This window comes from Cricetulus griseus, assembly GCF_003668045.3.
Source record: "Cricetulus griseus strain 17A/GY chromosome 1 unlocalized genomic scaffold, alternate assembly CriGri-PICRH-1.0 chr1_0, whole genome shotgun sequence".
In the NCBI taxonomy this organism is placed as follows: Eukaryota; Metazoa; Chordata; class Mammalia; order Rodentia; family Cricetidae; genus Cricetulus; species Cricetulus griseus.
Genome location: NW_023276806.1, coordinates 66,350,276 through 66,418,517, shown reverse-complemented (window position 1 = coordinate 66,418,517; position 68,242 = coordinate 66,350,276). Strand labels below are relative to the sequence as shown.

Below are 68,242 nucleotides of genomic sequence, written 5' to 3'. Positions count from 1 at the left end.
TTGGACAAGAAATAGTGGAGATGTACATTTTTTAAGACAGAAAAAAAAAAAAAAAATCAAGTCTTCTCACCATCTGTTTGACTTGTCATCTACCCTTACAGTCTGACTGATGAAATGCTACTCAAAGCTTGTGAGGGGCGAACAGCACACAAGTAAGTTGTGGTTGCCTTCTGGGTCTCCCATCTTTCTGCCTATGCTTTAGAATAGCTTGCGTCGGGAGGGAGAGGGAGAAGGGACTTGAAATAAGCTTGTTCCCTAACTAGAACTAATAAAAAAAAAAAAAAAAAAAGCAAAAAAAAAAAAGAATAGCTTGCGTCACCTCTCAAATATTTTTCTTCCAGGCAAATAATTCCTGTTGTTGACACATTTGTGTTTGAAGTCAGGCAGCTTCCCTCCCTCTGTTCCCAACTTTCTATGTAATGTCCTTGCTGACTTGAACCCATCTCTTAGGGCTGCCCGGATTGGAATCACAATGAAGGCCAAGCTTGCTCGCCTGGAAGCCCAAGAGCAGGCCTTCCTGGCTCGGCTCAAAGGTTCAAAGGATGTAGGCACCTCTCAACCACACACTGACAAGGAGCCCTCCCACAAAAAGAAAAAGAAGAGGAAGCAGAAAGAGGAGGAAGAGACTGCAACAACCGAAAAGAATGTTAGTGAGGAGCTCCTAGAACACACTGACCCTCAGAGCTTCAAGAAAAGGGAGAAGAAGAAAAGGAGGCGGAAAGACCAGAGAGAGGAAATGGCTGTAGGAAGTGGGGAGGAAGAGGCTGAAGGAGCAAGTGGGCCTGGAGAACAGAGCACAGAGCAATCTGACCAGTCTTCTAGGAAAAGGAAGAAAAAGAGGAGGCGGCACCATGAAGAAGAGGGGAAGATGGAAGTCTGTGATGAAAGAGGCAGAGATATGACAGGCAGGCCAAAGGCAGTGGACAGTGGAGCAGACCCAGATCCATGGAGAAGCAGTAAGAAGTCTCAGCAGAGTGGGGATGACTTGGACACCCAAGATGAAGGGAAGAATGGCCTAACAAAAGCAGAGAGAAAGGTCAGAAGAGGCAAGAAGAAAAGACAGCAGTGTCTTGAAGAGGTAGTCTTGGATGTGAGCAATAAAGACGATGATGACAGGACTTGGGAAGTAGAGAATGAAGGTGAGAGAAGTCAGCCACATCCCAAGGAGAGAGCTGGCATCAACACTGACCAGAGAGCCAAAAAGAAGAAGCGGAAGAGGGACTGACGGTCTACAGTGTAGGTCTGCTGATGACTTTTCAGAGTGGTCTGGGTTTGGGCAAGGTTTCTTCACACCCCTCTGCAGAAGTTCAGGAGCACCAGTCGGCTGAGGGGTGGATGTCTCCTGTACAACTTCCTTTCCAAAAAGTATAGACCCTGGTGTCCAGCAGCTCACCAGCTAAAGGATGGTGGGAAGAGGAATCAGGAAGTCTCTGCTAAAAGTCTGAAAATGTACTCTTATGTGAAAGACTTTGGTTGGTTTTTTGAAACAGGGGTTCTCTAACATAGCTCTTGCTTTCCTAGAACTCACAAACATCCACCTGCCTCTACCTTAAGAGTGCTGGGATCAAAGGCCTGTACTACCATACCCTACAGACTGTGAAGATTAAGAAAAACACATTTAAATGTATGGGTTGGGTTAGCCTTCCAGACTTCCTGTTTCTCATGACACTTAAATGAGAGCTTGGGCCCCAAGCCTATGGTTATTCCCAGTTAACACAATCATTTCCAGCATGAGAAGGTCTGAAAACAAATCAGATGGCCCTTGGAGACCTTTGAAAAAATTCTTTGTTACCCTCTTGGGGTCTTGCTACAGTGCTAAGCTGAGTTTATTTAGAGGTGCCATCTACCTCCCTGTGTATCACAAATAAGTAAGAATCATTCCTGGGTAAAGGCTATCACACCTGATGTAGCAATGGCGTTATTTCCCATTGCTTACAAATGTCTGGTCTGAGCCGGCGTTGGTGGCACACGCCTTTAATCCCAGCACTCGGGAGGCAGAGGCAGGCGGATCTCTGTGAGTTCGAGACCAGCTGGTCTACAAGAGCTAGTTCCAGGACAGCTTCCAAAGAAAGTATAACCTACTGGCAATTATTGAGTCCAGAAGACTCCAGTTTAAAGATACAAGGTACCAAGTCTTTATTAGAAAACTGCCACCCACCTCCCTTACTGTAGACGGTAAACACACTCTGTGTCAGGGTAGGATGGCAGGTTCAGCTGGTACTTCTTTTCTAGAGCAGGTGGTACAAAACGACCCCCCAGGTAATGATATCGGCCGGTAAAATGGGCTGCAGACTTCTTTGGTGCTGTCAGTGAGATGAGTAAGTCTGGTTGGATTCCTCCAGGGTTTCCCTTCTCTACATCCCATCCTGAAAGGAGAAAGTAGTATAAGAAAGTACAGAAGGCCTAGTCCTAAAGAGGGAAACTCCCAGTCCCCACTTGAGAAACTCTCAGGGCCAGCATGAACTTTGCTCCCTAATGTGGGACATGGAAAGGTACATTCAGATTATTTTAGATCTGATCTACACTGTGAATCAAGAATCCAGTCCCCTGGGTACCAGCCTGAAGACAGGATAGAGCACCAGTCACCCAACCATCTGGGTCCCGGCACCTGAGGGAATGTCGATGCTAGCAATGGGCACGGTGAGTCCACTCAGGACGCTCAGGATGCTGTGGAATGGCTCCCGGACATCACCCTTGAAGCTGAAGCCAAAGATGGCATCCACCACCAGCTCATACAGCTCATCAACCATCATGGGCTGTGGGGGAGCAGGAAGAATGTCAGAACTACTATCACACAGGGAGGGCTGTCCCTGCACCCACAGACCAGAGGCATGGATGTAATCGTTTCCTTAAGTGCAGAGAGTAAGGCCATTCTGAATCCAGGCATATTTTTTATTCGTTCTGCCTGCCTGCCTGCCAGCGGGAAGGAAGGGGCTGACAGTGTAGGGGAGTCTGACACTGGAAGCCAGAAGGGACCAGTTTTGTCTTAGCTTTGCCTTGCTCCAATTCTGTGATGTTGGGCAAACCGTTTCTCTACATGTCAGTATCTTCATCTACAGAATAAGTTAGTTCTTTACATTCTAGATTTCCCACCCCTAAGTCCATGTATTTACAGAAAAGGTTTAGGATAAGGCCCGGAGAGTCAGATGAGAGCTAAATGCATGCAAGGGGAGACAGCTGACTGCAGAATAGGGCTGCCTAGAGCTGCTACTGTTGGGAAGTCGTGGAGAACACAATATGGAGGGGCTCCTGCACCACTGCTATTCAGAGAGCAACTTTTATGGCAGGCAGACATTAGACAGGCCAGCTTGGTCAGAAAACATAAAGGGAAGGCAGACGCAGTAGTTAACTGGGGAGATGAGATATATCAAGTCACCTACCTCTGGAGGCATTTCGTTAAGAAAAGGAATGTCCATTTTCTGACACTGAGTCACTAGTCCAGTGAAGAGTGGCTTGTTAGATCTTTTGGGGTAATAGATAGTTGGCTGGTAGCCCTAGATGAAAAGGAAAGTAGCTACTCAACCTCTGATACCTAACTCCTTATAACTTTCCACGAACACTAGGCTCGTATACTCACAAAAAGTTTGAGGTGTCGCGCACAGACCAGGCCGTCCCCTCCGTTATTCCCGGGGCCACAGATGACCAAGACGGTCGGGGGGCTCTTGGACATGGACGTGGGAGGATAAGCCTGAGGGCAGAAGCGCAAAGGGTCTGGCAGTCACCGCCCTCTGCTCCTCCGCGGGAGGCCTCCCGACCCGTTCTTCACAAAGGCGTTACACTGTGCCACCTACCTTGGCAATGGCCGTGGCACAGCTCAGCCCGGCCAGCTCCATGAGTTGATCCACGCTGAACTGGTACTCGTTAAATAGCTCCTCGTCCACGGCCCGCGCCTCCTCCTGACTGAGGGAAGTCCTGGCCTGAGTCCGCCGCCTGCGCGCTGGGGGCGCCGCCTGCCCCGCCCCGCCCCCGTGGGAGAGCGCGGCCGTACCTCAGGTACTTCACCGCCGCGCTCGCCATGGTCTCCGCGCTCCGGAGCTGCGTTCCCCACCAGGCAGGCCTTGCGCGGCACACACTCTGCCGGCCTGCGATCCGGGGCAGGCGGGAGCCTGCAACCAGCAACCCGAAGCCCAGCAGCGTCCGCAGCCCGCACATTCGGCACGCAGAGAGCCGCCCGCTCAGCGCCTGTACTGAGCCCGCCCGGCCCCCAGCGCCGTTTGCAGCAAGCCGTAGGTTCCGAGTCCCAGGCGGACCGCGCACTTTCGTTCCGCCTTGCATTCTCGCCTTTTGCCCAGCTCTGCATGAGTTCATCTCGATGTACGGCTATGCTTCGCTCACTACGTGGCACAGGCTGGCCTCGAACTCAAAGCAGTTCTTCTGTCGTCAGCCTCCTTCGTGGGAGGCTGGGGTTATACGCATATTACCATCATGCCCAGGTCTTTTTTAATTGTAAGAGAATTATCCCTTCTAGGGCCTGTCTTTGACCTTCCACTATGCCTATTTTTTATTTTTAAACATTTAAAAATATGGAGTTTGGGGGTGAGGAGGCGTGCACATGTAGAGTTCACAGGATAGTTTTTGGGCGTCCATTCTCTCCTTCCTCCATGTGTGATACAGAGATGAAACTCAGTTTGTCAGGCTTGGAAGCCAGTGCCTTGCCCTCCGAGTCATTTTGTGGGCCCCTGCCATGCCTATTTTATTTATTTGATGTAGGACATAGAATTTGTAAGGCAGTGATAGTGGCTGGGTTTGGATTACTCATCTAATTGTACGTCAAGTCCAAGGTTCCAGGTCTTATCCAGAATCCCACTAACTTATTTTCTGATCTCACTAGTGTGTGAGTGGCTTCACTTTTACATGTTACTCAAGACTCCTTACAGAATTGCTTGAGAAAATAAATTTAGTCTTTGTTTTTTAGTCAACTGGTTTTATTTTCGAGTGTTTCTGAGTGTGGGTGTGTGCCCAGGAGCTCAGGAGCCCACAGGAGCCAGGTGTCAAACCCTCTGGAGCTATAAGCAGTCTCATGTGGCCTAGGCTGAGCCTTAAATTTCTGATCCTCCTGACCACCTCCCGTGTGCTGAGATTCTGGGTCTGGGTCACTATGGCTGGCTTGAAGTTTGTGATTCTGAAACGCAACGTAAAACATGTTCATTTGACATAGATAGTATGCATGTTGACCACTTACATGTGCCAGATACTAACATGAACCACCTCATTTCCCTGCAAACCTACATTCCCATTTCCAAGGTAAGAAAACATGACCTGCCCAGTGAGTGATAGTTGGAGCTGGGCTCTCAGCAGGTGGACCTACAGTCTGCATGGAAAACGCATCTTGCATTCACCAGTGGCGGGAATATGTAAATAGGGCTTAACCCTTCTGATTTCATTCTGCTGAGCTATTGTCCCGCGCGCTCTGTATTTCTCGGCCGACAAGAAATACACGCAGGACACTCGGATCCTTCTGCAGACAAGCTTTAATGCATAAGCTTACCAGAGCGGAGACACTGAACTAAGAAACCCATCCCTTAAAAAGGCTGGCCAGCCGCCTGGGACGTGTTACCCTATGAATGGCTTCAGCTCCTCAGGCCAAATGAGCCACGGGATAGGCAGAGATCAAAGGAATGGAGATTACCCAGCGCCTGTGAAGTAATTTACATCTTGGTGTCTTCAGGCACCATTATTGTAATGGATAATGCAGGAACCGGCTCCCTACAAGCTATAACTATGGAATGAGACAAAAGTACCCCGGTCCCAGAACTCATGAGACAACCAATGAGAGCTTTTTCCAGGAAGGCAGCCTCTGGGTGCTAATCCCTTTTATTCCTGCCCTGGAGCCTTTTGGGTTTTCCTTGGGGAGAGGTTTCAAATCCAAATCAAGTTACTTGGAATGAGTCCCTGCTGAGTCCCAGAGGGAAATATTCCATTTTAATCCTGCCAATCCCATAATGTATTTTTAGCCAATCAGGTAAGGCAATGATGGCTGGTGCAGGGCCTGAGCCAATAGCAACAGTCCTGTGTGGCAGACATGTCATTTGCCCCTTAAACCCCATTTTCCTCTCCTCTTTTCTAGCAGATCTTCTGACTTGCATCTCTTTGTAGGGCTGTACAGTGAAACCCTACATTCTCTAGTCTATCTCCAGCTGGCAAGAATGGTCATGTAATAAATGATGTATATCCAATTCCCCTCTTTGCGGGGGGGGGGGGTATTTTTTTTGTTTGTTTTTGAGACAGAGTCTTACTATGAGTTCTGGCTTTTATGGAATTCACTCTATAGACCAGTCTGACCTCAAATCAAAAGATCGCAGAGATCCGTCTGTCTCTATGTCTCCCAAGTGCTGAGATTAAAGGTATGCACCGCTATGCCTGACTTCATAATTTTTATTTTAAGTGCATTGGTGTTCCAGATACCCTGGAACTGGAGCTACAGGCAGCTGTGAGCTGCCACATGGGTGCTGGGAATTGAACCCTGGTCCTCTAGAAGAGCACCCAGTGCTCTTAACCACTGAGCTATCTCTCTAGCCCCATGGTGTACTCTTAAAAAGGATGTGTCCTCCACTTATTTTCTTATTACTGGCTGGAATAAAGGCATGATGCTTGTCTTAGTCAGAGTTACTACTGCTGTGATGAAACATGACCAAAAGGTAAGTTGAGGAGGAAAGGGTTTATTTGGCTTACAGAGCATCAGAACGGCAGAGACTGAATCTTCTGGAGCGGGAAGATCATGACGGTTTTTTACTCTCATCAGAGTAAGTACTTCCCTAATAAATACCTATTTATCTTGGGTCTAGTGGACTCATTTCAGCCTTGCCCTCAATTGGTGGCCATGTGAGTTTCCCATGATCAGCCCACGTGGCTGGCAGACACTGTTTCTGTTCCACCTGGTCCCACAGATGCTTGGTCTCAAATAAACATAGACTTATATTAATTAAAAAATGTTTGACTGATGGCTCAGGCTCCTTACTGACTAGCTCTCTCTCAATTATTAACCCATTTCTATTAAACTATGTATTGCCATGAGGCTGTCAACTCATTTGGCAGCTACATGGCTTGCATGTCTCTCCAAGTCTCTCTCTAGTGTTCTCATCATGTAGCCCCACCTATACTTCCTGCCTGGCTACTGGCCAATCAGTGTTGTATTTATCAACCAATGAGAGAAATATATATATACAGAAGGACATCCCCCATCACTTCCACATCACAGTACATCATCAAATAAAGTCAGGACAAGAACGCAAATGGCAGGAACCTGGAGACAGGAGCTGATGCAGAGGTAATGGAAGGGTGCTCTTTACTGGCTTGCTCATCATGGCCTGTTCAGCTTTTTTTTTTTTGGTTTTTCGAGACAGGGTTTCTCTGTGTAGCTTTGGAGCCTATCCTGGCACTCGCTCTGGAGACCAGGCTGGCCTCGAACTCACAGAGATCCGCCTGCCTCTGCTTCCTGAGTGCTGTGATTAAAGGCTTGTGTCACCAGCGCCCAGCCCAGCTGGCTTTCTTATAGAACCCAGGACCACCAGTCTAGGAATGGCGCTACCCACGATATTATGGAGGCATTTTCTCAGTTGAAGTTCCCTCCTCTCAGATACGTCTAGCTTGTGTCAAATTGACATAAAACTACCTAGCACAGTGCCATAGGTGGAGCAGATTTTTTTTTTTCTTCTTTCCCCAATGGCCTTGTGTATTTGCTTTATCACTGAGCTACTTCCCCAGTCCCTCAAGCAGTATGAGGTGGATCCCACATTAATGTCAGAGTCAGGGCTGTAGGAATTCGTTTAGCAGTTTACTTACTGCTCCTGCAGAGGAGCCAAGCTCAGGTCCCATCACTCTTGTTAGGGAGCTCACGGCTGCTTGTAGCCCCAGGGGATCCGACATCCTGGCCTCTGTGGGCACCTTCACTCATATGCACAGAGCCATACACAGATACACTTGCACACATAATTAATAATAATAAAAGAGCCAGGAACAGTAAGTCATACATGCCATTAATCCCAGAACTTGGAGGGAGAGGCAGGTGGATCTCTGTGAATTAAAAGCCATCCTGGTCTACAGAGTGAGTTCCAGTCCAGACCAGCTAGAACTACATAATAAGACTCCATCTTAAAAAAAAAAAAAAAAAAGATAAGTCACCCCAGCACTTGGAAGTCAAAGGCAGGTGGATCTCTGTGAGCTGGAGGCCAGCCTGGTCTACACAATGAGTTCCAGGACAGCCAGGGCTACTGTCTCGAAAACAAATGAAAAAAGAAACCAAGGATAAAACACCCATTCATCAAAGATAGACTTCAACACCTAGCATCACTCAGTCATCCTGACACTCATCCATCACTGGTGGGAGTTCAAACTCGTGTTGCACTAATATAAATATAGAAATCAGCTATACCACTCTCAGGTATATACCCAAAAGACTCTACATCCTTCTACAGAGACACTTACTCATCCATGTTCATAGATACTGCTCTACTCACAATCGCAAAAATTTAGAAGCAGCCTAGATGTCCATCAACTAGATGAATGGATAATACAAATGTGGTGCATTTACACAATGAAATATTTATTATTCAACTGTTAAAAATATGAAATTTGCAGGAAAATGGTCAGAGCTGAAAAAAAATCATGCTGAATGAGGTAACCCAGACCCCAAAAGACAAACATGGTATGTGCTCTCTTTCATGGGTGGTAGGTAGCTTTTAAGCCTTCAATGGGTATATCAGTGCCGCCACAGAGGTGAGATATAGAGTAAGGAGCTAGATGGGAGAGGAAGATCTTCTTGGAAGGATTTCCCAAGGAAGGGGAAGTAGAATGTATAGCAAGAGAGAGACTCGGGGTGGGGGAGACAGGAACCGAAGGATTGAACAATTGGGGAGAGGAAGTGACTCCAGAGAGGGACAACTAACACTAGGGGTTACTTGAGTGGTCATATGGAACCCAACCACAGCAGAAGCTTCTTAAATATATACATACATAAAAGAAACCTAAATGGAATCACCAAACATCAGAGAAGACAAAGCCCTAATCACCCTTTTACCACCAAATGAAGCCTTGAGCACCAGGAGTGGGTTACATCCAACTGACTGGATGGCCAAAGGGGCCCCATGGAATCCCCCAAACAACTTGGGTTATTGGCAAGGCTATTAGTCGCTCTCCACAAATTGATGGCGAGGACCTATTGCCGGACACAACATTTACACACCTCTTTGAACACAGAGAAGCTGCACTAGATGTGTATGTAGCCCTGGCTGTCTTAGAACTCGATCTGTAGATCAGGCTGGCCTCAAACTCAGAGATCTGCCTGCCTCTGCCTCCCGAGTGCTCGGATTAAAGACGTGTGCACCACCTCCGTCCAGCCATATTTTTCATGTTTTAATACAAACTTTAAGGGTAACCTGTATACCAACCATCTCCAGTTTGCTTCTTGTTTAGATTTATTTATTTTATTTTATGTGTATGAGTATTTTGCCTACATGTACATCTGTGAATCACATGTGTGCTTGGTGCCCTCAGGTCCCCTGGAACTAGAGTCATGGATGATTGTGATTCACCATGTGGGTGCTGGGAATTGAACCCCAGTCCTCTAGAACAATAAATGCTTTTAACCTTCTCTCCAAACTCCTCCCCACCCTTAGGTTGCATCCGTAAAGGGAATCAGCTCATGAATGTCTAAAACAATTGGAGTGCTAGATTACTCTAGACTCTTAGGATTTGGGCCACTTTGTAAAACCCTCCTTGCTTGTCTCTAATTCAACTGCAGCTTTTTAATTGACAAACCTTGGCCTCGAGCCAGTGTTGGAGGGCTTGCTTAGCACATGCCCTGTTAGACCCTCAGTCCCTAACTCCAAGTGAAATAAACAGAAACAATTAGAAAAGTGACTTAGTTTGAATGAATCTTTTAAGGATCCAACTCAGCTTTGTAGAACAAATCTTCTTTTCACACTTAGGTCCTAGATTCACGCTTTGTACTAAATCATAGCAGACTGCGGGCCATCTCAGGTGGGAGTGAGGCTACACAGCTGGCTGCATCAATGAATAGCACCTCAGGGGACTGTTTGTGTGTCTGGAAGTTTAAGCCCTTAACCTTTGAGCCTCCTTTTCCTCATCTTTGTTTTTTGTTGGATTTTTGTTTCGTTTCACTTTTTTTTTTTTTTTTTTGAGACAAGATCTCACTATATAGCCCTGACTGGCCTGGAACTTGCTATGTAGACCAGGCTAGCCTCAAAATTGCAGGGATCTCCTGGCCTGGGTCTTTTTGGTCTTGTGGAATAGAATATTTGTTTAACTATGTAAAGATGTGGCGTATTTGTTTATGCTGCATTTGTTTAACCTTGTCTGCCTAAGGCACTCGGTTGGTCTAATAAAAAGCTGAACAGCCAATAGCTAGGCAGAGGAGGGACAGGCAGGGCTGGTGGGAGGAGAGAGAAGGGGGGGCAGACAGACAGACATGCAACAGGTAGGAAAGCTGATGGGCAATACAGTAGATGAGGTAAATAAGCCTCAGGGCAACACACAGATTAATAGAAATGGCTTAATTAAACAAAAGCTAGCTAGAAACAAGCCTAAGCTAAGCTGAGCATTCATAATTAATAATAAATCTCCATGTCATGATTTGGGGGCTGGTGGTTCAAGAAAGCCTGCTATACCCCCCCCTTTTTTTTTTAAAGATAAATCTCACTATGTAGCCCAGGCTGGCCTTAAAGTAGTGATCTTCCTGCCTCCTTCTGAGTGTTAGGATCACAGGCTTGGGCCAACATGCCAAGTTCTCTCTTTTTCTCACATGCTCCTGTGAAGAAATACCTGTAAGTATTTAGGATGTGGAGTAGGCTTAATAAAAGTCACATCATTATTGCTGCTGTGACCTGGGGTGTCCTGCAGGGGGCGGTAGCAGAGCGTCTGTTCTTTCATATCTTCTGTTGTATAGAATCCTTGTCTCCCACATGGAAAAGGGGGCATGAAGAAGGTCAGTGGTCCCAAAGTCACCCGAGCTAGGGAGTCATTTTTAGAGCTGGCAAAGACCTTAGCAGTTATGACCTCCTAATCCAGAAGAGCAAAGGTCAGTGTCACCATCCATTTTCCAGTTTTCTTTTGTCTACTGAGTTAAAGACTCACCAAGAACAAAGAGAATCTCAATGCTGAGGCAGCACAGCCCTTAGCCTGCCTATGTCCATACCTGCTGAAGAGGCTCCTCCCCCAAGAGCCCCTACATGCATACATATTGGGAAGTTCCTGCAGAGGTGAGGGCTGTGGCCAGCAGGTACAGGTCACATGATTGTGCAGAAGCCAGAATGGGTGCATGTCTCCTGGGGGTTCCTGCTGAGGGCTTGCTTGGTACACATGGATGGCCTAAAAGAGTCAGAAGGGCCTGCCATGGGGCACCTGGGGAAGCAGGAGAGGTGGCCTCTCTGTCTGCAGCTTCTCATCCCTATTTTCTTTAGGACTCTGCTTTTCTCAAGCCTGCAGACAGTCGGTGCAGGAGCCAGGGACACTGCCAAGCACGAGAACCTCTCTTCCCTCAACCTAACAGCGGTCATGCTCACTTAAAACCACCACAAGCTACTTTCTTTTACTTGTGCTGTCTGTCCTCCAGGCCCCCCCCCTCCCCTGGGACTTACCTACTGACTTGGAGCTTGTTGGGTGCTGTGATGATGGGGTGCTTTGCTCCATTGGGACTGAGGCCTCCAGATGGAAGATGAGCCGTGGCTCCTAAGCCTGGATGGAGAGGGTCGGATACATTTGTCAGAGGCCTCTTCATAACCAGGACAGCACGGCGGGAGAGAGGAAGCAGGGGTGGGGACAAGTGGGGTGTGAATGTCCAGGCATGGATTGGTCACTTCGTGAAGGATGCCTTGTACAGGCCAGGTGCTTGGTAACCTAGTGACAGTGGTATGAGTCCCTTGCCAGAAGAGAACAGACTGAAAAAAAACAAGCCAGCTTACCACGTAGAGGCTTTGAGTGACAGCTGAGTAAGAAGCAAGGCCTAGCCCAGAGCTTGACATGGAGCGGGCTCTCCACAGCACTGCGCTCCAGGGTTAACGTATTAGACAGGAGAGAACACAGAGCTTGACATCGAGTGGGTTCTCCACAGCCCTGTGCTCAAGGGTTAAGGGTTAGACAGGAGGGAACACACACACCTGGGAAGGGCTTGGAGGAGATGGACCAGGCCCTCAAAGACAAACAGAAATGTGGAAAGGCTGTGCAGAGGTCAGCAACCTGAGGAGCTGGGGAAGGGGGGCAGACCTGGGTGGGGGGACCAGGAGAGAGAGATGGGAGTTCCAACTGCAAGAGTGGGCATGTTCTTCCCACTCCCTCCACTCACGGTCCTGTCTCTGAGGTCCTCCTGAATCGGTCATGTTCACCAATCAGAGGGCTGGGAAAAATGACCACTTGGCTGTCACACTGTCCTTCTAGCTGCCTACAGGGAGCCATAGTACCCCCCCCACACACACACACACAGACTTACTGGAGACAGCCCAGGGGATTCTGAAAATCAAATTCTGAAGTGAGGTCCTTTGTGCTATAGAGGTCCACTTACTAAATCTTAGGTTACAAACTGGGCTTGCTGGCCAAACCCTAACCTGACCCTGTCATGTCTCAAGCCTCTCTGGTACTGTCAGAGTTGGTGAGTGACCTTGGCTGGAGCCCAAGTCTTTTGACTTTGAATCCAAGCCCCTGTCTGTTCCAGCATAACTACCCCAATCCCCCAGTGTGGTAACTGAACTTAGGGCCTCTCTTGTAGAATATTTGATCAAACTGCGAAGTCTGAGTTTGCATTTGTGTTCATTAAATAAAATCAACCTTGGGTCAGGAGGCTGAGTTAGCAACTAGTTGACAGAAAGTAATCATAGAGCCATGGGGTGTCTGTAAAACAATAGAGAGATGCACAGGAAGTAGTAGGGAGGGACTTAGTGTAGCATGGGTTCATCTGTTTTGGTGGAGCATAAGTACACCTTCTTTTAGAGATGCCCACGCAAAGGTCAGCTAGTTGCTACTTAACCTCTCTGAGCTAGCAGGTTTTCACCTCAGTCTTTGATTCTGGAGTCTTATTGATAAGTAGAACAATAGAGATTTAATTAAAAGCTATATTTGGCAGCAGCAACATAGCTGGTGCCTGTGGGAACAGAATTCCCACCAGGACACAGCCTGAGCAGTCAGGTCACTGCCAGAGAAGCAGGCCAGTAACTGTGGAGCTGCATTTGCTGGCTAACACAGCAGCAGATTAAAATGCAGCCTCTGTGCTGACAGAAAAACAGCAGGCCTCACACTTAATGCTGAGCAAGGATTCTACAACTGAACTGCATCTCCTGTTTCAGTTGAATTTAATTGTGCTCAAAGATTATACAGTGTCCTGGTCTTTGAAACAATAGGGTGCCAGGCGGTGGTGGCGCACGTTATTAATCCGAGCACTTGGGAGGCAGAGGCAGGTGGATCTCTGTGAGTTCCAGTTCTACAGAGCGAGTTCCAGGACACCCAAAGCTACACAGAGAAGCCTTGTCTCGAAACCAAGAGGTCATTCAATTCATTCAATCCCTATAATAAAGCATACATTTGAATTCTAGGGGTGAGAGGAAGTTTCCTACAGAGGAAAGCATTCGGAGGGACCATGACCTCTGGGGAGAGCCTGGGAAGCAAAACTAGCTGGAAGCAGAGTCTAGGGGGACCTGGAGCATCCCCATTGACGATACAACTCCTGGATCTTTCTTGGAGCACCACCCCCCTCCTGTGGCCATTCAGAGAATTGCACCCAACGACCGGCTCCCAATTCTTCATACAAATAGCTAAAGGCCTTGGCCTTTAACCCTAAGGGGTTACCGCTCAGCCAGAGTCGCGGGACAGCCCTTGTGCAGACACAGTCTCCGCTCACCTCCCTGCCCCACCCCCACAACCTGATACATACATCCCTTGTGCAAACCCAGGGGAAGATGAACACAAGAACAGTTAAATGTGGAACCCTGAGAACATCCCTTCTGGGCAACTTGCTCCCACCCCCGCCTCCTGGTCTCAGGTGTCATGTTACCAGGATAGGAGCCCGGGCTAGCCTCTCCTGAGCCAAGAAGGTCCGCATGGCATCCGCCAGCTTGGCCACAAGCCGCTCTCGTACAGAACCCGGTTCGTGCTGGGCAGAGGGGGATAATGGGTGAATGAGAATAGACTGGACTATACAGTCTGCAGAAAAGGGAAAACGACAGAAAGAAAGAAAGAAAGAAAGAAAGAAAGGAAGGAAGGAAGGAAGGAAGGAAGGAAGGAAGGAAGGAAGGAAGGAAGGAAGGAAAGAAGGGCAAGAACTCCGCTTGCCTCTTTTTGTGCCCTGCCCACACGCTCCTGTGCCACCAAGCCCAGAACTGTGGGCAGACTGCCTCTGCCTCCAGGTAACAGCCCAGGACCTGGGGTGGTTAGTGTTTCTAGTCAGTAACTATGAGGTGGGCGCAAGGCACAAGGCAGCAGTGTCAGCCAGAGGAGGCTGACGGAGGGAGGAGGGGAGGGCAGGAAGAGTCAGACGCCATCATGGAGGGTCTCACCTGACACTGGGCCAGCGCTTCCTTATAGTATTTCAAGGACTTTTCATGTTGCCCCAGTCTGGCTGCAGCTGCCCCAAGGCCCTCACAGGCCTGCCACTGTCCTTTCATGTCCCCTAAGGAAGAGAGCTTGAAAGGTCTCATGTTCCCCGTTAAACAGACCCTTGCAGCACTGTACACCCTCAGTCTTTGCCCTCCCAAGTTCCAAGATAACCGGCTCATCCTTACCAGTGTCTTGGGCAGCCTGCAGGGCATGCAAATAGCTGTCCCAAGCAGCCCTGTGGTCCCCCATCTGGCTCAGTGAAAATGCCAGACCGCCAAAGCTCCGACCTTGCTCCAACCGCTGGCCCACAGAGCCTGAAACCAAAACGCATCCATTTGTATAGGGACTTGGTTGCTGGTTGCATCGAGACCCTTCCCCAAACAAGGGAGGTTTCCAGGTGTCCCAGAGCCCAGATTCAGTGCCTCTAGGTGACACAAAGGCCTAAGCTGTCCAGGTTTAGCCTCTCTCACCACAAGTTTTACCCCCAAATGCCTCCCTGGCCAGTTTGAGCCAGTGAGTCAGTCAGTCAAGGTTAGATTAATAGTTTGAGACAAAAAGCAATTTTTTTTTTAACTGTGTAGGACCTAGCTGGTGGAATTCAGAGTTCTGTCTCTACCTCTATAGTGTTAGGATTAAAGCAGGGGTTTCTGCCATACCCAGCAGGAAAAAAAACAAAAACAAAAACAAAACAAACAAACAAAAAACTAATTAAGGGCTAAGAACCCAGGTTATGGTTTTTCGAGACAGGGTTTCTCTGTGTCTTTGGAGACTGTCCTGGAACTAGCTCTTGTAGACCAGGCTGGTCTCGAACTCACTGAGATCCGCCTGCCTCTGCCTCCCGAGTGCTGGGATTAAAAGCGTTAGTCACCAACGCTGGGCTCAGTGTCTGTCTTTCTTTGCCACCAACGCCCGGCCGTTTCAGTGACATTTATGCGATGTGGATGCTATGTTTAAGTTAGGAAAGGAATCCTGGGCCCTGTATATGCCAGGCAAGTGCTTTGCCACTGGGCCACGCCCCCAGCTATCCACTGTCTGAATTTTTCCACCTTTATTTTTGTAGGAATATGAATGTGCCTGGGGGATGTCTGAGGACAACTTCTGGGAATAGGTGCTCTCCTTCATCCACATGGGTTCTGGGGACTGAACTCAGGCCGGCATGCTTGGCAGCAAGCACCCCACCTGCCAAGGCATCTCACCAGCCCCTCATAGCAGAGACAGGAAGTGATTTTCTGCTGAAGGTCACACTCAGCCCAGGAGATCCAGGGCAGCACTTCTGGTCTCTCAACTTCCAGGCCCAGGCCACTGAGTCCACAACCTTCTGCTCCATTCCTTCTCCCATTTCAGGCAGTCCTAGGTGGTCCCAAAGATCCATCCACCAAGACTGCTGGGTGTACACATATACAAATACAGCTCCCGACCCCGCTCCTCCGGGTTCCCCAGTCCCCTCCCAGACCTCAGGGAACCACCAGGCCCATTGGAACTTTTATTCTTTTTCTTTTTTTTACAGGATACTATGTAACCCAAGCTGGCTTTGAATTTGATATGTAACCAAGGATGACTTCAAGATTCTGATTTTCTTGCCTCTACCTACTGAGTAGTGAGATTACAGATGTACACCACACTTGGTTTTCCTTGTCTGGGAATCATGGCTTTGTGTATGCTAGGCAAGCACTCGGGATATAGATATATATATCCCGAGTGCTGGAACTTCTTAATCCTTCAGTCTTGACCCCATTCCCCAGTCCCAGAAACCTACCATGTAGATTGGCAGCCTTCTGGTGAAACTCTTGGGCTTCTTGATAGCTGCCAAGGACATTGTAGGCCATTCCAAGGTTTTGAAGCACTGTTGCCTGCTCTGCTGGCTGTCGACACAGGGGTAGGGCCTGTAGGAAGGCCTCTACTGCCAGAGGGAACAGCTGAAGCTGGAAGTAACCCATGCCTAGATCATTGTAGAGTGGCCCTGGAGAGTAAGACAGTCACTAGTAGTCAAATGAGCTATAAGGAAAGCTGTGCAGTGCCTCACCCGATCCTCCAGCTCCCAGTTCCCTCCCAGCACTCAGGGCACCACCAGGCTGAGGCTCTGCACCTTCTTTACTAAGGCTCACCCAGCAGTGCCCGGTCAGTGCTGCAGTCAGCATCAGCAAGCTCACGGCTCTCCTCCAGAGCCTGAAGTACCTCACTCGGTCCATGCTGCCCACTGCTCAGCATACATCTCACTGCAGCCACCTGAGCCAGGGCTGCGTCCCAGAGCTGGCCTGCACGAGCATAGGCCCGGCTTGCTTCCTGTAAACTGCAGGCTGCTTGCTTAGGCCATCCCAGGGCCTCGTAGCAGGCTCCCATTTTTGCCTGTGCTTCCCCATGGTCCCCCTGTGACTGGTAATGGCCCAGAGCCCTGTGGTACCAGTCCAAAGCTTGGGTCAGTTCACCAAGGGCATGATAGGCCAAAGCCACGTTGAAACACTGGTCACCATGACACCAGCCTTCAAACTTCTCTTCAGGATGGGCTCTCAGAAGTAGTTCAAGTCCTATGGCTGGGTCCCCGGTCTCCACATAGGCAGCACCCAGGTTAAAGGCACAGGCTCGAAGAACAGGGCTATCTCTGGTAGATAGGACCTTGGAGGCCAACAGGAAAGCCTTCTGGAAGCTGCCCAAGGCCTCCTGAGCCTGACCAGCCTGCAGGGCCCTGAGGCCAGCCCTGGTGAGGGTCTGGATGTTAGCTTCTTGCTGCAGCCACTTCCTTTTCTCCTTTTTCTTCTTGCAATTTGAAGGTTTGGGCACAGGCTCAAGTTTCAGGTGGCTACCCCTGGGGACAGGGGAAGACCTAGGGATGACACCAGGGAAAACAGGGGCCAGCATGTCAGCCTTTGCTCTCCCCATCCACTGCTCCAGTAGGATCCCTCTGACCTCAGGGGACCAAGGATTGGCCTCTGACCTCTTACATGGCTTCCTGTGTCCCACTGGGCAGCATTTTGATTCCCACTTTTTAAGAACTCTTCCTGGGTTCTTTGTCAGCACTCAGATCAAGTAATGGCTGCTTCCTGAAAGCCCCCTTCCATGAATCAATCCCCCTTGCTACAAAAACCAAACACCAAACAAAAGTCCCTGCGAACTTCTGTACTTTCATAGGATTTCCCCCCCCCCAAAAGTACTAGGATTAAACCCAGCATTCAAAACAAGCACTCTCGCTGAACTGTACCACCGACCTCATTTATCACACGTGGTTAGCAAGGCTGACTTTGTCTTCCACTAGCCTGGAACAAGTGGAAGGCAATTAGATTTCAGTGGAAGTTTACTAAAGGATTGGGGCTGGAGCAATGGCCCAGCAGTTAAAAAGCACTTGCTGCTCTTGCAGAAGACTCAGGTTTGGTTCTCAGGACCCACATGATGACTAACAACTGCTTGTAACTCCAGCTCCAGGGAATCCAAAGCTTCTGGTATACATGTACACACGCTCGCTGTCATGGCAGTGCACATCTTTAACCCCAGTACTCAGGAGGTAAAGACAGGAAGATCTATGTGAGTTTGAGGCCAGCCTGGTTTGCATAGTGTTCCAGGACAGCTAGGGCTACATATAAAGACACTCTCGAAATACAAAACCCAACCAACCAAAAACCAAACAGCACACACAGGGCTTCCCTCCTGCCTCTTTCACACTGCACTTGTGCACACAGCTGCTTTCTCAGGCTCTATGTGCTGCTGTATCATAACACAATGGAATGCAGCACAAGCAGCCCCAGTGTGTGCCAGAAACTGTGCTAGCCCCCACCGTGTGTACTAGAAGCTGTGCTAGCCCCAGGCAACCAAAGATGAAAAGGATGCTGAATTAGCAAGAAGCCCATGTCCAGGATGGGTCTGCCTGTGTTTACTATGCCCTTCCTACCATCTCCTCTACTTTTGTCAGTTAGTTGGCTCCTGTTCTGGTCCTCAGACCCCATTAAGTCCAGATACATTCTTTCCATCAGCGTGTTTCCTGTAGGGGTCTTTCTCCTGGAAAGGCACAGCCTTGCCCCACTCAGAGAAGCCTCCTTTCTTTTTCTTCTCTTTTTTTAGAGAGGAGGCAGAAGGGACACCTCTTTTCAAAGAAATTATCTCTGGGGCTGGGGATTTAGCTCAGTGGTGGAGAAAGGGGTGAATGGATGCACTGAGGGAGGGAAGGAGGGAGAAAGGGAGGGAGGGAGGGAGGGAGGAGGCAGAGGAGAGGGAAAAATGAGGGAGTATTGTTTCTAAACACACATGAAATCCTGACTTGGCAGGGTCCCCAGCCTTGAAGCATTCTGGATGTCTCCATACAGTTCTGGGGACCCCATCACAGGATTTCTTACCTCGGTGCTATTTCCTCCATGGTTGGCTTTCTGGAATGGTTCCTCCGGCTTGGGTTACTTCTTACTAGCTTTTAGCTCAGAGCTGTGTTACCAGATACCCGGGCACCACCCCCTACTCCCAGGTGATGCTTTGAGTGACAGCTGTGCAGAATCTTGAAGGTGGTCAGGCACAGCTTCCTAAGGCCCTATTCCCTTCCTGACCAACTGCTCGCTGCCCTACCTCTGTAGACACACTCTCGAGTTCCTTCAAATAATAAACCAAAACATCATGGGACTATTAATTAATTATATCCACAAAGATTATCTATCCCCTCCCATCTCTTCTTTTTAATTTAATTTGTATTTATTTTTAATTTTAGGGTAGGTTCTTACGATCCTCTTTCCTCAGCCTCCTGAGTGCTGGCATTACAGATATGTGTCACCATGCCCTGCTCAGTCCCCTTTCAAAGGGGAGGTGACAAGCCAAGGAGCTCCACCTGCTACAGAGTGACTACAAACTTTAATGAGGCATAGACTATCCCAGAAGTGGACTTTTCATGTGTACACACCTTGAATACATACATGCATACACACATGCACACATGCATGCACACTCACAAGCACGCATGCAAGCACACTCACAAGCATACATAAGTGTGCACTGAATGACATCTTTACAGCTGGTAACAGGATGGCAGGTGAAGGGCATAGGAACCCTGAAGAGTAGAAGAGCCTCCTTGTCCCTCCAAGTTCTGTTTAATGAGAAGACAGGAGGCCCCACAATAACCAGGACTCACTAACTCACCGACTCACCATCGATGTTTGCATCTGAAAGTAGATGTCCTCATTTACTTAGGGAAAAGCCCTTTTGAAGTAGACAGGCCATTGTCAGAAAGAAAGTCATGGAGTAGACATGCTGATCACAGTTGCAACACAGTCTTTGGTGCCAGCCTGGTACGAAGCACCATGTTTGTGCCCCAGGCAGGCTGAAGCTTCTGGTCTAGCCTGGACTTTCAGCGGTGCTAGCAAGCCTTTCCAGGCCTATTAGGCCACCAAGTGGCCATCCAGCAGGCCTTCAGGAGGATCATCTGGGGAGGGGCAGGGGCTGAAAGTGCTTTTAGCCAAGATCCTGAAGGAACTCCCACAACCGAGATAATTTCCAAATCATTGTCCAGTTCCTTCTGTCTTGTCCACCACATCCTTGCACTCCCTCTGTAATTATTAAAACACAGAATACCACTGAGAATATAAACATGATGATCACAATTAACATATTCATTTCTTTTTGTTTGTTTGCTTTGTTTTGTTTTTCAAGACAGGGTTTCTCTGTGTAGCTTTGGAGCCTATCCTGGCACTCACTCTGGAGACCAGGCTGGCCTCGAACTCACAGAGATCCGCCTGCCTCTGCCTCCCCAGTGCTGGGATTAAAGGCGTGTGCCACCAATGCCCGGCAACATATTCATTTCAATAATAACTTTAAATACCAGTGGCCTCAGTTCTCCATTCAAAAGACACAGACTGACTGAATTAATCAAGAAACAAAATCCATCTATCTGTTACCTCCAAGAAACACAGCTTTAAAGATAGGTACCACCTTAGAGTAAAAAAGATAGACAAAATTGCTCTAATCAAATGGAACCAAGAAGCAAGCAGGTATCACCATCCTAATAAATGACAAACACTAAAGCAAATCAAAAGAGATAAAGAGGGACATTTCATTCTAAGCAAAGAAACGGTTAATAAAGAAGACATTACTATCCTAAACATATATGCATCGAACTCTGGGGTGCATGATTTCATAAAAAAAAAATCTAGTACAGTGCTTAAAGACACAAATTAATTCCAATCCATTAATAGTTGGTGATTTCAGTACCCCGCTTTCTCCAATAGAGAGGTCATCTGGACAAAAAATAAACAGAGTAACTGGTGGCGCACGCCTTTAATACCAGCACTCAGGAGGCAGAGGCAGGTGAATCGCACTGAGTTCGAGTCTAGCCTGGTCTACAGAGCCAGCAAGTTCCAGGACAGCCAGGGCTACACAGAGAAACCCTGTCTCAGAAAAACAAAACAAAACAAAATAAAATAATAAACAGAGAAACATCCCAACTAATTGACATCGTACTCCAGATGGACTTAACAAGTATCTACAGAATGTTTCACCCACATACCAAAGAATGACCATTCTGGAAGCTTTTCTAAAGTAGACCACATCTGGAACACAGAAATCTTTACAAATTCAAGAAGATTGAAATAACTCCTTGTATCCTATCTGAGCACAATGCAATAAAACTTGAAATTGACAGCAAAAAAAAACTCTAGTCAGTATGCAAACTCATAGAGACTAAACAGCTCATTACTGAATGATCAGTGGGTCAAAGAAAACAACAAGAAACAAATAAAAAAACTTTCCAGAACTAAATGAAAACAAAAACACAACCAACAAAACCCCTGGGACACATTGAAAGCAGCCTTACTGGGGGAGGGGGTTGTAGCTGTAAGTGCCAGCATTAAAGAATCAGAAAGAGCACAAATAAATGGCTAGAGGCTGTGAATTTGAAAGAGAGAAGTGGGGGTATATGGAAGAGTTTGAAGGGAGGAAATGAGAGGGATAAATATTGTGATTATATTATAATCTCCAAAAAGCATTCATATATATATATATATACATATATATATATATATATATATATATATATATATATATATTTTAAAGAAAGTAACTGAAGTGAGAAAGGATTTATGTTAGCTCACAGTTCATCATGGTACGAAGTCCAAGCAGCAGGAGCTTGAAGTAGCTGCATCTACAATCAGGAAACAGTGAGTGGCGAATGCAGTGCCTTTTGCTCAGCTCCACATTATATAGTCCAGGATCCCCTGTCCAGGTAGTGGTCCCACCCACAATTTTTAAATGTCTTCCCACATCAGTTAACATAATCAAGATAATCCCCCAGAGGCATGCATGCCCAGAGGCCTATCTTCCAGGTGATTCTGCCAAGTTGACAATTTGCAATAACGGACATGGAGCCTTTTCAAATGTCTGCCATGAAGCTTTGAGCCTTGGCCGCTGCTGCTTGCATGATGTGTGGAGAAGGACGAAGGGATAAATACAGGTCCTAGAAGCCTATCACACACTAAGCCTGGTCCTTTTCTCACCAGAGCTGTTATAATTGTCTTTATTAGTGAAGCCGTATTATCTGTCCTCCGTGCCACCAAAGTAGCTTCCCAATTAGTCTGTACCCAGTCTCACTCTCTCCAAGCCCTTGCTGTCATCTTTTCTAAAGCACCAAGCTGCTCTGACCTGCGTCTGAAGGGTTAGCAGTTGCTCACCAGCCCTTGTCTCAGTACCTTGGCAAGTTGCCTAAGATGTGTAAGACACATCCTTCTCCCTAGCTGACCTTTTCCACATCACTAACACAAGTTTAATGTCCCTAATATTCTTACACATGCTGTTTCCACTGTGTAGAATGCCTCTCACCTTTAACCTGGTAAATTCTTCCCTTTTCAACTTGGATTATCAGGGACCAGAGGCACAGCTCCATGCAGACACATCTACCAGGCAAAACCAGGTTTCAAATTTTGCAGCAGAAAAGAATTGCAGGACAAGTCAGAATGAAACAGAATTGGAGGTTTTTTGTTTGTTTGTTTTTCGAGACAGGGTTTCTCTGTGTAGCTTTGGAGCCTATCCTGGCACTCGCTCTGGAGACCAGACCTGGAACTCACAGAGATCTGCCTGCCTCTGCCTCCCGAGTGCTGGGATTAAAGGTGTGCGCCACCAACGCCCGGCTTGGAGTTTTTTTCTTAAGAGTTTTGAACGGATTTTTAGGCACATCTGTTAATAGTGGGAAAAAAGAGAGTACACACCAATCATGGGTGTGGGCTTCTGCGTGAGTCATGCTTTTTTATGCCTTTGTAATAACCAAGCATCAGATTTCGATGGCTTCTGCAGTTACATCTGAGAAGGTTGCCAAGGAACTTAAATGGGATCATAGGTTGGTTGACTAGGTGCACAGGACCAGGTCACACAGAGAAGGAAAAGCCTTAGGCAGACATGAAGATTGCACAAGACAGTTGAACTGTTTTTCACTGTAAACAGTGTTTATATTCTTATATGTGAGATTCCCAAGAAAGGGGCTTGGCCTTTGTAGGAGGCATTGCCCAAAGCACTGCTCTGTGGGAGCCTGCAGAAGTATGCCTACAAGCAGGTAAACGTGCCTGCTCTCTAGCTGCAGAACCTTCTCCTTTATTCCCAGGTTCTGGGGCTCCGGGGTTAGGAGAATGTGGATGATTTAGAAAGCCCCTTAAAATTCAGCAGTTACCAAAGGCACTGTAGGCTGGGGTCCCTAAGGGACTTGGGGAACCCTTAGGCTTTCATTCCACATTGCAGGTTCATATCTGGAAAAAGAGGGGTAAGGCCAGACTGGAAGACCCACTGTAATTTTAACATGTTTTTCTTTCCTTTTTTCCTTTTGGAAATTTCATATATGTTTACAATGTGCTATGATCATGTTCACTCCTCATATTGTACCATTCTTACTTGAAATATTTCTGTATAAAAATAATATTATCTCAGGCTGGAGAGATGGCTCAGAGGTTAAGAGTATTGACTGCTCTTCCAGAGGTCCTGAGTTCAATTCCCAGCAACCACATGGTAGCTCACAACCATCAGTTATAAGATCTGGTGCCCTCTTCTGTTGCGCAGATATACATGGAAGCAGAATATTGTATACATAATAAATATATAAAATCTAAAAAAATATTATCTCTGTAGGTAGTCCTTACATCAATTGTTAGTTGTATAGAAAGTTTTTTTTCCATCTGGTTTATTTATTTTCATTTTATGTGCATTGGTGTTTTGCCTGCATGAATGTCTGTGTGAGGGTGCCAGATCCCCTGGAGCTGGAGTTACAGGCAGCTGTGAGCCACCATGCAGATGCTGGAACTGAACCCAGATCCTCTGGAAGAGCAGACACAGCTCTAAGTAGGAAGTTTTAACTCTTAGCTGGTAGAGATTTCACCCCCATGGTGAGGGGTCCCATTTGTAGCGTTTTTGTTATTGTTGTTGTTTTGTTTTATGTTTTTGTTTTACTCTTTTGACTTTTTCGGGGGTGGGGGGGGGCTGCCACTCAGCTTCCAAATTAATACATGGAGTCTTATTCTTACTTATGAATGGCTGGCCTTAATTTGGCTTGTTTCTAGTCAGCTTTTCTTAAATTATCCCATCTGCCTTTTGCCTGTGGGCTTTCCCCTTTCTCTATTCTATATACTTACCTTTACTTCTTACACTGTGGCTTGCTGTGTAGCTGGGTGGCTGCCCCAATGTCCTCCTCCCTCCTCTTGCTCCCAGATGTTCTTTACCCAGATTTCTTTCTCCTCAGATTTAGTCTCTCTGCCTGCCAGCCCCGCCTATCTTTTTTCCTGCCTAGCTACTGGCTGTTCAGCCTTTATTACACCAATCAGGTGTTTAGACAAGCAAAGTAACATAGCTTTCACAGAGTTAAACAAATGCAACATGAAAGAACGCAACACATCTTTGCACCATTAAACAAATGTTTCACAGCATAAACAAATGCCACACATCTTCAATTCATATTCCACAACACCATTCCCTACCCATGCCTTTTAAAAATTAGAACGTTTTTTTTGTTTTGTTTTGTTTGTTTGTTTTTTTTTAATCTTGCCTCATGATCAGCCGAAGCCTCCACTAGGAAGGTCTCTGCCGTCCACGCAGTGATTCTCAGTGTGGCACTGACCTCCAAGCTTTTTGACATTGTCTCTACCACTTGTTATAACCCCACTCTCTAGAGAGCATGCTTACCCCTGTATTTGTCACCTAGTTCAGTGTATAACACCAAGTAGCATACAGGGAGTCCCGGGAATTCTATAGGAAGTGGGACAGGTTAATGAAAGGAAGGGCAGCGGCAGGGACTATTTGAAAAAGCCAGCTGAGCAGAGAACGGGTCTTGCAGAAAGAGCAAATAAATCAAGGAACTGCCCCAAAGCTATCCCTCGCCTCCCCACCTGGGAGAAACTACGAAACCCAAGATTCCCTGCGCACGACCGGAAGTGTCCCAATCCCGGTGTGACCGCGGTGAGGGGTGGTGTCCCGGCGGCGGGAGATTCAAAACTGGCAGGAGAGGGAACATGGAGCCGTGTTCGGCAAGCCGGGCTCGGACAGCCTGTGAGTGCGGGAGGGCCCTGAGCAGGGTGGAGTGGGTGCTGCTGGTGGGGCTTGGCCTTCGCGGGAGGGCTGCCTGGAGCACGGTGGGGAGTGGGCGTGCGCAGGGTGACCGCGCTGCACAACCTTCAAAGGGCGCTGTCCCTCATCCCCAGGCTCTGGGGCCGCAGGGGCGGGGAGTGTAGACAGTCTAGGTGGCCTCTTAAATCCTGCCGTTCCCGTACTTGCCAAAGGGCGCCACGGGATGGGATTCCGCAATGCGTCTCAAAGGACTTGGTACCTGGTCACCTGGCGGCTTGTTTAAAACGCAGCACCCGGAGGGCGGGCTTGGCGGCGCACTCCGGGAAGTCCAGCAGTTGGAAAGTGGAGGCAGGGGGTCAAGAGTTCACGATCAATTTTAGCTACACAGTGCATAGAGGATGCCCTGGGCCACCGGAAACACTGTTTGCTTAGAGAGAGACCCAGGTTTCTGGGAAGGGCTGGAAGGATCGGCGGAACGAAAAACAAAACCTGCTTTCTTTACAGTCCTTCACCACTTGGACACAAATAGCAGAATCGGTGTCCACCCACCACGTGAGGGAATGCTCGTGCCAGAAAAAAACATTTTTGTGGTGGTTGTTTTTGGTTCGTGTGGCTTTTTTGAGACACTTTGTGCGCGCGCGCGCTCTGGTGCTCACGCTCAAGGCCCCGCCCATTTCATCTCGCTGAGTCCCCAATTCATAGCTCTGAGGTGATGTCACTCTCTTACGGGTTTATTTTCCATTCTTGAACAGCCAACTCTTGTTCCTTGTAAACTCTCTCAGAGGAACTCCTGCGTTTTCTGCCGTTGGCCAGTGCTTTCAAATCTGTATTTGGAAGTGTGCGTCTGTGGGTTTGAACTTTTATAACTGCCAATTCAAATAAGCCCAGCCCTTCCTGAAACCGTACAGCAGGATATCCAAGATGAGGAAATAGGATAAAGAGTAAGAATGACTGGTGCCCAGTCAAAGACAAATCCACCAAAGCTGTCGTTTCTTGCATGTTCGATGGGCTTGTATTTTTTTAGCCCAGGGCGGGGCAGAAAGGTACAGAGTGAATGAATGACTGGGCTTAATCCTTGACTGTCAGCCGCGATTCCAAGGGAGACCTGTGGCAGCATATATTTGAGAAGTTAGCATGTAATGAAGGGTAACATTCAAAGCTAAGCTCCCAGTTGAGGACGGCTCTGGATAGCCCTGCTAGTGACATTGAGGCAGACTTGGGAAAGAGGAGAAAGACAGGAGATGGCTGCAGAGGAAAGAAGGAAATGTCTCTGGAAGAGAAGGGTGCTCCCTGTTAATGGATTCACTGGGGAGAAGAACTAGGACCTGGAGAGTGCGTCTGTGCTCGGAAGGGGCTGCCTAGGAAATATGTCCAGAAGCAGCATCAGAGCTGAGGTTCCTGTCTTTTTGTTGTTGTTGTTTTTTAAGCTTTATTTTATTTTTATTTGTGGGCATGTGTCGGTGTGTATATCTGCCTTGTGTGTGGGGGTGCCCACAAAGGCAGAGGAGGGTTTGTTACAGGTCATTGTGAGCTGCCCAGTGTGGGTGAGGGAATCCCTCTCTAAGGCTGCATTGCTTGACTGTGTCCCCTCACACTTCAGATGAACGCCTCACAGCTGAGGAGATGGATGAGCAGAGGCGACAAAATGTTGCCTATCAGTACCTGTGCCGGCTGGAGGAAGCCAAGCGGTAAGCAGGGCCCAGGAAGATGGGTTCCTTTTGGTCCACCTTTCCTGTTCCAGGCACCTGTCACCAAATCAAATGCAAACAGACAAGGGGCTGTGCTGTGGGGAAGGGCAAGTTAAAATAATTTTGTCATGGCAGGCACAATGGTGCCTACCTATAATCTCAGTGCTCAGGAAGAAAGAGAATAAAAAGTTCAAGGCCAGTGGCAAGGGAGATGGCTCAGTTAGTTCGAGCAAGAAGTCCTGACTTCAGATCCACAGCACACAGTCAGCTATGGCAGCATGCACCTGTAATCCCGGTGCTTGGGAGGCAGAGGTAGGCAGATCCATAGAGTTCATTGGCTGACCAGCCTAGTCAATTAGTGAGCTCTAGGTTCAATGATATGAGAGACCCTGCCTCAGAAAATAGGATGGCCATTTTCCAGTTTCACTCATTGTCTAAAAAGAAAAAAATTGTCTTTATATAACAGAGTACCATGTACAGTGAAATGTACAGTGAAAATTTTAAATTAAAAAGAAGTAAATCTGTTTAATTAAAAAGAAGAATCTAGCCAGGCAGAGGTGGTGTGCACCTTTAATTCCAGCACACGGGAAGCAGATGCAGGTGGATCTTTGAGTTCGAGGCATAGTCAGTTCCATGATAACCACGGCTACACAGAGAAACCCGGTCTCAAAACCTAATCCCCCCCCCCCCCAAAAAAAAAAGGAAGAATCTAAAAGTTTGCACACGAGAAGAATCTAAAAGTTTGAACATGATGCTTACCTCTTAGGCCTTCTCTAGCCAGGCACACTGCTCCCTTTTTCATTTTTTAATGTCCCTGGCTTTTTAAGAAACTGGATCACTTTTCCTGACATTCTGGCGTCATTCGCTTCCCGTGTCATTCATCTTGTCCCTCCTTAGTCCCTATAAACGGATATTGGCTCTTAAAGGCTTGATTAGGTTTAATGGAAAGTGGTGGCAGCATGTGGTTTACATACACCTCACAGGAGGAACACAGCATCGTCTTGTGCTGCCTCTGACAATACTAAGTACCTGTTCCTGCGGTGCTGTTCTCTATCTCATGATAGCTAATGAGTTTCCCCGTTAGCTTTCACCACCTGACTTGTTGTCCGCCCTCATTGGAACCTTATTGGGGTTACAAGATGACTGGTGTTTTGTTTGTTTTGTTTCCCCCAGTGCTAGAGATAGAACCCAGGGCTATATGCGAAACAAAATGACTATTTTCCAGTGCTATCATGTCTTCATTAATTAGCTGAAATTCTTTCTTAAGAAAGGACTTCCAGGATGGGGAGATGGCTCCATGGGTAAGAGTACTTGCTGTGCAAGCTTGAGGATCCAGCACTCATGTAAGAAGTCAGGCATAGTTTGCATGCCGTAGCTTTAGAAATGAGGAATAGGAGCTCCCTGGACTGGCAGCTTAGTCAAAACAGTCAGCTTTGGATTCAGTGAGAGACCCTGTCTCCAGGGTCAGTGAGACCAGTCTCCAGGCAGTTGAGCAGAGAACAATAAAGGATGACACCCAGTGTACTCGTGGTCCCTGCGTATGTGTGAGATGTGCGTTATTATACATCCCTGTACACACTTATATACCACACAAAGAACAAAAAGGACTTCCTTCATCATCTGAGGGCTATTTGGTTACTTTATGATTCAGTTTATCTAAGAGGGGCATGACAAATACATTGTGTGTGTGTGTGTGTGTGTGTGTGTGTGTGTGTGTGTGTGTGTTTGGTGTATGTTTCTGTTTGTGTAGATATCAGACGAGGATGTCAAATGTCCTGGTGTGTCACTCTCTATTTCCTTGAGAAAAGGTCTCTCATTAAACCTGGAGTTAGACTAGTGGCCAGCATTCCCAGCCATCATCCTGCTTCCCCATATAGTGTTAGGGTTACAAGTGCTTGTGGCCATGCCTGGGGTTTCATGTGGGTGCAGGGGATTTGAGCTCAGGCCCTCCCCTCCCCCTCCCTCCCTCCATGCCTGTTTGGTAAGCACTCTGATCTGCTGAGTCATTTTCCTTTAAAATTTTTTTAAACTTATTTTTATTTATTTATTTATTATTATTATTACTTTTGTTTTGCTTTTTTGGGACAGGGTTTCTCTGTGTAAGAGTCCTGGCTGTCTTGGAACTTGCTTTGTAGATCAGGCTGGCCTCGAACTCAGAGATCCTCCTGCCCCTGTGCTGGGAGGGATTAAAGGCATGTGCCACCACCACCCATTAAAAAGGTTTTTAAAATTTAACTTAAATGAATGTGTATGGTGTTTTGCTTGCCTGATGTCTGTGTACCAAGTGGGTATCAGATACCCTGGAACTAGAGTTACAGATGGTTTGTGAGCCACCATATGGCTCCGGACCCATGTCCTCTGGAAGAACAGCCAGTACTCTTAACCACTGAGCTATCCCTCTTTTCTTTTTAGCCAATAGTCTATTTTAATGTTTCCCCCCCAAAAGGTAGACTAGAACAGATAAGAAAACAGGTGTCAGTTGGGTGTGGTGGTGCACACCTAAGATCCAGGCATTCTTGGGATAGAAGCAGGCGGATCTCTGTGAGTTCAAGGCCAGTCTGGTCTATAGAGTGACTTCCAGGACAGCTGGGGCTACACAGAGAAACCGAGTCTTGCAAAACCCACAGATCAACCAATCAATCAATCAGTCAGTCAGTCAATCACCCAGGTGTCCAGCAGGAACAGTGTGAATCAAAGTGTGCTTGGCTGTCTTTGGAAACATCTATAGACCTCAATATCTGGAGAGTTTACCCCAGGAGTCATTCATTATGCTATAGCCACCAGCAGTAAAATGCATTTATATTCATATTCAAAGTGTGCTCGGAATCACCAGATCACTGATTCTGGCAGCTGCCCACTGAAGCCAGCAGTACCAGTGAAGCTGGCCTCATTTTGCAGAGTGCAGTTGAGCTTAAGAGGCCAAGTGAGGGAGATGGCATGGAAAGATTCTAAGAGGTCTGGCCTTCCTGTCCCTGTGCTGTTCCTCTTCCATCAACTCACAGGGCCTCTAATACCCTCATCCTCAGAACAGAATTGTGTGAACTGTGGAGATCATTCCAACAGACATGAGCTTTCTGTACCTAAGTTTTCAGAACCATGCCGAATGACAGAAGTGGCAGATTCTATTTGGTTTGAGTCAGATATGTAGCTAGACTAGAGTAAGGGGTTACCTTACAGAACAGGGTAAGAGTCTGGCTACACCTCCTTGAAGACAGGCAGGTATGGAAGCCACTCAGGGAGATTTCCCAGGATGAAGGCAAAGGGCTGGCATGTTTATGTTTAGGCATTTATAGCAGGTTGGGGAAAGTGGGAAATGGTGAGACAATAGGAAGAGAAGGGAATTTTGGGTAGGGAAGGAATGGTATGTCAGGTCACTTGAGGGATGGGCGGGTCCTACAAATACCTGTGTGGCCTGCCAGTGTGTAAGAACTGCTCTCCTGCTCACAGCTGGATGGAGGTGTGCTTGAAGGAGGAGCTTCCTTCCCCAGTAGAGCTGGAGGAGAGCCTCCGGAATGGAGTGCTACTGGCCAAGCTGGGCCACTGTTTTGCACCCTCTGTGGTCCCCCTGAAGAAGATCTATGACATGGGACAGCTGCAGTACCAGGTGGGCACAGTGTAATTAATCCCCCTGCCATCTCTCCCTCCCATGAAGCTCTTCTCAAAGCTATAAGGGTATGGTGACCATGTGACTTAGGAGTCCACACATGATCACTTTTGAGGCTGAAAAGCAGAACAATAATTGTACTGGGGAAGAAGACATTCACCAGTGTCTCGCCAGGTGGGTGCTCTGCTAACAGCTGAGCACTGCTGCATGGGTCTTAAGATGCCCTGAGGTACAAATGGCCTGGAGAGTTTTCTAGTCTCAGTGCACACACTTGTGGGCTTTGCGACCCTAAAGGGCCTTTCTGGGCCTGTGTCCCTTTTCTGTACTCTAGCCAGCCCAAACCCCCTGTCCTATGCCTGCTTGGAAGCCTTCTGCACCACCCTCCCCTGTGCCAGCCATCCCATTGTCTAGCTGGCTCAACCATTCCTGGTGGGGTTTCAGCTGTTTTTCTGTTCCATAGGCAGGGGATCCACAGGGTGGGGTCCTTTGGCTCCGCCTACACTTCCTCCATGAATCTTTAAGCTGATATCTGGGTTCCACCCATAGGGAGCCCTGAGAACTATAAAAACAGTCTCTCTTTTCTCCCTTTCAGGCAACTGGCTTGCATTTCCGTCACACAGACAACATCAACTTTTGGCTTTCTGCAGTAGCCCACATCGGTCTGCCTTCGGTAAAACGGGATGCTAAAATGATTATCTGTCTGCTCTAAGAGAACAGTTCCTTGGGGCTCTGTGCCACCAACGCCCGGCAGGTTTCAGTTCTTAAGTTGCTAAAGTTGCTTCTACAGATCAGAGGTCTCTATGGGCCTCGGCCTCACTGGGTCCTCCCTGGGAATATGTCAGCTCCCCAGCACATCACGTATGTGGTGGAAATCTCAGGTCAAGGACCAGGCTTATGGAGGCTGAGTGCCTGGGGCCTGTTTTTCCTGGAGGTTATAGCCTGCATCCTGTAGCCTCTGAGGTCTCATCTGGTGGTCAACTAACTCTGGATACTCTGTGACTATGTGCCTGGCTGTGTTGGCTTAGTAAGCCTCTTTTACATGGTGCTGGATGGGGATGGTTATAGAAACTGACTTAGAAGCCTGGGCTGTGGGTGCTCACAGCTCGGCTTGAAGAGAGAGGTGCATTGCTCAGTCCAGGCCTCCTGTCTCACACCAGCTGGGTGGTGTACTTACTGCACTACCCTCCTCTCTGCTGTCCTTCTCAATGTGCAGCAAAGGTCTGGTTTCTCCTCTAGATTTTCCTCCCAGAAACCACGGACATCTATGACAAAAAGAATATGCCTCGGGTGATCTATTGCATTCATGCTCTCAGGTGAGACATCCTTGACTTTAGTTAACCAGGTTCCTCTAGGTCAGTGGTTCCCAGGCTTCCTAATGCTATGGCCCTTTAATATCATTCCCCAATTGTAAAATTGTTTCATTGCTAGTTTATAACCGTAATTTTTGCTACCGTTATGAATTGTAATGCAAATATCTCTATTTTCTGTTCATCTTAGGTGACCCCATGAGAGGGTCATTTGATCCTTAAAGGGGTTGCATGCAGCTCACTGATTGAGAACCACTGCTCTAGGTAGATCAATCCATAGATGGATCAATCAGTAGTAATAAATATAATAGAAAGGAGTGAGGGTAGCCAAATGAGCAGTTTTGGAGAGGGTGAGATTTTAGATCTGTATGGATGTTTACATTCGTGTGTCTATTTGTGGGCACATTTATGTGTGAGCCTTGTAAATGAAGGAACAACGGGATAAAGTCCTTAGCTTGTGATGAGACATGAATGAATCAGAACCAGGATCCATCAAGAGCATCATGTGCAAACCACTTATTACAATCAGGGAAGGCTACTTGGCTCTATTCACAGGCAGGTATACCAGTTGGCTGAATCGTAGAATGGGACTGGCCAGTTCCTGTGTCCACTACACCATCTCTCCATGCTTTCCCTTCCCATGCCCTTCTTTGTCTCCATTCCTGACTTCAGCAGCTTTGTTTGCTGTAATCTTCTTGACCGTCTCTACCTTGTGAGGTGACGCACGCTCCACAGTGCGTCCTCTGTGGAGCCATTACAGTTACAGAGACTCCCTATGGCATCTTATTCCCATTCAGTAGCTCTCTCCTTGCCTGGTAATCCCTGTGTGCTAGAGTGACTTGAGGACAAGTGCTAAGTGCTCTTCACCTCTGGGTCTCCATTGTAATTTTACACGTTGTGGACAAGGTGTGAAAATCAGATCCCAGCGTGACCTGATACCTTCCATTCTTCCCAGTCTCTTCCTCTTCCGGCTGGGATTGGCCCCTCAGATCCGTGACCTGTATGGGAAAGTGAAGTTCACAGGTAAGCCAGCTCCTTCCTCTTGTCCATAGACTAAGCAGGGGTGTGGGGGTTCTGAGCCTAATGAAGAACACTTCTGATACCATTGCAGCCGAGGAACTCAGCAACATTGCCTCTGAACTGGCCAAATATGGCCTCCAGTTACCAGCCTTCAGCAAGATCGGAGGCATCTTGGCCAATGAGTTTTCAGCTGATGAGGCGGCAGGTAGGGCTCTGCCCTAGAGTAGGACTTGGGAGCATGGGGCAGGGTGTGGGCAGGGGGGGGCATGAGATGGGGTGACAACAAGCCTTATGGCCCTTGGATGGGCTCTGGCATCTCTCATATCCACAGGCAGATGGGTCAGCTAGCTGTGTTCTGGTCTGGGTCCTTTCTGGCTTCCTGACCTTGTTCTCCCGCCCCTGTAAGTCCATGCAGCCGTTCTTGCCATCAACGATGCGGTGGAGCGAGGGGTGGTGGAGGACACTCTGGCTGCCTTGCAGAATCCTAATGCTCTTCTGGGGAATCTTCGGGAACCTTTGGCAGCTGTCTACCAAGAGCTGCTGGCCTTAGCCAAGATGGAGAAGGCTGCCAATGCCAGGAACCACGTAAGGAGAAGCCTTGGAATACACAAGCCAATAAGTTGAGAGGCTGGGGAGTCTCAAGGAACTAGGACTGCAGTTTGTCCTGCTTTCAAAGATAGACCTGTGACTCTAGAGAAGTGGAGAGGAGCCTGAGTAATGTCTGTTGAGCAAGAAGGCTGGAGAAGGGTCTGGGGGGCTGAAGTGGCTCTGGAATGAAGCATGAGATGAGACGAGACTGGGGATCCATGGGCTGATTGGCTTAACTCTCGGTGCCAGTGATTAGACCCCATTTTCTCCTCAGGGTCCTAAGCAGACCGGTCTTTGGGCCTGGCTGTTGGTCTGCAGAAGTGAGTGTGACAAGGATAGGGAGGAAGGTTGCACTGTGTCCCCAAGTCTCTTTCTGCATCTCACCTTTGCAGGATGATGGTCAAGAACAGGACATCTATGAGTCCTGCCTCACCCAGGCAGAGATCCAGGGCCACATCAACCTTGCCAACGGTAAGAGATGACCGGGAAAGCCTGGGAAACTTGGAGATGGGGGCTTAAATAAGCCCCATGGCCTTATGTGAACCAGACCCTGCCCTAGGGAAAGATCATAGGCCAGGGATTATATGCCCTGCTCTCCAGCCACAACAAAGAGGTTCATACCAGGCAGCTCCTGTGGGAATGGAAAATTAAGACAGAGGCAAATGGATGGGCCTTTCAACTCCCAGGGCTGGGGGTGGATGCTTGGATTAGGGTCCTTCAAGAGGGAAGGATAGCTAAGGAGTAATACCACACACCTGTGATCCCAGCAGTCAGGAGGCTAAGGAAGGAAGATTAAGAGTTCAAGGACTCACAGGGTCACATTGCGGAAGGAAACAGGAAGAAAAAAGGACGTATGAGGGGAGATGGAGCAGGGAAGATGGTGTTTGCCTGCTAGGACCAGGGTATTCTCAAGGTCTGGGGCAGTGAGAAGGCAGGACCAAGAGGAAGATGTAGGCTGGACCACATGAGCTCCCTGTGTCTGTGGGAGGCAGAAAAAGGCAGGTTCTCAGGGGATGGGAAGAGTAGGCTTTCACACACTTGGAGTTTTGCTGTTTTTCAGTCCAGGGGGCTCTAGAAGTTGTTGATGATGCTCTGGAGAGACAGAGCCCCGGGGCCTTGCTTGAGGCCCTTCAAGACCCTGTCCTGGCCCTGCAAGGGGTGAGAAGAGACGTGGCTGGCTGGTACCTGGAACAGCTGAGTTCAGACAGAGAGCAGAAGTCACAGGTCAGGCTCTGGCTAGCACCTGTCTGCCTGTAGGGTGGAGAATGCTCTAACATACATATCATCCCTGATTCCATGTTTAAATCTGAATCACCCACCAAAGCATAGTGGACCAGGCTGTCTGGTCTGCATAGGGTCCTTCAGACTGAGAGGAAAGGACCAGACCAGTCCATTAAGTAATCATATACTTCTCATTGCTGAATTGGGGGTCTTGATTTATCAACTTTATTTTCAATGCCTTGACCCCCTCCCTTACATTTTTCATGTGTATGTGTCTGTGGCATGGGTATATATGTATATATGTATGCTCACATGGGGGAGGCAAATGTGTGAGCATGTGTGTGGAAGGCCCAAAGTTGATGTCAAGAATCATCTGAAACCACTCCTCCACCTTATTCACTGAGGCAGGTTCTCTTAATTGAATCCAAAGCTCACCAGTATAGCTAGTCTTACTAGCCAGCTTGATCTGGGAATCCCATCTTTGCATTTAAGGCTGGAATTACAGGCAAGACTTATATGGATTCTGGAGAGTGACTCTCCAGTCCTCTTGCTTACATGGGAAGCACTTTAGCGAGGGAACCATCTCTCCAGCCCTTAATGCACTAGTTTTCTGTTTGATGTTGTTTTTTTTAAGTTACCACTTTTTCCTTTTTATGTTGGGGAATGTATTTTTTTAGAAAGATTTATTATGTATACAGTGTTCTGCCTGCATGTATGCCTGCAGGTCAGAAGAGGGCATCAGATCGCAGTATAGATGGTTATGAGCCATCATGTGGTTGTTGGGAATTGAACTCAGAACCTCTGGAAGAACAGCCAGTGTTCTTAACCTCTGAGCCATCTCTCCAGCCCCGTGTTTGTGTTTGATGTTATTTATACTTGCATTTAGTCTGTTGTTAATTTAGATGTGTGCTGGATTATAGAAAAAAAAAAAAAAAAAAAAGATGGGTAGGCCAAGTTCTTCTGCCTGGAGGGAGAGACAGGACCGAGTCCTAGCAGCTCCTAATGCACATTCATAGCCCAGGAACTCTCTTCTATTGTAACCCTGCCCTCTTACAGGAGCTAGGCTTCATGAAGCTTCTAGAAAAGGAGGAGATCCAGGCCGGGGTGGCTGCAGCCAATGAGAAGAGCGACCAAGAGCAAGCCAGTAAGTCATCTCCCTCCAGGTGGGGGTTGGAGCTCTGCTGGCTCTTGGTAGTGTATCTTGCCCCTTTACTGGCATATGTATTGGACAAGGCAAACTGCTGTCTAGTTCCAAGCCTAGCAACGAACCTTACCCTTCATATCCTCTGCCCTCTGCACCCCCTGGAGGGACACATCAAATAAAAGATAATGACATCTTGCTGCTATCCAGGACTAGGCGCCTTCTGGGGAGTTTGCCTATAATTTTGTTTCTGCCCGTTTATATTTCTTTGACTTCTGAAATGTGACTTCTCAGGTGAGGAAAAAACACATTCTAATTCATTGTCCTTTAAAAAGACATTGTAGGGCTGGAGAGATGGCTCAGCAGTTAAGAGCACTGACTGCTCTTCCAGAGGTCCTGAGTTCAATTCCCAGCACCCACATGGTAGCTCACAACCACCTTAAATAAGGTCTGTTGCCCTCTGCTGGCATGCAGGCAGAAGACTATGCATAATAAATAAATAAATAAATAAATAAATAAATAAATAAATAAATAAAAAGACATTGTATGTAGGGCTGGAGAGATGGTTCAGTGGCTAAGAGCTGGTGTTGCTCTTGCAGAGGACCTGGTTCAGTTCTTAGTACCCGCATGGTGGTTCACAATCATCTGTAACTCCAGTTCCAGGGGATCCAAACTGGATCTGAGGACTTTTCTGACCTCTGCTGGCATGAGGTGCACATGGTACACACACACACACACACACACACACACACACACACACACACACACACACACACACACACATATGCAGGCAGAACAATCTTACACGGATGATAAAAGAAACCTAAAAAATCAAAACAATAAAAATTAGGTGCAAATATAACTGTATTCAAGGTTGAGTGAAGACAACTAGAGTGCTGGGGCAGCTACAGGGTCTGTAGCTAGGCCTGACTCGACTCAGCTTTGCCTCCATGTCAGGTTTGAAGTCACTCAGTCACCATTTGTTTACCTCTGTCAGTTTGCAGCCTCCTCTAGACTGCTCCTGGCTGCTGCCTGCCCTATGAGCCCACTTCAGTCCTAATTGTTGTTGCCAGAGTGATCTTGGTACAGATCTCTCTGTAGGAAAGCTTCAGCTCTCCATTCTTGGCTTGTTTTTATTTTGTTTTTTTGTTTGTTTGTTTGTTTGGTTTTGGTTTTGGTTTTGGTTTTTCGAGACAGGGTTTCTCTGTGTAGCCTGGCACTCGCTCTGGAGACCAGGCTGGCCTCAAACTCACAGAGATCCACCTGCCTCTGCCTCCGGAATGCTGGGTGAGCCACCAACGCCAGGTTTGTTTTGTTTTTTGTGATATGATCTTACTGTGTAGCTCAAGCTGGCCTGGAGCACAATGTGATACTGTTGCCTTAGCCTCTCAACCGCTAACTCTGAGTGTTTCCTTTACTGGTGTGAGCCACCACACCCAACTGGCTCTTCCATTATTTTGCTATTCTGGGCAGTGTTGGTGCACACACCTTTAATCCCAGCTCTCAGGAGGCAGAGGCAGGTGGATCTCTGTGAGTTCAAGGCAGCCTGGTTTACAGAGTGGGTTCCAGGACAGCTAGAGCTACACAAAGAAATCCTGTCTTATGTGCGGCTGTGTGGGCACTAGGAACTGAACTGCGCCCGAGGCAGCAAGTGTTCTTAGCTGCTGAGCCATCTCTAGCCCTGCTCTTTATCCCACACTTTGGTTCCATGCCCTGCCCTGGCAGATGAGGACTTCTGGGTGTTCTCCCTTGCTTTTCAGCTTACATTTCACCACCCAGGCTGCTCCTCCTTGCTTCCTTCTCAGCCCCTGGGCTCTGAGCCTCTGACTGACATTTCTCCCACATTTCACCTGTCAGAAGCAGGTGGAAATGTCTGCAGAGCTGTCTCCAAGGCTTCTCTGTAAAGTTGTCTGCTTGCTCCGAGTCAGAACCCCTCCTCCTCAGCACTGCCATAGCACTGGGGTGGGGCCACTTCTAGCATGGCCTCAACAGCTGGGCGCTGGCTGTAGGTCTTCTCATACCCTTATTCCTCCCCACAAGATTGTGTGCTCCATTTCTGCTGGCCCCAGAGTATATAAACTCTAACCACACTTGTGTGCTATGGCCCCTTTTAGCTTCCTCTACCCACTGTAGTGTAAATGGAGCTGGCTCTTCATTCCTCTGCACTGTCACTAAGGTTTGGTCCCCAGAGCCCTTTGACTTACTTCATCTTAGTTATGCACCATTTCCACCTGTCAATCTTGTGCTCACTGCCTTAGGAACTCACCGCTTCTGTGACAGCCACTTTCTGTTGCATTCTAAGCTATGCAACTCCTGGGCCCAACTCACTGCCTTTCACAGAGCCCTTCTCTCCCTCTCTTTTGGTTATTTGAAACAGAATTTCACTGTGTAGCCCTAGCTGTCCTGAAACTCACTCTGTAGGTCAGGCTGGCCTTAAACTCACAGAGATTAAAGACATGCCCCACCACTGCCTTGTCAGAGTCTCTCTTTAAAGTGCCCCATAGCCTTTCCTCTGGAACATTTAGAAATGCATTTTGAATCTAGTAGAATGGCTTTCTAGAAGTGTTACAAAACCATTTCCCTTAGCAGTCCCAGCAGAGCCTAGTTGGTAAAGATAACAGGGAACACTCAGCCCAAGTGATTTCTTGCTGTTCTCCTCTGCAGTGCTCCAGGCTGTGTGGAGAATCAACAGAGCCATCCAGAGGGAAGTGGCCACTGACACTGTGAAGGAGCTCATGTGCCCTGAAGCCCAACTACCCCAAGTGTACCCCTTCGCCTCTGCTGTGTACCAGCAGGAGCTGTCTGTGCTTCAGAAGCAGCAGCAGAGGGTAAGTTCTGGGGGTCCCAAGCAGCTTGGGGAGTGGCCAGAAATTAGGATGGGAAGGTCTGCTTCCTAGGATCGTTATGGCAGCCAGTAGCACTGCACACACTTGGTGCAGACAGCAGCCTTGCCTTAGAGCTAAGAAGAGGGTTGCAGAAGTTGAGTGCCTGCCTGCTCATCAGACTAGCAGCACTGTGACTGAATTCAGAGCTGAACATAACTGGCAGGACATGCTTTAACCACAAGGCTGCCCCACCTCACTCCTGTCCACACAGCTCTTCTGATACCAAGGTATGAGCTTTGCTTATGGTCGTCCCTGTCAGCTGCAGGAGTGAGAATACACCCAAGGGGCTAGGCAGAGATAGAAGAGTAAATGGTGTAGCTGGAAGATGATTTTACAGCAGTGACCAGGAAAATGGAGTAAGCAGTAAGTTGGGAAGACTCCCTAGAAGAGACTCCATAGTGAATCCCCCCTCCCCCCTGGCAGCAGGTGTTCATAGAGCATTTACTTCAGACATGACCTGCACACAGCATTGGCTTCAACACTGGTACCATGACAGCAGCTGAGTAACAGGAGAGCAGCACAGAAATATAAGAGGTGAAAGCATAGTGCTGAAGGCTGTAGGCCTGGGAGGCCTGAGTTCAAATCATGCTCTGCTACTTCTTAGATATTGACAGTTCATTTACTTTCTCTGCTTCTCAGTTTTTTTTTTGTAAATGGTACCAACCACATAGGATTGTTTCAAGGGCTCTGTGAGTTAGCACATGTGCTTTGAGAAGTGCCTAGCATGTAAGTTTTAGCTGTCATTGTTGCTGTTTGCAGCTCTCCTAGTAGAATCCAGGAAGCATGCTCCAGAAAAAGAGAGCAGCCTAAGCAGATATTTGAAGGGAAACAGAGAGAAAGTGGCTTGGAAAATGGGGCCAGGGCCTCATGGTGTGCAGCATAGCATGAGATGGCCACTTGGTCTTCTCTGCCCAGAGCCCTATGAAGTTCTATCCCTGTCTGACTCTCTCTCTCTCTCTGTGTCTCTCTGTCTCTGTCTCTGTCTCTGTCTCTGTCTCTCTCTCTCTGTCCTTTTTGGCTTTTTGAGAGACAGGATCTTATATACCTCATGCTGGCCTTGAACTTGTTATATAGCTGATTTTCCCACCTCTGAGTGCTGGGATTAAAGGCGTGTGCCACCATCACCCGGCTCATGCAGTTCTGTTCTTGATACAATATGGGACCAGAAGGCTGTTGGCAGAAGTCACATGTTGAGTGTGGGCTCTGCAGTCAGGCAGCTCCCTTCATTTAACCACATAGCTATGGGCTTGGCTGGGAAATGGGGCTATTAATGGTACATACCTCATTTGGCTTGTTATGGAAATTAATACAATACTGTGTGTAGTCTTCATGATTGTGTTTACAGTAAACATCCCCATGTATAAAGTATGAATGTTGTTGGTGAATGAATGCATCCTGGGTGTTGAGCATGAGTAGTGTTAGTGGATCAATGTGTCCCAGATGTGTCCCAGGTGTTGAGCATGAATGGTGTTGTGGAGTAAATGGAACTCCTGGAACTTGGGAATGGAGATGGACTGTTGGAGAGCTTGGGGTGGGCTGGCTCCAGCAGTTCCCCCAACTCCCCTTAACTCTCTCCTCTACAGGAGCTGAGCCAGGAAGAGCTCTTTGTGGCTGTGGAGATGCTGTCAGCTGTGGTTCTCATTAACCGTGCTCTGGAAGCGAGGGATGCCTGTGCCTTCTGGGACAATCTGGTGAACCCTGCTACGGGCTTGGCCCAGGTAGAAGAAGAAAATGCTCAACGGTGAGTGAGAAAGTTTTAGCCACATATCCGAAGTGAGGGGATGGCATGAATGTGGCAGGCACTGGACAGTAGCCTTCTGTCTGACCCCCATTCTTGGTCCTGGCCCCCTGGTCCTGCTCACAGTGGCCCCTGCTGTGTCTCTTTCCCAGGGGAGGAGTGCATGATCATCCCATTTCCTCTTCATTTTTTTCGGAGCAAATGTTGAGTGCCTACACACTGCCAGATGCCATTCTAGGTGTGGAAAATAGTGACTAAACCAAATCCCCGCTCTTGGCAAACATATACACAAGCAGGAGTTATGATTGGACGGGTTCAGAGCTATGGGGCCAAACAAAACAGGACTGCGGCTGGGGCAGTTTTCCTATTCACACAATGTAGTTATAGATGGCTTTTGAGGAAGAGCTATTCCCATGATGCCCTTCAGGACAGGAGAGTGTCCTAGGTGCACTCACAGAACATCAGGAAGAGCTTGGGAATAGCTCAGTGGTGAGTGCCTGCATGGCATGTCTGAGGATCTGGGTTTAACTCCCTGGTGTCCCAAACAAAACAAAAGGAAGCCAGAGTGGACAAATGGAGTGAGGCAGGGAAGGAGTGGGCTAGCAGTGACCAGCCCATGTCCTCAATCATGGAAGGAGCCCGTCTGACCTGCTTTACCAAGATCACTCTGGCTGTGCTGAGGCTGCACCACAGGGCCTGGGCCAGGCAGAGCAGCAGGGATGCCTTTTAGGAACACTGCTTCCCCCGAGGTGGGAGCAGCAGGAGTGGGAAGAAGATGGCAGCGTGTAAATGTATTCTGAAAGCAGAATTGGTGGCAGAGGGAATGAGTGGGAGCTGACTCCACAGATGTTTATCCAGAAGGGACAGGCTGAGGCACAAAGATAGACTGAGGGGGTCGGGAGTTCAGATGTAAGCGAGGGTATCTGAGACCCTGACTGGCATTCTGGGGTAGGGGGATCCTCAGCAGTCCCCAGGGCCCCTGAAGGATGGAAGTATGCTTTGGGATTCATTAGTGTAAGTCATTAATGGCCTGGTGAGTGGCTGAGATCTGGGGTAAGAGCAAGGAGGGAAAAGATGACTGAAGCTTAAAGAGCTCTGTACTCCACACAGGGGGCTCAGAATAAAGGGAGAAGACACCTGGAAATTAAGGTGGTCTAGGGAGAAGCCAACTCAAAGCTTTCTCCACTTGTGACTGTGTGCTCATGCCTCTCCTTTCTCTGCTGCTAGTTACTTTGATGCCCTGGTAAAGGTGCAACGGCTTCAAGGAATGGATAGAGCCTTCCTGAGCTGGAATGACCTACAGGCTGCCGTGTGCCAGGTCAATGCACAGGTCCAGGAAGAAACAGATCGTGAGTATTTCCCTCGGGCAGCCTTTCCCTTAGTCTTGAGTTTGGGGCTGCTGCTCATGGAGATGTCTCCCTCAGAGGTCCTCGCCATCAGCCTCATCAATGAGGCTCTGGACCAGGGCTATCCTGAAAAGACTTTGTCTGCCCTGCTGCTTCCAGCGGCTGGCCTGGAAGATGTCAGCCTTCATGTTGCTCCTCGGTATCATCTCCTCCTAGTGGCAGCCAAGAGGAAGAAAGCCAAGGTAAGGTTAGGGATAGATGGCTGGATTAGACACTACAGCAATCGGATCAGTCTTGGGCACAGCTGTGCCCAGCATGTACTCTGAAACTGTTTCAGCCTAGTGGATACAGACTCTGAACCAGGTGAGGCACAGGCAGGATTTGACTGTCATGGCAAAGTGTGGACTTGATTCCAGGACAGTATGGGAAAAGGGCAGGCCTGGGAATCAGGTTACTGGATTTCCCCCTCTGATCTGCAATGGCCACCTGGTGTTGGGCAATCCCTCAGTATCCCTGGAGTGTGTGTACTTATCTGTAAAACTCTACACGCTCTGCCGAGGCACCTCGTGGTGCAAACCCAACAAGCTAACAATGGAGCAGAGAATTTGAACTGAGGTACCCTGAGTTGTGTGGCAGCAGAATGAAGCTGAGACCTGGGGCCCTGAGCCCAATGATTGAGCTTGCATCCTGCAGTCTCACCCGGTAGCATTGCCCAGCCTCCCTGTGCTACCATTTCCCCCTACAAACCCTTGGCCGGAACCAGCTTAACTTACAGTTGTTGGGTTTGAGTAAAGTACCATGGCAGGAGTACTAGCCAGCATTTATTAAGTTTTCACTCTGTGCCAAGTATTGCTTGATGTGTCTTACATGAGACTGGAGAGCTGACTCAGTGGTTGAGTGCTTGATGCTGTTCCAGAGAGTGTGAGTTCAGTTCCCAACACCCACTTCAGGTGGCTCACAGCCCCAGAAACAGGGCATCCAATACCCTCTTCAGGGCACTTGCACTCACATGCACACACCTCCACACAGATATACACATATACACATAATTAAAAATGAAGCCCTTAGAGCCCCTGTCGAGGGCCCTACCCTGCTTGGGGAGTGGAGGGGGGCGAGAAGGGGGTTGGGGGGGAAGGGAGAGGGAGAAGGGATTGACATGTGAAGCAAGCTTGTTCCTAATTTGAACTAATAAAAAATAAAATAAAATAAAAAAATAAAGCCCTTAAAAAATTAATTCATGCCAGGCATTGGTGGCGCACGCCTTTAATTCCAGAACTCGGGAGGCAGAGGCAGGTGGATCTCTGTGAGTTCGAGGCCAGCCTGGTCTACAGAGTGCCAGGATAGGCTCCAAAGCTACACAGAGAAACCCTTTCTCAAAAAACCAAAATAAATAAATAAATAAATAAATAATAATTCATAGGAACAGTACCTGATAGCTCATACCTGCAGTGAGTCTGAGGTTGGCCTGGCCTACAGACCGTTAGAAAGAAAAGACAGCGGGCAGGCAGGCGGGCGGGCACCTGACACACAATGCTTAATACAATGTTAGTTTACAGAGTCCACTGATTTGGTTGGGTTTAGATTGACCGTAGCAGGCACAGGCTTCCTTGACCTGTGTGCACAGTCTCCCTACTATTTTTTGGTGGCAAGTAATATGTAGCCAGGAGACATACAGTCAGGGCCAGGATCTGGCTGAGGACTGTGAACTGAGGTAGAGGGAGATAGGGAGGGCTGTGGGGTATATGTCCCCAGGTGTGGCTGAGGCACAAAGGCCAGCAATAGAGCTGTCAGAACATGCTGGATACTGAGGGTACAAAAGCTGTAGAGAGCCCCAAGGCCAAGCTGAGCTGATACTCAGACTTGGAAAGCAGAGTAAGGAAAGAGCCTTCCGAGTCTGGCAGTCATCCAAGGGCACTGTGGGGTCATGACTCCACAGGGCAGGGAGAAGGGAGCAGAGAAAGCCTTGTCTGCTTGTACTTTAGGTCCCTATTGGGCTTATGGGAGCCTCGAGATACCAGTTGGGGTCTTGTGTTTTTTCATATTCTTTTTCCACTTGCCAGGTGACAGGAGATCCTGGGGCTGTACTGTGGCTGGAAGAGATCCGCCAGGGAGTGGCCAGAGCCAATGAGGACACAGACACAGCTCAGAAAAGTAAACAGCCAGACACTGGGAGAGCCGAGTGGAGCCCCACCCCGTCTCACCTTAGCCATGGGAAACAGCTTAGCTTGCTTTCTATTGCTGGATGAACACCATGACTGAAAGCAACTTGGGGAGGAAAGGGTTTATTTTGGGGGAGGGGAGGTTTCTAGACAGGGTTTCTCTGTGGTTTTGGAGCCTGTCCTGGAACTCGCTCTTGTAGACCAGGCTGGTCTCAAACTCACAGAGATCTGCCTGCCTCTGCCTCTGCCTCCCGAGTACTGGGACTAAAGGCGTGCACCACCACCGCCCAGCTGAAAGGGTTTATTCTTACTCTTCCACATCACAGTCTATCCCCTCCATCAGCCATGGCGGCTATGTGTCTCCTGGATCCGGACACACTGGACAGGTCAGGGCTCATGGGAGGGACTCCAGAGGATTGACTTTTCTCTCCTGATGCCCAATCAGTAGCCCTTGGTGTGGCTGCCATCAATCAGGCCATCAAGGAGGGCAAGGCAGCCCAGACAGAGCGGGTGTTAAGGAACCCCAATGTGGCTCTTCGAGGGATAGTTCCTGACTGTGCTGACAGCTACCAGCAGGCCCTGGAAGGAACAGCAGCAAGGAAGCGACGTCCTGGTAATGGCCCTGGCCTAACCTTCCTGCCTGCTGCTTCTCGCCTCCTCTGAGCCTTCTTGGCTCACTTAAGTTTCTACTCAGGGGATACAGCCGCCTTCTGGGTTCAACATGACATGAAGGATGGTACGGCCTACTACTTCCATCTGCAGACCTTCCAGGGCACTTGGGAGCATCCTCCCAGCTGCCACCTCAATACCGCCCATCTGACCTGGGAGGAGATCCAGGTGGGCAGGGTTCCTGCCAGGGTAGGGGACTGTGCATGGGGAGAGGCTCCTACCCACCAAAGGACTCCTGTCTCCACAGTCAGTCATCACCAAGGTCACCTCAGCTCATGACCGCCAACTGCTCTGGAAAGCCAATGTTGGCCTTGTCGTCCAGCTTCAGGCCCGCCTCCGTGGCTTCCTTGTTCGCCAGAAGTTTGCTGAGTGTTCCCACTTTATCAGGACCTTGCTCCCAGCCGTCATCAAGATTCAGGTGGTAGCCTTGGCTTTTCTCCATGCCTATGTGTCCACCCTCCTTCCCTTTCCCTGGGTGGGGTTGGGATGATTCTTGGACCTTTGAGCAGCAGTGATGAAAGGTGTGGACTCTGTAGCTAGATTACCACGGTTAGAAGCCCAACTCCCTGACCTATTGGCCATGTGGCCCTGTAAGCTTACCCTCCTCCCAAAGAAAATGGGAATGGCAGTGCTGCTTTACAGGGTAGTTAGGAAGGTTTAGTAAGACAATGTCTAGAGTGTTTCTGTACAGTAAAAGCAGGACATAAACACCAGTTACTGGCATCATCGACACCACTGGGGATGAGTGAAGTGAGATTCAAACACTTTCCCTGGAGCAGGAGTTGTGAGGAGTGGCTGGGGGCTAGGCAGAAAGGGAGTCCGCCCCTTCCTGTCAGATGTTAGCGACCAACCGATGTGTGGTCCTCTCTAGTGGGCATTCTATTCAGTTCTCCTATCCTGTGCATGGCCCATGGAGTGACTGGGGCAGGAGACTAGCTGGGAAGGTAGCCAGACCACTCTGTGAGCTAGAAATAAGGGACCCTCCCTTGTCAGGTGTGATGTGGAGAGTTCCATGGGAACAACAGCAGTGTAACCCCTTGCAGACCTTGTTGAATAAGCATCCTTGGTGCCTCGTAACTTCAAAGCATGCCCCAGTGCACAGGGCAAGGTTCAGAGATGGAATAGCCATGGTTCTCCCTTTCAAGAACTGGAGTATGGTTGGCATTAGATGTCACAGGAGGGACACAGACAGAGGCAGCCCAGTGCCACCAGCTAATGCCCTGCCTCACTCAGCTTTGGGAAAGTAAGATTCACAGGTGAGGCAGCCTAGATACCCTGAGAGTTTACTGGCTCCTGGAAGCTCTGGTCATCAATGGATCTCCAAAGTTCTCAGCACTGACTAGTCCAGATTGGGGGCATATTTTGGTTTGTTGGTTTTACACTTATATATTTATATTGTATGTATATATGTGTGTATATATAGGCTATGGTATACATTGAGGCCAGAGGACAAGTTACAGGAGTTAGTTCTCTTTTCACCATGTGGGTCCTGGGGGATTGAACTCTGGTATAAGTCATCTCATCAGCTTGGGAGGCATGTTTTTTGTTTTGTTTTCTTTCTTTTTTTTTTTTTTTTTTTTTTTTTTTTTTTTTGCAAAGTCTTTTTTTTTTTAAGATTTTTATTTATTTATCATGTATACAGTCTTCTGCCTGCATGCCAGCAGAGGGCACCAGATCTCATTCAAGGTGGTTGTGAGTCACCATGTGGTTGTTGGGAATTGAACTCAGGACCTCTGGAAGAGCAGTTAGTGCTCTTAACCTCTGAGCCATCTCTCCAGCCCCAGGAAGCATGTTTTTAGGGAAGAATCTTGTCAGGGCCGGCAGAGTGTAGGGGAACATGATGCGTTCTCTGGTGGGGGAGGAGCTAGGGGCATGGTGCATTCTCTGGTGAATGCTGGTGAGCATTTGTGCTTTATTAGTATTTTGGGGTCCATATCTCTCATTTGAGTTTCCGTGAGGAGGTATTAAGGTTTTTTTTTTCTTTTTTAGATTTTTATTTATTTATTATGTATACAACATTCTGTTTCCATGTATATCTGAACACCAGAAAAGGGCACCAGATCTTATAACGGATGGTTGTGAGCCACCATGTGGTTGCTGGGAATTGAACTCAGGACCTCTGGAAGAGCAGTCAGTGCTCTTAACCTCTGAGCCATCTCTCCAGCCCCCTAGTCTTTCTTATAAAGCTGGAAGACCTTTGAGAACAGGGCCAATTTCCCTTCCCCACACCTTCTGTCTTAGTTACTGTTGTATTGCTGTGAAGAGACACCATGACCAAGGCAACTTATAAAAGGAAAGCATTTAACTAGGGGCTTGCTTACAGTTTCAGCAGGTTAATCCATGATCATCAGGCAGGAAGCATGGCGGCAGGCAGGCAGGTGCTGGAGCAGTAGCTTAGAGCTTACATCTGATTCATAAGGCAAGGCAGAGAGAGTGAGACCAGACCTGGTGTGCATTTTAAAACCTTGAAGCCCACCCTCAGTGATACACCTCCTCCAACAAGACCAAACCTCTCAACAGTCCATTACTGGGAACCAAACACTCAAATACATGAGCCTATGGGGGTCGTTCTCACTCAAACCACGCCATCCTAAAAAGCCCAGGGTAAAGCTGTTCCCACCGACCTCTTGAGCCCAAGGAGGTCTGCTAGGGTTGGTTCCCTCTTATGCTTGGCAGGCTCATTGGCGGGGTTATAGACAACGGAAGATTTACCAGGAGCGGCTGCAGTATTTTAAAGCAAACCTGGATGCTATAATCAAGGTAACTGTAGTGGTCTGGGTGTCCTTTCTCTTGAGGGACCCTCAGTACACTTTTGTCATTCTTTTACCTCCTTGTGGCCCTGGAGTTGATTGAATTGGCTAGGGTCTGAGGGTGAGTCTCTGCCCGGTGTTCTGAAGGTAGTGTCTTCTCTCAGATCCAGGCCTGGGCCCGGATGTGGGCAGCCCGGAGGCAGTACCTCAGGCGCCTACGATACTTCCAGAAGAATGTGAGTGCTGGCCCACCATACCTGTCTTTACCCACAGATCAGAGTAAAGTGAATACAAGGCCCCCACCTGTTCTCTTATGTCCGTGGTAGGTTGACTCCGTTGTGAAGATCCAAGCATTTTTCCGAGCCAGGAAAGCCCGTGATGACTACAGGATGTTAGGTATGCTGCGGAGACAGAGACCCGGAACCAGACAGGTCTAGGTGTCCCTTTGGGACATCCCATTTTCTGAGGTGTGTAGAGTCCCAGATAGTTTTATTGTAGGCAAGGCTCCTCTAACCAGGTATCTTCTGGGCAGGCATAGCCTGTCCGTCCCTCTGTGCTATGCACTTCCCCCGCCCTGAGCTTCCAGCTGTCCCACCTCTGCAGCTTGCTCCTCTTGGCTTGCCCAGTTTGGCTTCCTATTGACCCCAGGACCACCTACCTGAGGATGGTCCTCTCCACAGTAGATGGGGCCCTTCCTCATCAGTCATTAATCAAGAAAACGCCCCACAGACTTCCCTACAGGCCAGTGTGATGGGGGCATTTTCTCAGCTGAGGCTCCATCTCAGATCACGCTAGTTTGTGTCAAATTTACACAGAGCAAACAAGCCACCATTGTGCCATACTCCAGGCACACTGCACTTTCAGCTTCTCCTGGCCTCTGCTGTTGCCCTTTCTCACCCACCCACCCACCAGATAGTAGATGGGGCTGCACATAGTAAGTGGGGCTACGAAGCCCCTGGCAGGGTTTCTTTGCTCTTACTTTTGTTTCCCTGAGAGATCTCTCCCACTTGCCCCTCTCAAAGCTACAGCCGTGCATTACCTAACAGTGGCTCATCTGCCTAGATCCCTTACCAGATTCCCTCTAGCCACAAAGTCTAGATTATTCAGCCTCCAAATCTGACTGTTTCATTTATAGCCAGCTGGGTAACCTAGGGCAAGCTACCTGGCCTCTCTCTGCCTTTGGAAGCTCATCGGTAAGATGGATACCACAGTGTTTGGCCCATTGATTTTTTTTTTAAAGATTTTATTTATTTATGTGTATAACATTCTGCTTCCGTGTATATCTGTACACCAGGCAGGGCACCAGATTTCATAATGGATGGTTGTGAGCCACCATGTAGTTGCTGGGAATTGAACTCAGGACCTCTGGAAGAGCAGTCGGTGCTCTTAACCTCTGAGCCATCTCTCCAGCCCGGCCCATTGAATTTTTAACAGCACTTAGATTTGGGCCTGGAGAGATGGCTCAGTAATTAAGAGAACCCAGGTTTGATTCCCAGCACCCACACATGACAGCCCACAGTTGTCTGTAGATCCAGTCCCAAGGGATCTGGTGCCTCCTTCTGGCCTTTGTATAGTGCACAGACATACATGCAGGTGAAACACCCATACATGTAAAATAAGATGAAAACAAAAACACTCAGACTCAGGACTGATGGCACCTGCCTGTAAGCCAGCACTTGGGAAGCAGAACAGCAGGATCCTGAGTTCAAGGCTAGCTGGGGCTGCACCTCAATACTGCCTTAGATGCACCAAATCAGCAATAAGACATGAGGAACCCTGCCTGTCTCAGTGAACATTGCATGTATCTTGTTTCCATGAAGTTTAGCTCAGAGGTTTCTTTGGGTTTTTTTTGTGTGTTTGTTTTCTGGCCTCTCTTATAAAGTTGACCTCCTTAGTTACCAACTCCCCACCCCAACCTTGGACACTCCACACAAGTGCTACAGGAAGCTGGCAGGGCTAGGTTGTGGCTGGCAGGCCAGGGGCGTGAGAAGCAGGCCAGCCCAGCAGGCAGGGGAGTAGGTAGGGTAGGTAGAACAAGGATGCCTTTGAAGAGCTTTAAAAAGCGCTGGGGCCCTGGCTTTGGTGGCGGAAGTCACTACAGAGGCCCACATGCGTGGTGCAGAGAACAGCTGTGCCACTCCTAGGTGTGACATAAGAGCCCAGAGATAGACCTGGATCGGGCACAGGGGATCCTCGTGGGGCAGGGGCTGCCAAAGAGGCTCTGCGCCACCTGCCTGATGCGCGTCTCCCCTCCTGCCAGTGCACGCTCGCCACCCTCCCCTCTGTGTGGTGCGCAAGTTTGTTCACCTCTTAAACCAGAGTCAGGAGGACTTCTCAGCTGAGGCGGAGCTGCTGAAGCTCCAGGAAGAAGTCGTCAGGAAGATCCGGTCTAATCAGCAGCTGGAGCAGGACCTCAACCTCATGGACATCAAGATCGGCCTGCTGGTGAAGAACCGAATCACCCTACAGGTGAGAGGCCCCTGGCCACCCAGTCCAGCCGCTCCCACGGGAATCCTTACCACTCTTCAACTAGCAATTCAACCCTTTTCAAATGTGTGTGGTCCCTGTGACAGTGGCCCTCTGCCCTTGTGATCAGCCATTGAATGTGTGTGTGGTGCAGAGCCCCGTGGGTAGGATAGGACTGGCTGGCTCTGCTGACTTCTAGTGAAGGGACTGTAGGTGGACCTTGAAGTCTGTTTCCTGCGTGGCTCGCTGGAAGTAAGGAGTTGCTGTCTCCTCCGGCAGAGTGCAGAGACAGATGTGGAAGCTCTATAAATCACATTCAGATAAGGAGTAGCAGGCCAACGATGTTCCACCCCCACGATTGTATATTAGTCAATAAATAGTAGCAAGAACACAAGCAGGCACAGTACCACTGCCTGGCAGCCCCTAGTTTTGTTGTTTGCTTTTAAAGATTTATATTATGTACACAGTATTCTGCCTGCAAGTATGCCTGCAGGCCAGAAGGGGGCACCAGATCTTGACGGATGGTTGTGAGCCACCATGTGGGTGCTGGAAATTGAACTCAGGACCTCTGGAAGAGCAGCCGGTTCCCTTAACCCCTGAGCCATCTCTCCAGCCCCAGCCCAGAGTTCTTTAAAGCCTCACCTGTGAAAGCAGGGGTGTCAGGTGGCATTGTAGAGGATCTTTCCTCTCCCAAGCCCTGGCTTTTCAGACAGAGTCTGGACCACATGTTTCATGGTTGGTACTAGTCTGGGCTGGTTGGTTTGCCCCTACCCCTACATCCAGGAAGTCGTGTCACACTGCAAGAAGCTGACCAAGAAGAATAAGGAGCAGCTGTCAGACATGATGGTCCTGGACAAACAGAAGGGGTTAAAGTCACTGAGCAGAGAGAAACGGCAGAAGCTAGAAGCTTACCAGCACCTCTTCTACTTGCTGCAGGTGAGCAGGACTCTCTGAGGAGAGCCTTGGGGGGGTGTCATGCAGCGGTAGAGCACCTACCTTGCACATACAGCACTGAAGAAAAACAAGCAATTTAAAAAGCCAAGAAGTCTCCATCATCTCTTGAGCTTGTTCTCTTTGCCTTTCTAGATGCCCTTCTAATGCCCTGTTTCCAGGGACAGAACCTATCTCTCCCCATGTGGCTGGGATATTTCCAGTGCCCTGAGAGGGCCATCCTTTCCTCCATGTGAGGAAATCCTTTCTTTGTAACTGATCTGATGGCCAACTCTCCAAGAGCATTCCCAACCCTCTGTCTCCTTGATTGTTTGCAGACTCAGCCCATCTATTTGGCCAAGCTGATCTTTCAAATGCCTCAGAACAGAACCACCAAGTTCATGGAGGCTGTGATTTTCAGCCTCTACAACTATGCTTCCAACCGCCGGGAAGCCTACCTTCTGCTCCAGCTGTTCAAGACGGCACTCCAGGAGGAAATCAAGTAGGCTCTCCTGCCTGCGGAGCGGGGTTGGGGATGGGTCAGAGATGGCAGCTGTATGCACCTACAAATGGCATCAGTAGGCCATTCTTCTCTTCAGCCTATGGGAAGAATATAAGACAGCTCTGGAGGGCTGACCTCGAAGGATGACACCCAGACAGTGGGACCTCCCTTAGGGTGGGTACTAGAGTAGTTCTCCTTAAAGTATGAGGCCAGTAACCTATTGCACCACAGGTCAAAGGTGGAACAGCCCCAGGATGTGGTGACAGGCAACCCAACAGTGGTGAGGCTGGTGGTGAGGTTCTACCGCAATGGGCGGGGACAGAGCGCTCTACAGGAGATCCTGGGCAAAGTTGTCCAGGAGGTGCTGGAAGACAGGTCAGTCAGCATCCACACAGATCCTGTCCACATCTACAAGAGCTGGATCAACCAGGTGGAGGCCCAGACCGGGCAGCGCAGGTGAGCCAGCAGGCGGGGGCGCATGCTCTGATCAGGTCCCTCTGGGGATCGCTAGGGAAGCCTGCCTGTGTTTGAAGGTGGCACACAAAGGACTATGCTGACACGAAGCAAGATTTAGGCCCTGGCTTTCTGTTATCCCAGCTGCCAAGGATGATTTGATAGCAGCACCTGGTATCTGATTTCATGTCTGACATTTCTTCCTGCTCTTTTCCAGCCGCCTTGTGGCTTCTGACTCCTCCCTCTCTGTGTATCCTTACCGCCGCGGTCCTCCCCCTGTGTATCCTCACCGCCGCGGTCCTCCCTGGGTGCTGGCTTTTTCCTCTGGCCCTTCCTCTTGGTGTACTGGTCTGTCTTGAGCCTCTCTGTAGAAGAGTGTATAGTTAGGGAAGAGTTGATGGGGAAGTTTGGGAAAGGAGGCAACAGAAGGGGACACCAGCTTTACCATATCTCTCTACCCACAGCTGTCTCCCTTATGACGTCACCCCTGAGCAGGCTTTGAGCCACTCTGAAGTCCAGAGGCGATTAGACATCTCCCTACGCAATCTCCTCGCCATGACTGATAAATTCTTTGTCGCCATCAATTCATCTGTGGATCACATCCCGTATGTATAACCGCCTCCCCCAGGGATAGCTCAGTTTGGAAGGGGGGAGCAGAACAAGTAACATCCCAAAGGAAAGGGGATGGAAAGGAGGAGCCAGAGGTGCCTGTCAGGTCTTCAGATGTATTGAAGCCCTTGCCAGGGAACTGAGCTGGCATGCTACAGGTGGGTCTGTGTGGCCGGTCAAAGAGAATCCCAAAATGGTGACAGGAACATAGTATTGTCTGAGAACAAGTGAAGAAAAGATGGGATTCTTTGACCCACAAAGTAAAAAGGGGGTACTATTTCAAACTGCTAAAGAACTTCATAATTATAGTCCTCCTCAGACTTTTCTTTCTTCTCTAGATAGGATCTCTCAACATAGCCCTGGCTGTCCTGGAACTTGATATGTAGACCAAGCTGGCTTCAAACTCACACTTATCCACCTCCTTCAGCCTCCCCAGTGCTGGGATTAAAGGGATGCATCACCATGCCTGGCCCTTTTTTATTATTTATTTATTCATCTGTTTATCTATTTATTTATGTGTAGCCCTAGCTGTCCTAGAACTCAACTTTTGTAGACCAGGCTGGCCTCAAACTCAAATATTCACCTACCTCTGCCTCCTGAGTGCTGGGATTAAAGGCATGCACCACCACCTCCAAGCTTGGCCTTTTTTATTTTAAAGATTTTTTTTTTAATGTGTATGGTGTTTTACATGCATGCATATCTGTGCCCGGTGCCCTCAGAGGCCAGAAAAGGGCGACAGATCCCTTGAGACTTTAGTTGGGTAGTTGTGAGCTGCCATGTGGGTGATGGAAATCTTTCTCTGGAAGAGCAGTTACTTATTAACCCAGATCCATCTCTCCAACTCCTAGCTCTCCTCTTTCTTAATAACTAGGAGGTAGAGGCAGAGTGGTCAGACTATATATAAACAAGCCTCATATGTCTTTTTTGGGGGGGAGAGTTTGAGACAGGGTTTCTCTGTATAGCTTTGGAGCCTATCCTGGCACTCGCTCTGGAGACCAGGCTGGCCTCGAACTCACAGAGATCCGCCTGCCTCTGCCTCCTGAGTGCTGGGATTAAAGGCGTGCACCACCAACGCCCGGCCAAGCCTCATACTTCTAAGTTTGAGTCCAGCCTAAGCTACATGAGACCCTGTATGAAAGCAAACAGGCAAACAGAAATTGTTCAATAAATGTTTCGTTGAGAACTATTTGAAAAAGGCAGGTAGTGGTGGCTCACGCCTTTAATCCCTGCACTCAGGAGGCAGAGGCAATTGGATTTCAAGGCCAGCCTGGTCTACAGAGAGAATTTCAGGGCAGCCAGGGCTACACAGAGAAACCCTGTCTCAAAATAAAACAAGTAAATAAACCAAAAAGCTTAAACAACTTTAACATGAAAATGTGAGCATGTAGGTGTCATCTAGGTTCAGCATCCAGCTACTGGCCTTGGTTCTCAGCACTGAGGGTGGTTGAATACCAAAGGGGAAACAGCCCCAAACTGGAGAGCTGGACTGAGACTTTGCAACTGGGAATAAGAAAAGATTGCCTGATGTCTAAGAAGAGAAATACATAGCCAGTTATGAATCTGCTGGTAGCTGGGAGTGGAAATAGCTTTTCACAGAGTCTGATTAGCTTTTCAGTAACAAACCCATCACAGTAACAAAGAAGCTCAGCACATTGGAGTAGCACTGCTACTTTCATAAAAACCTTGTGAGACTGAGCGCTCACTCCAGTCTCCCCAGTCAGGGACAGGTGCGCAAATGGGAAGGACATGGCTGAGAGTGGTTCTCTGGTAGGCAAGCAGCCGCTGCCCCAGCCCAGACATGCAACACAGGACCTCTGGGAGCTGGCAAAGTTGGCTGCCTTGGAGCCTCCTGAGCTTTCAGGTACCCAAGAGACAGAATAACGTGCCTCTGTACCGAAGGTGAGGTGTACTGCAGGCAGAGGTGGTCTGTGGGGAAGTGGAGGGCCTCAGAGAAAAGGTTCCTGAGCTGGCTGTGGTAGCACACAACTGTAGCAGAAGCATTTGGAAGGCAGAGGTTGAGATGATGAGTTTGAGGCCTGCATGTATTGCACTGCAAGACTCTGTCTCAAAAACAAGGAGGTAGGGAGAGCTTTAGGGGGCCAGTCAGGCCCTGTCCCTTGGGGGAAGGGCAAAAGCCCAGGGGCTGAGGACGGCAGCAGGGAGCACTAGTAATGTCTGTGGAATGTGTGTGGGCTCCGTGCTGGTGTGACTGAGACAGGGAGAGAGGTAGCCAGGCTCTCATACCTGAGTCCTGGGACAGGATTGAGAATGGCTACACGTGCCTGTTTTGTTCCTAAGGTATGGGATGAGATATATGGCCAAAGTCCTTCAGACAACCCTGGAGAAGAAGTTCCCTGGTGCCTCAGAGAGTGAAATCTATAAGGCAAGTGTTGTGTCTTTTCTACCACCTCCAAGACCCTCCTTTGCCCAATTTTTGCCCATAATCCCCAGACAGATACGGATGGCAAACTATGGTATAAACATCCAAAGAAAGAAATGGGTCCCATTCTATAAACAGAGCCTGGCCCACCACTGTGGAATGTGGGGCTCTGGCTGTCAAGGTGGCTTCTAGAACTTTCTAGAAGAATGTTCTCCTCTGCACTCAGGTGGTTGGGAACCTCCTGTACTACCGCTTCCTGAACCCAGCTGTGGTAGCTCCTGATGCCTTCGACATTGTGTCCATGGCAGCAGGCAGCACCATGGCCACCCCACAGCGCCATGCACTAGGGGCTCTGGCTCAACTCCTACAGCATGCTGCTGCTGGCAAGATCTTCTCCGGCGAGAGCCAGCACCTTCAAGTCCTGAATAGCTACCTGGAGGACATGCATCTCAAATTCAGGTCTTGAGTCCTGGCACCCTGTCCCTCCCTGACCCTCTCTCCACTCTTTATGTTTGCATCCTGCTCTCCTCTCTAGAGTCTGAGGAAGAAAAATCCAGAGGCACAGGGGATAGGGGAGCCCTAGAGGGCGGTGATAGACCTCCAGGGGACAGAGAAGACCATCAAAAGCTAGTTTGGATGGCACACTGAGACAGGGAGACCCAGACAAAAGCAGCAGACTTGACCTGACTTGGATGGTGGCCATCCTGGCGGTGAGGACTCTGGCCTCGTCCACTCTGACATACCTTCTCTCTGAGATAGGAAGTTCATCTACAGAGCCTGCCAGGTACCAGAGCCAGAGGAGCGCTTTGCCATAGATGAGTACTCAGATATGGTAGCTGTGGCCAAACCAATGGTGTACATCACTGTAGGCGAGCTGATCAGCACGCACAGGGTAAGAGACCAGCACTGGAGGGCTAGGCGAAGGTCCTTGCAGATCCCTGGCTCCCATAGCCCTGCTTGGTTCAACCCTGCACCCACTTTCCTTCTACCATCCACAGCTCTTGTTGGAACACCAAGACCAACTGGCCCCGGATCACCAAGACCCCCTGCACCAGCTCCTAGAGGACCTAGGAGAGCCACCCACCATCGCTGACCTCATCGGTGTGTGCCTTCTTAGCATCTGGAGCCAGCTAGACCTTCAAGGATGTCTGTCAGCAGGCAGCTCATCATAGGGAACCTCCCTGTTGTTGCCTATGTCTCTGATGGACACAGACTCACAGCCATGTATGGACAGTGCACAGATATTGATGCTAGAGGAGAAGAAACTATGACAATGACCAATGCAATCATGTACAAGAAATGTGGCGGGAGATGGCCTCTCGGGTCCTCCTAGGTCTAGATGTCTTGCTCTAGAGCTCTGAAATGAGAGGAGTTTGTCAGGCAGTGGAAGGGCAGTGTTGGTGGCGTGCCAGGACCTCTAAACCACAAGGCCCAGCTGGCACCCAGGTTGAGCTCATGCAGAGGCCTAGAGGTAGTGGCTTAAGTCCTTCCATGGGTGTTAAGGTTGAGGGCATGTATGGTCCCATGGGACAGTGTGGGACAGAGGAGCACTTATGCTGTGACCCCCATCTCATCTCTCATCCCACCTCAGGTGAGAACGTAGCCACAGATGGGCAAGTGGATCTGAGCAGACTCGAAGTGTCCCTGACACTCACCAACAAGTTGGAAGGGCTGGAGTCCGATACTGACGACACCAGCAACCAAAGCCTGCTTCTGAGGTGGGTGTGGTGGCCCTGGGCTCAGTAGCCCTGCTGCCTATACTGTGGTCCCACTTAGAGACGGCCATCATACCTTCTTATTGCCCCACCCACCCCAATTCTTCTACAAGCTCTCCCTGAAGCCCTAGTCACATTCACCTCGCTCAGAATAGTGTCAGCTATTCTTTGGCGACCTCTCAGCCTTTCCCCTGGAGTCATAGCTGAAGGTGCCAAGTGATTGGGACCCTGGAGCAGCAGGTGTCCACAGGACATGCTGCTACCCAAATGCTTTGGTTTGTTTATTTTTGAGACAGGATCGCCCGTTTTACCTCCTGTGGCCTAAATTTGCTTGTAGTCCAGGCTGGCCTGAAATTCTAGGTAATCCTCCTATTTTAGCTGAGATTACAGACATGAGCCACTATGTCTGGCTTGGCCAAATCCTTTTTTCCTTTTTGAGACGGGGTTTCTCTGTGTAATAGTTCTGGCTGCCTGGCTGTACTAGAACTCACTTTGTAGACCAGGTTGGCCTGGAACTCACTGAGATCCTCCTGCCTCCCAAGTGCCGGGATTAAAGGCGTGCAGTGCCGGGGTTAAAGGCATGTGCACCCCCCCCACACACACACAGATGACCAAATGTTTTTTAGGTTAGCATTTCACTTTGGGAGCAAGCTACTTCAGGTAAGGAGGGGGTTCAGGCGGAAGCCTCCTCTAAAGTCCGTAGCCCTCCGAAGGTGGGACTAGGTTGTCATGCCTGCCCTAACTGATGGTCAGAAGAAAAGCTAAAACATTTTTTTCTCTACTCTACTCATTATTGTTGTGTATGTGTGTGCATGATCAGGGGTCAGGGGAAGCACATGTGTGGAGATCAGGACAGCTTTGTGGAATCAGTTCTTATGAAAAATTTCCATCTTCACATGGGTTCCAGGGATGGAACTCACATCCACAGGCTTGCACAGCAGGGACCTTTCCCCACAGCCATCTTACCAACCAGGCCTGGGAAATGACTCTTCACACTTCTGTAAAAGTCTTCTGGAAGGATCACACAGGGCTGGGCTGGCCACTTGGGCTTGTTAGCAGCACCATCTCCCTGAGGCAGCTCTCCACTCATTCATACACTGTCCACGAGACTGCCAGAGCTGCAATGTTAGCAGAACGATGCCCAGAGAGGAGGGGTCAGGTGCCTTGAGAATCAGCCATGGGGACTAGCTGGAGTAGGTGAATGCTTGGGCGGGAGGATCAGAGGAGGCCAGTTTGAGGGAAGGAACTCTGAGAGGGGACAGCGCCTCTCCTGGATCCTCTCACTCTTCATCTGGGCATGCCCAGACCCGGGGCAGGATCCACTTACCCTTAGCTCTTCCGATACTCTGTCCAGGCCATTCCTAAACCTCACCCTGTCCCCCTTGTAGTACCAAACAGATGCTGGCTGACCTCATCCAGTTCCACCCTGGGGATTCTCTCGAGGAGATCCTGTCCTTCTCAGCTCCCAGAGAGCAGGTGAGTAGCCAGGACAGCTGGGGTGAGGATAGCGCTGAGGGGCAGTATCTTCTGAAGGTAGTGGGCTGGAGCGTTGGAGGGTTTGGAGCCAGGAAAGGGTGCCAGGTGGGCTCCCTGTTGGGGCCAGAATAAGGGCAAAGCCAGTTCCCTGAGTAAAGGTGGTAATGGCAGGCAGAGGCATGTCACACAACAGCTAGGCACGCTCCACATGCACCTCATGCCCACAGGGTACCACGATGGGTTGGGAGGCTGTTAGCAGCCAGTGTCTCCTTGGTCTGCATGTGTCCTTTGGGCCACCTGTGATCCACAGGGCACTTCCATGCATTGTTGCCTGTGTGTTCTCCACCTTCCCCCACAGAAGCTAGGCTGGGAAGCCGGGACTTTTCCTGAAAACTCACAGGGATGTGCACAGGACTCCGAAGCAGGGGTTTGTCCTGGTTTGAAGTAGGATGGTAGGGCCTGGGACCTCCTCAGCATCTCTGCCCTGCCCCCCAGGAAGAGGCCCATCACCGGCTGATGTGTTGGCGCCAGGCCTGTGACACCCAGAAACCAGAGTCTCTGCGACGACACCACTCAATGATGGCACACTCCCTCCTGCCACTGGCAGAGAAGCAGCGACGCGTCCAGCGCAACCTGCGTCGGCTACAGGGCCTGGGGCTGGTCAGGGCCGGTGACTGCTACCAGGGACTGGTGGATGAGCTGGCCAAGGTAATAACCCAGGCCAGGACTACGTGTGGCCACATGCAAAGCCACTGTGCTGGCATTCCAAAGGCAGTTCTGCCTGGTGGGTGCCACCCCATATTGTCAGCAACTTAAGGAAGGCCCAGGGTTCTTTTTGAAGGAAAGATCTTAAGGTTAAGTAGGCAGACCGATTTTTTTCTGAGCTCTCTTCCACTAAAACATTCCAAAACACCCAGGGCTGCTATACAGAGAAACCCTGACTCAAAAAAGAAAAAAAAAAAAAAAAAAAAAGACATGGTTTCACAGAAAGAAAGAAGCACCGAGTTTGTGCCTGGGTGTTAGGTATAGTATCCTTGGACTGTCTCTTACGTAAAACAGCTTTCGAGGTGGCCTCTTCCTGGTACTGGGAATGAAACACACGTGCCAGGCAGACACTGCCCTGAGCCTCTCCTGCCCCAGCCCTCATCCTGTCTTCTTAAACGCTTCACAGTGAGCCAGTGAAGCCTCTAGGACTTAGGAAGTCCCGCTTCCCCACCCCTATCTGCAGGACATCTGCAACCAGCGCAGGCACCGGCAACGGCGGAAGGCAGAGATGCTGAGACTTCGGGCCACACTGCAGGGCCTAGATGCAAAAACCACCTTCTATGAGGAACAGGGCGACTACTACAACCAGTACATCCAGGCCTGCCTTGACCACCTGGCCCCCAAAGCCAAGTAGGTGTTGTGAGCCCTACCCTAACCCCCCGGCTCCTTCGCCGCCTCTCTGTCCACCTTTGCCCTGTCATCTCCCACCCCTGGCCAGGAATCACCCCCAGTACAGCACTGCTCGCTCCTAACTCTGGCGTTTGTGGCTCTCCCCTCGCCTTCCACAGCCGGGAGGCTCCTCACCAGCCACCAGGAGCTGTCAGGCAGTATTGAAAGTTTATGGGACAAACTCTCTGGGGCCTTCTTTTAAGCAGGAGTTCTGGAAAGGGGAAGAAGCAGCCGTGTCTTCATTACACAGCCGCCCAGCTGCTGGAAAAGGGCGTCTTGGTGGAAATTGAAGACCTCCCTGTCTCTCAGTATGTGTCTTTGAGGGGCAGAATGTCAGACCCTTCCTGGGAGGCACGAGGCTGGGATGGAGCTCTGAGCAGGGCGTGGGGTTAGAAGAAAGCTGCTTGCTGAAGGGAAGGTAGGGAGATGGGACATCTCCAAGCAGAGGAAGGGCAGCAGACATGTTCTAGCACTGGGAAAGCTTCCTGGAGGGGAGAGCAGCTTGGTGGGGCCAGGCAAGCAAAAAAAATTAAATAGGTAGAAGTCAAACTCGGAGAAGACAGAATAGGCCCCAGCAATGGGGCACACGGGGAAGCCAGGGCTGTCTGTGGCACACACTGCTGCCCCAATGAGCAGCTGCAGGAGAGGGGCGGGGCTCCGAAAAGAGGAGCCCTGTATTGACTCCTGTTCCTGACAGCTTCAGGAATGTCATCTTTGACATCACGCCCGGAGATGAGGCAGGAAGGTTTGCTGTAAATGCCAAGTTCCTGGGTGTGGACATGGAGCAATTTCAGCTCCACTACCAGGTGAGACCCTTAGAGCCCCTGCTAGAGCCTGGCCTATGGGTGGAGGTCTGCAATCCAAGTACCCAAGAGGCTGAGGCAGAAGGAGCAGAAGTTCAAGCTCCAGGGCTGACCCATTGCTCAGCTCACACACTTACCTCACACACGGTGGAGGTAGAGAATTGACTCCTGTAGGCTTGAACTCTGACCTCTACACATGCACTGAGGTGTGCATGACAACATATATGTACACACACAAATAAAATTAAGAAAATAATTATGAAAAATAAATATGAAACAAAACAATTTTTTTTCATTTCAAGGCCAAACTTGGACTACAGAGTTCAAGGCTAGCCTGAGGAAATTAGTGAGACCTTATTTCAAAACAAAAAGTAAAGCTGGGATGCTGGTCCACTCCTTTAATCCCAGTTCTGGGAAGCAGAGTTCCAGGTCAGCCTGGACTACATGAGACCCTAACTCAAAACAAAAACCTAAGATTAAAATTTTTGAAAGGGCTGGAGAGATGGCACAGTGTGTGAGAACGCTGACTGCTCTTCCAAAGGACCCAGGTTCAAGTCCCAGCACCCACCCACCCAGAGGCAGCTAACAACTGTCTCTAACTTCAGAATCTGATACCCTCACACAGACATACATGCAGGCAAAATACCATTGCAAATAAATATTTAATAAAATAAAATTTAAAAGAGAGCTAGGGATATAGCTCAGTGGTAGAGTGCTTGCTTAGCATCCCTGAAGCCCTAGGTCAAACCTCAACCCCGAGAAACAAATACGTTGTCCCCCCACCCCAAGGCTTTAGGCTTCAGCTCCCTGCTAGCTGCTCTGCAGCATCTGCCCATTTTATAGGCTCAGAGGCTAAAAGATTGAGAAGCTGACCTCAGTTCTAGCTGGTGTTGAGGGAGTGTGATTTCATTTTTATTTGAAACGAGGTCTCGTGTAGCTTAGAATGCCTTGACTAGCTGAGGGTGGCCTTAACTTTATGATTAGCTCTCCTCCTTCCCAGTGCACTACCTCACCTGACTTGGGGGGTCCCAGGGCTTCACACATTATAGGCAAGTACTATTCCAACTGAACTGCACTCCCAATCCCTTATCTTAAAGATTGTTATTTTTACATGGGTTCTGGGAATCCAGCTCAGGTCCTTGACAAGCACTTTGCCAACTGCATTATATCCAGCTCTATTTTCTGTTGCTATTGTCGGAGTGGTTTTTTTTAAGAGTCAGGGTCCTGAACCTAGAGCCTGCCAGCTCACAGTTTTAAGTAGGTTGGCTAGCCAGTGGACCTCTGGGGTCTACCTGTCTCAGCCTCCCTGGGCCAGGGTTATAACACACACCTCCATGGGTGCTGAAGATCCAAACTCAGATCCTCACTCAGCATGCACTTCCTCTGCTGAATCACACCCTTAACCCCCCTTTTTTTTTGGGGGGGGGGCAGTTCAAGACAGGGTTTTCTGTGGCTTTGGAGGCTGTCCTGGAACTAGCTCTTGTAGACCAGGCTGGTCTTGAACTCACAGAGATCCACCTGCCTCTGCCTCCCCAGTGCTGGGATTAAAGGTGTGCACCACCGCTGCCTGTCTTTAGCTTTATTTATTTTTTAAGATTTATTTATTATATATACAGTGTTCTGCCTGCATGTATACCTGCAGGCCAGAAGAGGGCACCAGTTCTCATTATAGATGGTTGTAAACCACCTTGTGGTTGCTAGGAATTGAACTCAGGACCTCTGGAAGAGCAGCCCGTGCTCATAACCACTGACCCATCTCTCCAGCCCTGGCTTTATTTTTAAGACAGAGTTTCAATCTGTAGCTCAAGGCTAGCCTCAAACACACAGAACTTTGCCTTCTGTGACTCCCAAGTGGTAGAACTAAAGTCACAAGACACCATGCCCAGGTCCTATTTAATGCTTGGCTTTTTGTTGTTGCTGTTGTTTAGTTTTTGTTTTGTTCTGTTTTGTTTTTTGAAACAGAGTTTCTCTATGGCTTTGGAGCCTGTCCTAGAACTAGCCCTTGTAAAACAGGCTGGTCTCAAACTCACAGAGATCCACCTGCCTCTGCCTCCCGAGTGCTGGAATTGAAGCTATGCACCACCAAGCCTGGCTGCTGGGCTTTTTTTTTTTTTTAAGATTTATTTTATTTTTTATTTGTGTATTTGTATGTGCAAACTCATTCAGATGCCCAGAGAGGCCAGAAGATTGTGTTGGATCCCCTGGAACTGGAGTTACAGGTGGTTGTGAGCCACCATGTGGGTGCTGGAAATTGAACTCAGCTCCTCTGCAAGAGCAGCCAGTGCTCTTAACCACTGAGCCATCTGTCCAGACCTATTTATTGTTTTTTGTTTGTTTGAGAAAGGGTCCTATTCCATAGCCCAGGCTGGCCTGGAACTTATCCCTGTCCTTGTGCCTCCTCCCAGATGCTGGAGTTAAAGGCGTGTGCCCCCATAACCTGGCTCAGAGAGGTGGTTTTCAGCACGAGTCTCTGCTGTTTGCCTTGTGAATAAGAAACCTAGTTTCAAGCCCTGGCTCTACTTGGCTTGACATTTGGTTAAATCACGGGGCCTGTTTTTCTCATTCGCAGAGTGGGCTTTCAACACCCTGCTTCAGTGGCCAGTGCTCCTGGCAGCTGTAAGGCTTCATGACAAGTGTTTCATAGGTTGGCCGGGCCACTCCCAGAAGCTCATAAATCCCCCCTCCCTGTTCCCTCCCTCCTAGGACCTCTTGCAGCTGCAGTATGAGGGTGTGGCTGTCATGAAGCTCTTTAACAAAGCCAAAGTCAATGTCAATCTTCTCATCTTCCTCCTCAACAAGAAGTTCCTTCGGAAGTGATGCTGCCTGGCCCCGGCCTCTTAGCTGACTGGCTACTGTGCTTTAACCGGTTGTGCTCCCTGCAGACCAGGCTCAGGCCTGCCCATGACTCACAATTCTCGACCCTTACTGCCCAAGAGGAATTGTCCTACTTGGCTACAAACACTGGTGTTTCTACCCAGCTGAAGTGAGCCTTTGGCTTTTCCCACACATCTGGCCCCATCCCCGTGAACCAGGAACCTGCACTCATTCCCGGAAGGGCTCACAGTTGGTCACCCCATTATTTGAAAGTACTTGCAGCACTACCCAACAGCCTATCTCCCTTTCTTTCCACAGACTTCCAAATCCAGGGCCAGACTGTCTGCCCGACCTCCCCTTAAAAAGCAAGTCCTGGGCATTGCTGTCCCCTGCAGCCCAGGGTCCTCTGTGCTGTGCCCTCAACAGCCTCCAGCCTTTCACCACGGCCCAGCAATAACGTGGGTGCAGCATTTGCTGACGTCCTCCATGGCAGCCGGATACACACCTCAAATCTCATTCCTTCATTTATGGTCTGTTTCTCATGTGTGTCAGTGGGGTATTTATTCTAGCCTGATTGTTGTGTAGCCTTAATTTTAATTGGTTTTAATTCTCACTTTTGAACTCAAAGAGTTCTCGTTCCCCCCCTTCAAATTTCCTCTCCCTTATATTCAAGTCTCTTGGGGTTGGAGCAGGGAGGCTCCTGGCTCCAGCTGAAGAGTCATTGTCTCAGCTTTCCACAGGACAAAAAGCTGTCTTGCCATTCTCCTTGTCACCACAGAGCTGTCTTCCAGGTGGTTCCCATAGAACTGCAGGCTCGCCTCTGCCACTCTGTGTCCACCCCACACCTCCCAGCTTCTTGCCCTCTCTGCCCTCTAGATTTCCTCTCAATAAAGCCCACTGAAAACCCACATCTGTTAACCCCTCGTGTTATCTCCTGTAGCACAGCCCTCAAGACCTGGGAAGCAGTTTCAGAGAGCTTGGGGGTGCATTCCCCAGCAGCTTTCTACCTGCCCTGGGCACATGCCAATCATGCCTGCCTTCTCAGGCTTGTACAAGTGGAGGACATGGCATCTCTTCCTCTTTTCCAGGGGACAGAGGGAAGGAAGAAATGCTTAGGTTGATTGTTTCCACTGGCCACTCTAAGAGCTTAGGCTGAGAAGAGACCAGTCTAGACCCCATCCACCCATTTTACACAGCTCCCACTTGTGCTGGGAAGCTGCGGGGGGGGGGGAGGAGGACGGGGACAACACGACGACACAGACGAACTCAGCAGCATCTACTGGGCGCCTGCATTTTCCTGGTACAGCCTGCCTGCCTCTACCCCATGCCATTCTGTCACTCAGTTATCTGTCTTGCTGTCACATTCAATCTCACTCAAAGCCTCTTCCCCCTTAACATGTCACGGTAAAAACTTCAAGTGCTGCCTTGCTCTGGGTGACAGTGACATATACCAGGATCCTAGTTTCTACGCATACACAGTCATTAAAAATCTCACACTCACCAAGTAGCTCTGACATTGTCCTGCTGCAGAAGCAGCATTCACGAGCACACACACACACACACACACACACACACACACACACACACACACACACACACAGAGTCACGAGCTCAGCCAAACATACCACATGGAGAAATGTCAAAATAGCTAAGCTGTAAAGGTCATCACAGGACCCGTCAGTGCCGTCCCTTGCATCCATCCCTGAGACTTGTCACTCTCACCCCACACTGCTCCACCTGGTAACAATTCCTAATAAGCTCAAGTTAGTCAATGTCCTTGCCAACTTCCAAGGCCCAATTTGAGATTACAGGGACTGAGCCTCTGTGGGTGGGAGTAGCAGAGATTTAAATACAAAGTGCCAGCAAACAGAAAAAGTATTCTAATCCAGGCATCTCAGCACATGGTAGTTGAGGCAGTATATTCAAGACCAGCCTTGGGGCCGGGTGTTGGTGGCGCACACCTTTAACCCCAGCACTGGGGAGGCAGAGGCAGGCAGATCTCTGTGAGTCTGATGCTAGCCTGGTCTACAGATTGAGGTCCAGGACAGGATCCAAAGCTACAGAGAAACCCTGTCTTAACCACCCAACCTCCCCCCAAAAAAAGACCATCCTTGGCTACATTCAACATTCAAGCCCCAGGGGCTAAGGATGTAACTCTGGTCTTGGGTGTCTTCAGTAGATGGTCCTGAGAAAAATTGGAAATCCACACTTTTAGAAAGGAATGGCATTAAACCCTAAACCCCTGACTTGCACCATATGTGGATACTGTTTTTTGAGAGTCTCACTACATAGCACAAGCTGGCTCTGAACTTGTAACTTTCCTGCCTTAACCTCCCAAGTGTTGGGAGGAAATTCACTCAAAGTGGTTCATGGAATTTAAATGGGAAAAAAAAAAAAACAAAAAAACAAAAGACAACAGCAGCTATAGAACCCTTAGAAGAAAACAGGCTGGACTAGGGCTCAGTAAGTAGGGAGCCTACCTAGAAAGCACAAAGCTATGGGTTTGAGTCCCTGCACTGCATAAAACCAGGTGTGGTAGTGTGCACCTGTAATCCCAGCACTCTGAAGACAGGAGAACAAAAGTCTGTGTTGACTACATGCCAAGTGCAAATCCACCTTTGTATACATGAGATCCTGACGTGTGTGTGTGTGCCTACACACACACACACAAACCTAAATTTCCTTTACTTTGGCTTGACAGTTTTTTTAGGGAATAAAAAGCAAAGGGTAGGCAAGCTAGCTTTACCAGCCTGAAAGGTGGTGCTTTGAAGACCACGTTCAAGCTAATGAAAAGACACGCAGTGATGCACACTTGTAACCCAGCACCATGTGAGGAGCAGGAGGATCGCCACCAGTGGGAGCTCAGCCAATGCTGCATAGTGAATCCCAGACCAGAGAAAGCAGCAAACAAAAAGAAAACAGTCCCAAAGAGCATCGGGCAGGGGGTGACTTCTAAGGTGTTCATCAGCAGTCGCTAAGTACACGCAGCTCAAAAGCACCATGAAGGGATAGAAAGGACACAGCATCCGTCTCTGCTTCCAGGCTGCAAATACCATGTGACCAGCACCTGAGACTCCTGTTTCTGTGCTGTCCCTGACGTGTGTACTATAACCTCAGACTTAAGTAGTACACCTTTCCCTGCTAGGACAGCTAACACAGGGTAGTAAGGATGTAGAGAAACTACAATGTGTGCATCACTCCTGGGAAAGTCATGTTGGCAATTCCTCAAAACATTAAGCAGAGTTATCATGTAACCCAACAATTCCACTCAAGAAAACTGAAGCCAGACATGTTTTTAATGCCAGCACTTGGGAGACAGAGACAGGCAGATCTCTGAGTTTGGGGTGTAAAAAGTGAGTTCCAGAATAGCCAGGGCTACACAGAGAAACCCTGTCTCCAAAAAACTAAAATTAAAATAAGCAATCTCCCTACACGATATATTGAAAACAAGATGGAGGGATAGTTCAGGTGTTAAATGCACTGGCTGCTCGTCTTCATGACCTAGGTTCAGTTCCCAGCACTCAAATGGTGGCTCGCAACCATCTATAGCTCACTTCAGATCTGGTGCCTTCTTCCAGGCACTGTTGGCAGCCTGGGACAAACTCTTCAAATACCAGGCACATAAATACATGCAGGCAAAACACTCAAACATAAAAACATTAAACCTTTAAAAAAAAATAATAGTGAGGCTGGGCAGTGGTGGCACACACCTTTAATCCTAGCACTTGGGAGGCAGAAACAGGTGAATCTCTGTGAGTTCGAGTCCAGCCTGGCCTATATAAAGTGACTTCCAGGACAGGCTCCAAAGCCACTGAGAAACCCTGTCTCGAAAAATCAAAAAAGGAAAAATAATATTGAAAACACATTTCATGCAAAAGTCTTTCGTAAGTATTCATGTCAGCATTATTTGCAATAACCACCAACTGATAAATGAATAAGCTCAGATGGGCAGTCCACACAGCGGTATATTAGCCATTAAAAGCAGCAGGGCTCTGAAGTACAGACAAAGCTTGACAACAGGCTATTGTACACACCTTTAATCTCAGCACTCGGGAGACAGAGGCAGGTGGATCTCTGTGAATTTGAGGCCAGCCTGGTCTTCTGAGAGTTCCAGGACATGGAACTCTATGTAGCTAAGGCTACATAGAGAAACCTGTCTCAAAAAAATGTTTTAATTAAAAAAATGAACTGTTCACTTTGGCAGCACATATACTAAATTTGGAATGATATAGAGAAGATTAGCATGGCCCCTGTTCAAGGATGACATGCAAATTCATGAAGCATTCCATATTTTAAAAACACATCATACATACATACATACATACATACATACATACATACAAATAAGCATATATACAAAAGGTGCATATCTTTAATCCCAGCACTTAGGAGGTAGAGGCAAACAGATCTCTGTGAATTTGAGGACAACCTGGTCTACATAGTAAATTCCAGGACTATGCAGGGAGTCTCCGTCCCAAAAGAATATTTTTTCTGCATTTATTTCTACATTATGGAAGGTACATTCATGCCATGGTGATCACCTGGAGGTTAAAAAAAAAGTTTCACTTCTTTTTTCTACTATGTGGATTCTGGGTATGCAACGCAGGTGGCCAGACTACCCACTGAACCATCATACCAGCTACATTAAGACTATGTCTCAAAAAATATAAGACAAAGATATCACAACCATACCTGTTTAAATGCTTTTATTAAATTCAGATGCATTACACAGCATTTCCCAGAAATACTGGCCCCAGAAATCTTAAACCCTTTTATTCTTATGTTTTGATGTGCTGGGCTTGTATACGTGTCTTCCTGCTTACTAAGCATGTAGTCTCCAATTGAGCTGCCAATCCCCTCAAACCTTCTCTTGTAAAAGCTTACAGTATACTTTCCCTTTTCTTTTTTGTTTCACTTCAAACAAATGGTCTAGTGCATATGCCATCTCAGCACAGAAAACTCCAGTAATTCATATAAAAAGTAAAGTAAAATCTACCGCCCCCACCTTCCTCACAGGTGGCACTGTTGGCAGCCTGGGACAAACTCTTCAAAGCCTTCCTTCTACACACTTGCCTTCATGTGCATACTCAGATCTTGGCTAACTGTATTTCCCAAAGTGACTGTATTTGCTCTTTTACCTGCTCATACCTTCTGCATGAGGTGGTGGCTCTGGCCTCCACACTAGAAGCTAGACAGTCTAGTACTCCCTTAGCTACTGTATGACCTGGTAATGCTGTGTCCCCCGAAGCCAGGTCATTGCTATGGTTTAGACCTGGTCTGCATCCTACTAGAGTTTCTGTGTCCCAGTTTAATTTCCATCATGTGGTATTAAGAGGGTGGAAACTGGACTGGAGGCATAGCTAAGTGAGGGGGAGAATGTGAAGCTATGGGTTCAATCCAGGGCCCCCAAAAGAAAACAGAAAAGAGGGCAGAATTTCATATGACCATGGTATTTGGGGAAGGGATTAGGGCTAGATAAGAACACTTGAGTGGAGCCTCATGATTGAAT

The 68,242-nt window shown here is 48.7% G+C and overlaps 4 protein-coding genes and 1 non-coding gene across 11 annotated transcripts in view; 3 read left to right on the top strand and 2 right to left on the bottom strand.

Moving 5' to 3' along the window:
- Window positions 1-1,812, top strand: part of Gpatch4 (G-patch domain containing 4) — a 10,497-nt gene extending 8,685 nt beyond the window's left edge. For both annotated transcript variants that reach the window (XM_027393082.2, XM_027393083.2), the window contains exons 7-8: window positions 102-152; window positions 451-1,812. In XM_027393082.2, the coding sequence (XP_027248883.1) occupies window positions 102-152; window positions 451-1,225 (826 nt within the window). In that variant the 3' untranslated portion in view covers window positions 1,226-1,812. The remainder of the gene's footprint in view (window positions 1-101; window positions 153-450) is intronic.
- The window catches only part of Naxe (NAD(P)HX epimerase), a 4,849-nt gene extending 636 nt beyond the window's left edge, over window positions 1-4,213 (bottom strand). The window contains exons 1-7 of one of the 3 annotated variants that reach the window (XM_035450881.1): window positions 3,989-4,180; window positions 3,792-3,900; window positions 3,578-3,688; window positions 3,381-3,494; window positions 2,609-2,756; window positions 2,159-2,366; window positions 42-1,396 (exon numbers count right to left, since the gene is read on the bottom strand). In XM_035450881.1, the coding sequence (XP_035306772.1) occupies window positions 2,164-2,366; window positions 2,609-2,756; window positions 3,381-3,494; window positions 3,578-3,688; window positions 3,792-3,900; window positions 3,989-4,152 (849 nt within the window). In that variant the 5' untranslated portion in view covers window positions 4,153-4,180 and the 3' untranslated portion in view covers window positions 42-1,396; window positions 2,159-2,163. Of the gene's footprint in view, window positions 1-41; window positions 1,397-2,111; window positions 2,367-2,608; window positions 2,757-3,380; window positions 3,495-3,577; window positions 3,689-3,791; window positions 3,901-3,988 lie in introns of those variants that run through there. The other 2 variants (XM_027393085.2, XM_027393084.2) reach the window with 2 other exon arrangements.
- Window positions 4,214-13,987: 9,774 nt separating this feature from the next.
- On the bottom strand, window positions 13,988-18,880 carry Ttc24 (tetratricopeptide repeat domain 24). Its single transcript, XM_035451331.1, has 6 exons — window positions 18,861-18,880; window positions 16,644-17,359; window positions 16,295-16,498; window positions 14,724-14,852; window positions 14,499-14,611; window positions 13,988-14,095 (listed from the first exon to the last, which is right to left on the bottom strand). The coding sequence occupies exons 1-6, from the start codon at window positions 18,878-18,880 to the stop codon at window positions 13,988-13,990; spliced, it is 1,290 nt and encodes a 429-aa protein (XP_035307222.1).
- A 6,031-nt stretch (window positions 18,881-24,911) lies between these two features.
- On the top strand, window positions 24,912-63,641 carry Iqgap3 (IQ motif containing GTPase activating protein 3). 4 transcript variants are annotated; one of them, XR_003480656.2, is made up of 39 exons: window positions 24,912-25,017; window positions 26,636-26,723; window positions 30,171-30,327; window positions 30,920-30,997; window positions 31,564-31,640; window positions 32,590-32,657; window positions 32,746-32,859; window positions 33,061-33,239; window positions 33,635-33,713; window positions 34,303-34,466; window positions 35,520-35,607; window positions 38,269-38,432; window positions 40,073-40,230; window positions 41,455-41,576; window positions 41,652-41,815; window positions 43,634-43,724; window positions 44,178-44,345; window positions 44,427-44,569; window positions 44,649-44,819; window positions 47,078-47,161; window positions 47,316-47,387; window positions 47,478-47,547; window positions 49,412-49,620; window positions 50,401-50,553; window positions 50,886-51,049; window positions 51,281-51,505; window positions 51,967-52,107; window positions 54,410-54,494; window positions 54,718-54,950; window positions 55,251-55,383; window positions 55,490-55,592; window positions 56,083-56,209; window positions 57,595-57,682; window positions 58,178-58,390; window positions 58,911-59,077; window positions 59,320-59,424; window positions 59,814-59,922; window positions 62,623-62,902; window positions 63,052-63,641. XR_003480656.2 is itself a non-coding variant. In XM_027393087.2 (38 exons), the coding sequence occupies exons 1-38, from the start codon at window positions 24,981-24,983 to the stop codon at window positions 62,734-62,736; spliced, it is 4,902 nt and encodes a 1,633-aa protein (XP_027248888.1). In that variant the 5' UTR covers window positions 24,912-24,980; the 3' UTR covers window positions 62,737-63,641. The 4 variants fall into 4 exon arrangements, 3 of the variants coding, with proteins under 3 accessions (XP_027248888.1, XP_027248887.1, XP_027248890.1); XM_027393087.2 differs by having other exon boundaries at window positions 59,323-59,424; window positions 62,623-63,641; XM_027393086.2 differs by having other exon boundaries at window positions 62,623-63,641.
- Window positions 63,642-66,923: 3,282 nt separating this feature from the next.
- Window positions 66,924-67,028, top strand: LOC113833133. The gene has a single exon (XR_003480687.1). It is a non-coding gene; the product is annotated as a U6 spliceosomal RNA (small nuclear RNA).
- The last annotated feature ends 1,214 nt before the right edge of the window (window positions 67,029-68,242 follow it).

What these genes read in the sequence shown, in the direction of transcription:
- Ttc24 (XM_035451331.1), bottom strand. Translation starts at nt 18,880, where the DNA reads ATGGAGGAAATAGCACCGAG. An exon ending in GAAGGCTGCCAATCTACATG is followed by an intron (nt 14,853 to 16,294) that starts GTAGGTTTCTGG and finishes TTTTGGTTTCAG; the next exon opens with GCTCTGTGGGCCAGCGGTTG. An exon ending in GCAGGCTGCCCAAGACACTG is followed by an intron (nt 14,612 to 14,723) that starts GTAAGGATGAGC and finishes TCTCTTCCTTAG; the next exon opens with GGGACATGAAAGGACAGTGG.
- Iqgap3 (XM_027393086.2), top strand. Translation starts at nt 24,981, where the DNA reads ATGGAGCCGTGTTCGGCAAGCCGGGCTCGGACAGCCT. An exon ending in CGGCTGGAGGAAGCCAAGCG is followed by an intron (nt 26,724 to 30,170) that starts GTAAGCAGGGCC and finishes TCCTGCTCACAG; the next exon opens with CTGGATGGAGGTGTGCTTGA. An exon ending in GAGCGACCAAGAGCAAGCCA is followed by an intron (nt 35,608 to 38,268) that starts GTAAGTCATCTC and finishes TCTCCTCTGCAG; the next exon opens with TGCTCCAGGCTGTGTGGAGA.